The 65,018-nt window shown below is 37.6% G+C and overlaps 9 protein-coding genes across 9 annotated transcripts; 4 read left to right on the plus strand and 5 right to left on the minus strand.

The window, feature by feature from the left end:
• Window positions 1-2,341: 2,341 nt before the first annotated feature.
• Window positions 2,342-2,936, plus strand: Polr3K (RNA polymerase III subunit K). The gene is made up of 2 exons (XM_077439097.1): window positions 2,342-2,553; window positions 2,751-2,936. The coding sequence occupies exons 1-2, from the start codon at window positions 2,410-2,412 to the stop codon at window positions 2,934-2,936; spliced, it is 330 nt and encodes a 109-aa protein (XP_077295223.1). The 5' UTR covers window positions 2,342-2,409.
• Window positions 2,937-2,941: 5 nt separating this feature from the next.
• Window positions 2,942-3,694, plus strand: Tcs1 (Threonyl-carbamoyl synthesis 1). The gene has a single exon (XM_077439096.1). It carries the CDS (start codon window positions 2,942-2,944, stop codon window positions 3,692-3,694), a length of 753 nt encoding a protein of 250 aa, XP_077295222.1.
• A 2,304-nt stretch (window positions 3,695-5,998) lies between these two features.
• On the minus strand, window positions 5,999-6,723 carry LOC143917979 (mitochondrial inner membrane protease subunit 2). The gene has a single exon (XM_077439624.1). It carries the CDS (start codon window positions 6,611-6,613, stop codon window positions 6,134-6,136), a length of 480 nt encoding a protein of 159 aa, XP_077295750.1. The 5' UTR covers window positions 6,614-6,723; the 3' UTR covers window positions 5,999-6,133.
• A 4,221-nt stretch (window positions 6,724-10,944) lies between these two features.
• Window positions 10,945-17,671, plus strand: LOC143917761 (uncharacterized). The gene has a single exon (XM_077439342.1). The coding sequence runs from the start codon at window positions 10,945-10,947 to the stop codon at window positions 12,754-12,756; it is 1,812 nt and encodes a 603-aa protein (XP_077295468.1). The 3' UTR covers window positions 12,757-17,671.
• A 1,333-nt stretch (window positions 17,672-19,004) lies between these two features.
• On the minus strand, window positions 19,005-29,843 carry LOC143918098 (RRP12-like protein). The gene is made up of 16 exons (XM_077439810.1): window positions 29,614-29,843; window positions 29,293-29,536; window positions 28,962-29,088; window positions 28,595-28,894; window positions 28,432-28,515; window positions 28,210-28,362; window positions 26,976-27,211; window positions 26,786-26,900; window positions 25,902-26,717; window positions 24,382-24,848; window positions 23,925-24,306; window positions 23,345-23,837; window positions 22,874-23,047; window positions 22,626-22,800; window positions 22,411-22,545; window positions 19,005-21,480 (listed from the first exon to the last, which is right to left on the minus strand). The coding sequence occupies exons 1-16, from the start codon at window positions 29,747-29,749 to the stop codon at window positions 21,369-21,371; spliced, it is 4,149 nt and encodes a 1,382-aa protein (XP_077295936.1). The 5' UTR covers window positions 29,750-29,843; the 3' UTR covers window positions 19,005-21,368.
• Window positions 29,844-36,580: 6,737 nt separating this feature from the next.
• Window positions 36,581-40,422, minus strand: Sse (extra spindle pole bodies like 1, separase). Its single transcript, XM_077439379.1, has 12 exons — window positions 40,187-40,422; window positions 39,980-40,114; window positions 39,832-39,907; window positions 39,579-39,760; window positions 39,326-39,496; window positions 39,109-39,248; window positions 38,909-39,036; window positions 38,523-38,838; window positions 38,281-38,449; window positions 37,176-37,479; window positions 36,952-37,097; window positions 36,581-36,877 (listed from the first exon to the last, which is right to left on the minus strand). Exons 1-12 carry the CDS (start codon window positions 40,293-40,295, stop codon window positions 36,714-36,716), a joined length of 2,040 nt encoding a protein of 679 aa, XP_077295505.1. The 5' UTR covers window positions 40,296-40,422; the 3' UTR covers window positions 36,581-36,713.
• Window positions 40,423-42,435: 2,013 nt separating this feature from the next.
• Window positions 42,436-45,648, plus strand: dbe (KRR1 small subunit processome component homolog dbe). The gene is made up of 2 exons (XM_077439653.1): window positions 42,436-42,643; window positions 43,824-45,648. Exons 1-2 carry the CDS (start codon window positions 42,516-42,518, stop codon window positions 44,758-44,760), a joined length of 1,065 nt encoding a protein of 354 aa, XP_077295779.1. The 5' UTR covers window positions 42,436-42,515; the 3' UTR covers window positions 44,761-45,648.
• A 2,157-nt stretch (window positions 45,649-47,805) lies between these two features.
• LOC143917944 (phenoloxidase 2-like) lies at window positions 47,806-51,430 on the minus strand. The gene is made up of 13 exons (XM_077439577.1): window positions 51,249-51,430; window positions 50,983-51,175; window positions 50,799-50,901; window positions 50,608-50,728; window positions 50,314-50,519; window positions 49,848-49,961; window positions 49,628-49,766; window positions 49,390-49,554; window positions 49,191-49,319; window positions 48,779-48,960; window positions 48,555-48,697; window positions 48,255-48,481; window positions 47,806-48,179 (listed from the first exon to the last, which is right to left on the minus strand). Exons 1-13 carry the CDS (start codon window positions 51,354-51,356, stop codon window positions 47,940-47,942), a joined length of 2,070 nt encoding a protein of 689 aa, XP_077295703.1. The 5' UTR covers window positions 51,357-51,430; the 3' UTR covers window positions 47,806-47,939.
• A 7,575-nt stretch (window positions 51,431-59,005) lies between these two features.
• LOC143917762 (uncharacterized) lies at window positions 59,006-61,245 on the minus strand. The gene is made up of 4 exons (XM_077439343.1): window positions 61,190-61,245; window positions 59,832-59,839; window positions 59,698-59,748; window positions 59,006-59,614 (listed from the first exon to the last, which is right to left on the minus strand). The coding sequence occupies exons 1-4, from the start codon at window positions 61,243-61,245 to the stop codon at window positions 59,238-59,240; spliced, it is 492 nt and encodes a 163-aa protein (XP_077295469.1). The 3' UTR covers window positions 59,006-59,237.
• Window positions 61,246-65,018: the final 3,773 nt, after the last annotated feature.

The raw sequence follows: 65,018 nt of genomic DNA on the forward strand, positions 1-65,018 counted from the left end.
CTGTCGTATGATAAAATTATATACGAAAGAAGATAGGGTTGTGAATAATGGCGGCTCTCATGCGACCGCTATATTGTCGGACACAAAAAGTTTACAAAATATATCGTTCCGCAGATAAGGATTATCCTTTTTTTATTCGTATGATGCTTGAAAAGTTTCGTCAGATAAGAACCTCTTTATGGTTCAAACGAACCGCAAAAAGAAAACGACGTTATTTTTTCGGTTGAAAAAATGTCGCGATTCTTCAGTCTTGTGAAATTTGACTCCGAAAGTTTTTTTGTTTTAAATTTTCATTTCGTAAAACGTATTTTCAATTAAAAGTTTACAGTTTGCATAATTTGCGGCGCTGTTTAAATATTTCTCTACCTATTAGGATTTTGGCTAAATCGTTTAGCCAGGTATTTGTCATTAATTAAAAGATCAGAAATAGTCATCACAAATTTGAAGCAAAGGTTTAATGATAGTTGACAAATATGCATCAAAGGGCTGTTTAATTAATGTTATATAGTAATATACATAAATATGTATGTACATTGTATAATATACAGTCACAATCATATTATGACTTTCTCGCTCCGGTATTAAAAAATCAGAAATTCAATATAAAATATTTTATTTTCACATTTACATATTTTTCGTGTAAATTTTTGCCATGAAACCTTCTATGGCTATATTCAGTTGAAATTCATTTTATTCTAAATATAATATGTACATATGTGACTTCATATCTATCCGATCTTTCTTTAGTAAATTTTACCACTAAATAAAAGCTTTTAAAGTACGTTTTAGTGCGTCCTAAAATTATTAGTATTTTTGATTATTTTATGATAGTAAATTTACCGGCAAAAGTACTAATTTACCGGTAAATTTGCCACCCAAATTTCAATAAGAATGGGCGAAAATAAACGATGTCGTGTTTATTTTTTCTAGTGACATCTCTTGTGAAAATATGCTACTTCTTAACCAATGTGAAAGTGAAATGTCACTTGCGAAATCAATCTCAACATTATAAAATCTGACCATATACACTAAATACAATTTTCTAATCATAAATCCATAACTAAAGTAAAGAACAAAAATAATAGAAGAAATAAAATGAAATATTAACAATTAAATGTGAGAACACAATTACGATCTCAAATTAATCAATTCCTCAACCAGATCAGTATATTTTATATTGAAAAATCAAATCTACATGAATTCTGGTTGAGTAGCTTGATGCCCCGATCAACAGGCGACGAAAACATCAATTTAGTACATGCCTTAAGAGAAGAGAACAAGCTGCGACATCTAATGTACCGGTTCGGTGATTAATGGTCACAAAATACTCGTCACAAAGTCACTAAAATCTCTATAACGGAACATCTGGCAGCCGAAAAGTCCATCATACTAACGATAACTATCATACTAACGAGAACTTGAGTGCCAAATATTGTGTATTCGCGATTTTCATGGCAAAAATTGTCTTTGTGACCACCGCAATATGACGAATAGTTAGGGCTGCCATACGTGGTCCCGTATACGTCCCGTTTTCTCCCTAAACTTTTCTCCAAAAACAGACTGTCGATTTCTTTAACACTGCTGTGGAATACATTAATAAGTGATCCAAATCATTCAAAAAATGTAATGCTTTCGATTGGATGACTCTCAAGCAATTTCCCGAATGGGAGGAAATAGAACGAACCGTTGAATATTTGCAAGTAAGGAACATCGATGTTGGAAACAATGAGTTTCTTTTCAACCAGTTCGTATATTTAAAAGATTATTTAAATAAAAATAATACCAACGAAAACTGGGAGACAACGTTGAAATTGAGTATGGAAGAGAAATGACTGAAGTTTTTTTAGAGATACCAAGCATATTGAACAGAAGTCATGTTTAATATAACTATGTGAGTATATATTTGTCATTCCATCCCACAATGCCAATGTGGAGAGAATATTTTCCCTGATGTCAACACAATGGTCGGATGAAAAAAATAAGCTGGCAGTTGAGACAGTTGAGACAATTTTGGTTTGCCAGTATTATCTTAAAATGACTTGCGCTCAATTTTATCATCGTATAAATGAGGAAAACGATTTAATTAAAATAGTTAAATCATCATTAAAATACGATTGGGCTAAAAAAGACTAATTTTTAAAATAAACTATTACCTACCTACTTTTCCATGTTTTATTTATGTAGCACTTAAATGTCCCGTATCAATGCTTGACAATTATGGCAGCCCGTAATAGTCCAATTACCATTATTATTACCACTATTATTGCATCAGCTTTGCAAGGTGAAGGTTGGCGTAACTGTCAGCACCAATTTCAGTTTGACATCTGTCACAGTAGATGACACGTGCGCTGTTGGTTATGTTTATCTCCATCTTCGTTCTCCATCATAATATAAACACTGAAATGAAGGATGATTTTGTTCTGCCCCACCTGTGCTAATGTGCTAATGGTGGAGGAAGGAATCTCATCTCGTCTGCGATACGCCTGTAATACTTGTCCTTACGTTTATTACATCAACAAAAAGTTGCGGCATCGAACCTACCCAAAGTTGAAGGTATGCATTCATATATCCCCATACCAATAATGTACGATTTTGATTAGATTCTATTATTTTTCTTCAAATTTTCCAAAAGTTATTACTCAATTGATTTTAACATTTGAATATAGCTACCGTTATAAATAATAGAATGTTTCTGTATGACCTTTGAAATAAGCCAGTAATATTGTGGAATTAAACAAAATGTTTTACAGGAGCTGGATTTCGTCATCGGTGGAGCAAGCGCTTGGGAGAACGTCGACTCGACCAGTGTAGTCTGCCCGAAATGTGCTCACGGAACAGCCTTTTTCATGCAACTGCAAATCCGTTCAGCCGATGAGCCCATGACTACCTTCTACCGTTGCTGCAACCACTCGTGTGCCCACAATTGGCGAGACTAAAGAGCATGCTGAAGTCACGTCTCGGTGAACTGTACTCGCTCTGTTCCAAAATAACCCTGAGAAATTACAACACGCCGAAAATGAGGATACACAGAGTGACTCCGGTCGTTCACATACACGACTCCAAAGCCAGAGCCCTCGCTGCCGAACTCATAGTGAATGAGGACATCATAGCTCTGCCCACCGATACTGTTTACGGACTCGCCTGCAGTGCGAATTCCCCGTGCGCCATTAAAAAACTGTACGAGATCAAAGGCAGAGACGAGGCGAAACCTGTCGCTATTTGTGTGAGCGATTTAGCCGAGCTGAGGAAATGGGGTGATGCTGAGCATTTGCCGGAAGCGTTGTTGCAAAGATTGTTACCTGGTGCGGTAACGTTAGTTTTGGAAAGGACCCCCTTATTGGATAATCCATTTTTGAATCCTCATACGACCAAGATCGGTATAAGAATCCCCGATTACGAATTCATACAAAATGTTTGTAGCCTATCCGGAATACCGATGGCTCTGACGAGTGCAAATCCGAGCTCGATACCTTCCAGTCTGTCCGTTAAAGAGTTTGAGCCGCTCTATCCTAAATTGGGAGCTGTGTTCGACGGTGGAGTGCTCGGAAGCGGTCTGCAAGAGACTAGAATAGGCTCCACGGTAGTAGATTTGTCGTGTTATGGATTTTATACAACAATTCGACAAGGAATAGCTTATAACCAAACGATACAATTGTTACAATCGTATGGAATAAAACCCAAGAATAATCAATAACTGATAGTATTATATGTGTATGATTTTTATATTGTTGAATGTAAATATTTATTAATTTACAATAAATTTGTGTCATTGTATAAAGATTGTTTCATTTTGGTTCTACGGGATTAGAAATATATTAACAATGTACGAAATATATTTACAATGTATGGGCGGGGTGTTTGTGTATGCCCTTGAGCAAGCCTGACGATAACATATAATAAACACTATTTTATCTAATCTGCCTGCATCAAATAATCCCTCGCATCCTGATCCTACATAAATACATTCATTATAAGATTTTATCCATTGATAAAACAAGTACCATGTTTTCCAAAAGATTGGTGCCAATAATATTAGCTTTCATGACTTCCCGTTTTTAGAACAGGTCTTAGTATAGAGATGACGTGTCATTATTTTATTTATACCAGGAAGGCCTCACTGGTAACCCCAATGTGTCTTCCTGGTCAGAAACATTGTACATTTGATGCAAATATTATACTAAGTATATACATATCAATTAAAATCCACAGAGACATCTATGGTCAAATTTGTAAATTTGTACTATTTTATACGATTCTATGAAATTAATCGCACAAATCCAAGGTCTGGCCGGCAGAAACCAGTGGGATTTGAACCCGTAACCACTTTGTTCAAAGCATTATATGCTAACCACTAATCTATTATAGGAAACATAGTCTATAGTAGTGCTTCCAATCCCAGAAGGTTACTTCAGCACCTGGGAATTTTCGATCTTGGGATCCCGGTACTAGCAACGGGAAATCAAATGTATAAGAAAAGAAAATTTCAATTGCATATTCTCATATTTCAAAAACGTTCAATTGCATTCTGCAAACTCGCGATGTTTCACGCAAAAAATACTCGCATATTGGTTTTCTTGTTTTGAGAGTTTGGCTACATTCTTCACATTTTCGGTTCCCATCCATGTCTAGATTTCTGTAAGATTAAATAAAACATTCTATAATGTAATTAAATAAAATGAAAGACATCACTTTGATTCATTGATTCGTTTTTTACAGATAGTTTGTACCGTCTAGTAATTATTCAACGAAACAATCCACCTAATATTTATTATTAAGTGGATTTATTGATTTTATGTAAAAAAAAATATCACACCTATGAATTTTATTCAATAAAATAGTTTATAGGACTATATATCAAAGAACTGGACATAAATATTATAATAAAATTTACTTTTAATAATTTACTAATAATCTTAGTACAATTAACAGAAATAATAGGATTAGAGCAAACAAATGGACTATGACTGTCATTGTTCATCCCACCCTTGCTCAATATATAATGTGGTTTTATGTTTTTTCCTTAATATTTTTAAAGAAATTTCTGCCAGCACCATAATCCCAGTATTCAGACTAGTTTCAGCACCGGGATTCGCGGTACCAGAAAACACCAGGATCCGGGGATTGGAAGCCGTAGTCTATAGACTCGCTTTGACTTTCATTTCGATGCTCGCAACTTTTTGCTATTAGGGGGATCGAAAAGTAATCAAAATCTTTCGACGAGCTCTTTTGCAGTCACTTTGTGTCGAGACACGGTCCAGTAAACACTTAAGTTTTGTTATTATGTTGAAGTTATTGTTGTAAATTTATTGTTTCTGTTTAAAATACTTCAAATACATCCTTTCTACTTGAGGAAGGATGTCGAGACCAATAATAGAGGAAGGGCACTTGCGTCATTTTATGCTGTTTATGTTAGACCAAGTAATGAAGGCAAACGAAGCAGTGAAAATAATCAACGATACTTACGGAGATATTCTGAAACTAAATAAGTATCATCGGTGGTATAAACAGTTTAAAAATATGAATAGGGACATTGAGGAGATTGCACGAAAGGAAGAGCTGAAAAATTAGATGATGATATCCTGTCGTCAATGGTGGAATCAGATCCTCGTCAAACCATTCAGGAATTATCGTTGAAGATTAGCTGTCCATGCTCTATAGTTCAGGATTTTCCAAATTACTGGCGGAGATTACCCGTACAGTATCATCGGTACATCTCAAATTATTAACCAAGTCTTCTGATATGTAAATGGTTCGGTGATTATTGGTCACAAAGCGCTCGCCCAAAAGTCACTAAAATCTCAATAACAGAACATCTGGCAGCCGAAAAGTCCATCATACTAACGATAATTATGTGATCGGGCGATCGCTATGTGACTAATATCCAATTACCTTGTAAATACATAAATTTGAAATATTATTTTCATAATTGGCAACATTTTCCATTCGCATCATTCTTATATTGATTTTACAAATGAAACAAAAGAATCTTTTTAGCAATTTATTTGAAAAAAATAAGCATAACATTAAGTTAAAAACTAATTATGTACAATTTGACTAAAGGTGTGAACAAAACGTTCGTCATTTTGAATAGATTTGAGCATTCGAACGGATTCATTGGCACAACGGCAACGGTTCAATTGGGTTTTCTTTCGGGCACGTGTGAGGATATGAACTGCCAGCGATGCGGCGGCCAGACGATGCAGACGGCCTTGGCGGTGACCAGTCCGAGGGAGACGGGCCCGAAGGAGTTGCTGTCGAGGGTGTGTCCCGTGTGGTCGCCCTCCACCCAGAGGTGGCCCGGCGGGAGGGTGACGAGAGGCCTGCGCCAGCCGAGCGTGTGCACCAGCTCGCCCGGCAGACCCACCACGCGTTTGATGATCTTCTGCGAGGGGTCCCGGGGCGACACCAGCGACACCACGTCTCCGCGGCTCACCTGGCAGCTCCTGGCCGCCCACCGCGACAGGAACACGTAGTCCGTGACGCGGTCGGGGTTCAGCACCGGCTGCATGCTCGCCCCGTCCACCCTCGCCACGTACCCCACCATCTCCAGCCCCGTCAGCGCCACCGGCAGCGCCCCCACGCACCCCCCCACGAAGCGCCCCCATCCCATCATCTCACCCGCCCAGCATCACCCGCTCCACTCCACTCCACTCTACACTTCTGTCAATGACAGCGCGGTTGTGGTGGTCCAAACGCTACCATCTGCGTCCATATACGACTTCGAACAACAATCGATCACTTGTGCAATTAAAGGTCTGTTCATACCTAGTCAGCACGTACCGACTTCAGCAGGTATTTGGCCGTACGAAAAGTATTCTTTGGTACATTTTGTATGGGTATATTCATACCAACCGTCACGTTTACGCCACGGCAGGCTTACAGCAGTACCCGACATTTCCTGTTCATACCTTACAGCAGCGGTTTCCAAACTGGGAGGCGCGCCTCCCTGGGAGGCGCGGACTATTGCCAGGGGAGGCGCCAAAACTTTTTAATAAAAAAATTATTTTCATACCATAATATCTACAAATAAATAAAACTTCATATCGTAGCTTAACAGTAAAATTTTTTATTTTTCTTTCATTTTTATTTACACATTTAATTAGCAACCTTTCTCGAAGAAAACCAATATGAAGAGGCACACTTGTGGACGAACGATAATAATATTGTTAATCTTACCTATTTGGTTGAAATTTTTGGATAATTGAGCGGCTTAAATAAATCAATGCAGGGATCACAAATACACCCAATTGTTCAAAAAGACAAGTAAAAGCTTTCATTAAAAAGTTGAAGTTATGGAAATCGAATTTACAAAAGAATAAGTTGGATATGTTTTCAATTTCCAAAGATTTCTGGGCCACAGCCAATATTGAAGCAAGTAAAAATCTTTTTATTGACCACTTGGATGGTTTAGTGCTGCATTTTTCCAATTATTTCAAACACTTTGATTTCTCAAAGTTTTTGTGGATACAGAATCCATTTAACTACAATGAAGAAGACGAATTCGAGCTGACAACCACCGAAAAAGAAAAATTGATAGAATTATCATGCGATAGCTCACTAAAACAAAAGTTTCAAAATGAAACCATAATTAAATTTTGGATGAATCTTAGTGGAGAGTATGAATCTTTGTATTGTAAAGCAATGCAAGTGCTTCTACCATTTGTAACGTCTTATTTATGCGAAACGGGCTTTTCGACACTAGCTGCAATGAAAACCAAATATCGAGCCAGGTTAACTTTGTGCCAATAAACAACAACATCCTTCGCATTAAATTTTGATGTGTTAGATGTAGCTTAATTAGTAATTTAATATAAAATAAATATACGTGTTCGTATAAATTTATGTTATAGCAAAACCTTTTTATTATTGTCTATTGTAGTGTGCAGTATTTTTTTTAAATAAAGGTTTATTATTTAAAACGTGTCTATATTATTATATCTATTAAAAAATAAAAGGTAGGGAGGCGCGGAAAAAAAATTTTTTTTAGGGAGGCGTAGTAGCATAAAGTTTGGAAACCGCTGCCTTACAGCAACATCCGTCAACGTATCGTATCCGTTTTTTTGGCCATCGTAGAAATATACACGCGAATTACGTGCCATGAGTCTGCCGCTTTGCTGTTTTGGACCAATTATCGATAGTGACAGTTGACAGCTGTTCAATCTTTCGACATGGTTTTGGCGTAAATATTTAAAAAAAATTTAAATTTTTTACGGAAATATTTAAAGAAAATTTGTCCATCATCCACAAGCTCCTTATACAGTGTCCAAAACTCTCCTTCGATTTTTTTTATTTTTTAACATGGGATGCACATCAAAACGCCTCCGTGCTTTTTTATTGCCTTCTTGAGCGTCTTCTTCCAATAACAGCGCGATTATACATAATTTTTCGTTCGATAAATGTCGAAACATTTTTGCTGACTTGTATTCTGACGCGTAGCTACAAATGCACGTGTATGCATTCATATTGCAAATACTCGACAATACGACGTAAGCAATATTGCGCCGTATCGTCATGGCTTCTAATGTATAAGTAAGCCAATTTTGCCTTGCACTCGGCCAATCTATTTAGTGGTTTGTGTATGTTAGATGAATTGAAATGGTTGGACATTAGAAATAGTCTTAAAGTAAGCACTTTAAAGTTTATATATAAGCTAGATAAGAATCGATTACCCAAATATTTTAATAATCATATAGTTAGGAATAGATATACATAATTATAAAACGAGAAATAGGAATAAATTAATTATAGGTAGAGTTAAGAAAGCTAAAACTGCAGGAGGTGTTTTTCACAGAGGTGTTCAAATGTATAATGCCCTTCCTGAAGGCATTAGAAGTTCTAATAACATTGCTGCTTTCTTGAAGGGTGTTAATGGATACCTTTGTAGAAGATGATTTATAATTTTTACTTTATCTATGTACGTAGTAACAATAGATGAAGTTTTGTGATCATGCGAAAATTCGAACTCGAGATTTTGACTGATTCGAACTCAGAATCGATCACTGATCACGTTTTCATGATCTAGAAAAAATGTGTGTGTGTGTGTGTGTGTGTGTGTGTGTGTGTGTCTGTGTGTGTGTCTGTGTGGGTGTGTATTTTGGGGATATTTTTAACACCGTTAGTCCTATCGAACTGAAACTTAGTATCGGTTACTGAAATTCTTATCGACACGACGTAAATTTTTTTCAAATTTTTAAGTTGACCGGAAATGGTACCTCGCCTTATAGGTGTCCTCTTTTTTTAAGTTTTTGAATTCAATTATCTCCCAAACCACTAACTGAATCGGACTGAATTTTTTTTAAATATAATACAAATAATAATTTTTATAACCTCATATTTTTTTAAATATTTCTATCTGAACCGGAAGCAGTACTTTTACTCTAGAGAATCGAAGTTTTTTATGTTTTTTTCAGAAACCTTTTGGTTTATTGAATTGAAATTTCATATCATATTATTATATTTTATAAACCGGAAGTGGGATTTTTTTCTCTTAGAAAGGTCGAAAATGTTGTGCCCACTACTCTGTCCACACCCCTGAACGTATTAAGCTGAAAATTTATATTTCTATCCTTTATGTATTAACTTAGAGCTGGTAGGGTTTTGGTCAGAATTCGTAAGCCGGAAGTAGTTTTTTTTTTTAAAACAATTTTTCATTATTTTTCCATTGTTTTATTTTGACCTTTTAAATTATTTTAAGCTTCTTGATATTTATTGTGTTTTATTAAAAGTAGTGATTTGAAGTTAAAATAATAAAAAAAACACTTAATTTAATGAACCGGAAGTGGGATTTTTTTTTCTCGTAGGAAGGTCAAAAATGTTGTGCCCACTACTCTGTCCACACCCCTGAACGTATTAAGCTGAAAATTTATATTTCTATCCTTTATGTACTAACTTAGAGCTGGTAGGGATTTGGTCAGAATTCGTAAACCGGAAGTAGTTTTTTTTTTAAAACAATTTTTCATTATTTTATTTTGACCTGTAAAATTATTTTTATTTTCTTGATATTTAATGAGTATATTAATGAGTATATATTTACTGGTAGTGATTTTTGGTAATAAAAAAATTTGAACAAAATCTGACAACCGGAAATAGAACTTTTGTTTTGTGCAAGTTTCCATAAATTTGCGCTCAATTTGTATCACTATCATAGTCATCAGTTCAATATCGAATTTTGTTTTGTAACCTTCTTATATTCCTCAAATATATAGATAAAGTCATGGGTTGGTCACACCCGAATTTTTTGTTGTTATTTTGTATTGTATGTATTAGCAGTTTTGCTATTTGAATAAATAAATAAATAAAATAAATAAATTGCTGTAAATGTGACGTGACCTCGACGTGTAGGTAGATATGAATATAAATGTAATAAAATGACATATTTGAAACGGAGTCGTGCAGTGCTGTCAAGTATGAACTCAATGCCGAAATCATCGGAAAGTTTTTAAATTTAGATTGTGTATATTTTTCCTATGCTTTTATTCAGAATCGCGACCCTTTAAAAAGCAAGGGTCCTGGAAATCTGTCCCCTCTAGTCGGTCTCGTTAATCAGCACTTGTTCCGATTTATCGTCGTCTGCATTAGTCGACATCGTTCGAAACAGACGAAACGTCAAAATAGAAAGATGTCAAAAAGAGGCAATGGCCGGTTGGAGGCGTGTGGCGAAGCCGGCGCGGGAGTAGGGCGCGTAACGCACTGTTTAGTGTCGTTTTGTCATTCGGAGTGGTTGTGTGGTAGTGGTTTCGGTTTGTCAGAGCGCGTGCGACTTTGACGGTTTGATGTTTTGGTCGTGCGGGCGGGCGGGACTTTAGCCGCCCCCCTCCACCCCTGCGTCTCTCCCCCGCTCCCCTCCTGCACTGCGCCGACTGCGACTGCGACTGCGACTGCAACTGCAAGTGCAACTGACTTCACAACTTCACACCACTCCCACACAAACACACATGGGAGCTGATGGCGGCGGGCGGGCCGCGCTCCTGCACCGAGAGGCCGTGGGATCACTGGGTGGCCGCCCTCGGCAGGGACCAACCCCTGCGCGATCATCCCTTGGCCTCCAGCCCCTCCACCGCCACCCCCAGCCCCAGCCCCAACCCCGACGCTGGCTCCGTCTCCGGCTCCGGCTCCGGCTCCAGGAAGAGGGAGGGTCGGCCCAGGTTGCGCCGGGCTCTGCAGCCTCTGCACGGACAGCTCCCGGCTGCCCCGCCGCTGCTGGCTCTGTGTGCTCTCTGCGGAGCTGCTATCGCACTATGCGCTGCCCGGGCTCACCTCGTCGAGCGCCACGCCACCCCCCTGCCGCCCCTCCCGCTGCCTCCGCCGCCCCCCGTCCTGCCCCTCACCCCCCCGCCGGCGCCCCCACCCTTGCCCCCTCCCCACCGACATAAGCGCCGCAGCCGAACCCATGACCACCAGCACGTCAGCGAGCCCGTCGTCCCCGACCTCCCCCCTCCCGACACCCCTCCTATAGCCCCCCCACCGCCCCCGCCTCCACCTCCCGTAGTATGGATCGAGCCGGAGCCCCCGAAGCGCGTCGAGCCCGAGATAGTGGAGCCCGTCGAACCCGTCGCCGCCTACCAGGAAGAGGCGCCCGCCGCGGCCCCGGCCCCGGCCCCGGCTCCGATCCCGACCCCGGAACGGATCGAACCGGTCCAGACCGTTCCGGCCAAGTCCAAGTTAAAATCGAGCAAGTCGTCTTCGAACAAGCCCAAGTACGCCGTCAGGGAGTTCGACCCGAATAAGCACTGCGGAGTGGTCACCGGCGACGTCACCAAACCGTGCACGAGATCACTCACGTGCAAGTCTCACGCGCTGTCTTTGCGACGGATGGTCAGCGGCCGGATCAAACCCTTCGACGCCCTCCTAGCCGAACACCGAGCGGCCAAGCAAGGCGTTCTCCCGGCACCCACCCCACCGCCTCCTCCGATCGTCGCCGTCTCTCCGGGACTGTCCTCGCCGATCCTCCCCGTACCGACGCCGATCGAAGTCTCCCTGCCGACTTTCACGGCGGCGAGTCCCGATCGGAAACCCCCCACCGCCGGCTACTATTCCACGATCTTACCCCCCGCGGTCGTAGAAACGCTGCCGATAGCTGTCCCCGAAGAGGCCGATCTCGTACCTCTGCTTCACGGAGACGTCGTGGAATGTCTCGGAGGGCAGATCGATATCGCCGAACCGCAGCAGCCGCCGCCGCCTCCGCCCGCTCCGGAGATCCCCCAACTGCCCGAGTATCGGCCGTCGGACGTTCACTGGTACGCGAACAGCCCCCGACCGTTGGCCGCGTGCACCTTCTCCACGTGCCAGATGGGAAACGCCCTGCTGCTGAGCAAGCGGCTGGCCACCGTCAGGAGCGACTTCAAGTCGACCGTCGTCCGGCAGCACGCCAAGGGGGGCTCGTCGAACAGTTTTTACAATTTCAGTCAGGGCGGGCTGGCGAAAGCCGTCCACGTGAACAGCGGTGTCAAATATACGGTGCCGAAAGTGAGAAAACTTGTTATGGCGTGTCCGGCGTTCTCCGGCACCGGCGTCAAGACGGACCCAAACGTGTATTATAATAATCAGAGCGGCAGCGGCAGGCAGAACGGACACCTGTTCGCCAGTAAGAGGCCGTTCTTGGACGATTTCGAGGACGAGACCAAGTGTATGAGGACCAGCGGGCCGAGTGTTAACTCCGTGCGCGGCGATTTGAAAGTGACGAAACACTCGAGCCAGACGGACATGTTAGAGTTGAACTTTATGTTCGATCCGTTGATGGCCAACGAAAAGTGTTAATATTATTAGTTAGTTTTTTAATTTCTGTTGTAACACACCGATCACACAAATACTTGTTTATAGTCTTCCACCGTGTCTGCAATATTTAGAGATGAATATGAGGGGCAATCGAGGTTTATTTTTATTATTTTTTCATCGTTTCGATGAATTTATTTATTACGTACGCCTTTTACGTTCGCCTTTATTGTCCTGATACACTGAATTTGTTCAATTTCCGACAACGATGTTTAACTATTTTTGTAAGTTGTATTTGTTTGTTTTTTTTTTGTTGAAACGGGAATGCTTTAATTATTTTTCCATGTAAAATAATTGCAATTATATTTTTTGACGATGTTTTTCACTCGAACGTTTGTATTGTTGATGATTTTTCAACTGCTCCAGATTCAAACTACGATCTTTCTATACATACATACATTGTGCAAATTGATCCAATCTCAACGAATCATATTTTACCCACTCGTAAACAATATATTATAGATAAAAAATTGAGTAATTGTTTACGGGTTAAGGGATCTTGATTTAACATACCTTTTCAATTTTGAAATTTAGCTTTTATTTCGATAATAATGAGCGAGATCTCAATGCATTTCAACAGTATCGTATCAGAATTTGCCAGTTTTCATCAGAATCATTATCCGTTCTGTTTCAGAAAGCAAACGGGAGATAAACAAATATATTGAGACGACTTCAATACATGGCAAATATTATAAATGATTAAGATGGTGAAATGCACTACATTCGATCATTGAACCGTCGAAAAACTGCTTTATAAGCATCGAGTTGAAATGAAATGCCTAATTTTTTTTAATAACGGTAATATGAGAGTCTTTTTAAATCAAAAATACAATTAAATGAGCGCTTCATATTTCAAAAAGCTGGAATTACATCGCTAGTGAAACTCAAGATCGATTATGAAATGAATTTTATATAATACATAAACAAATGTTTTATATTATCATATATGTATTATCAAATGAATGATTTTGCACAATTTTAAATAATAGTTCGATTAGAACAGTTGAAAGATCGTCGGAATGACAAAGACTTATTGTTACTTTCAATGGTATTGTAATACGTTTTATGTAAAATCTTTTTTAGCATATATTTTTACAATACATGCTATATTTGAATTTGTATTAAGTAGACAGTAACATATTCTATCACAGATTTCGTATTTACCATGTACGAGTGTTCTTTTTAAATGTAAATCAAACCAATAGGAAAATTTATGTGCATAAAAAATTAGAAATAAATTAAATTTATATGTATTTTTATTCATATGTTGAATGTATTGAACGTAAAAGGATTAGTGTTTTTTTTTTTTGTTCTGTGTTCAATGATTGACGATGATCCTGTGCGGTCTGTGAAGTTTTGTATATGATATTTTCAAATGTGTCCGAGCGGATTGCCGAAGGTTACACACACACACACACCGTCTGCGGTTCGCTCTGATGAATTTTGTTTAAATTCTGAACGTACCACTATTTGTGTACGCAACCAAATGATGCTCAATGTAGATAATCTTAATTTAAATTCGGTTGTGTTTGAATAAACCAAAACAACGTTTCTGTTTGGCGTTATTTATTAGGTTTGTTGATTTATTTGTAATAATTGTACATATGATATATATATATGTATGTAGTAAGAAAGTGAGAGAGTAAAGAAAAGAAAGAGGCATGTTTTTCATATTGAAATATTTGCTTCGTTGTTCATATTGTGTATTTTATTTTTGTGAAATCTATTAATCAGATCAATTGTAACGATTGACATATGTATTTTTTTTTCTTCTTATATATTCGTTGAATTTTTTTGAGTTGAGCGCTTTTCGTTTGGGATATAAAATTTTAAATTAAAATATTCGTCGATCTTTATATGAATACATATATTAATCATTAACGTATGTATATAGTGTCGATTGTTGCTATGAATTTAGACATTTCTAAATCGATTTATATAATCTCTGCTTTTGGAACGATCTTTGTATTCGAAAAGGAGTGTTTATACAAATTATTTTCATACCATTTGATGACATGGGCGCCCAACCTTTTAAAATTATGACGTTTTTGTAAGAGCCGACTTCATCTCATTTTAATTTGATAACAATAAGTGACAAAATAATCACCACGGTGGAGACTAATCAATCTTTACTGAGTTTGGACCACTGAATTCGAATATGAGAATGATTTCTGTTGGTTTTCTCTCAATTGTGAAGTATGAGCGTTTAAAAAATATGATTTTTGACTTTGATTATAGTGAGATATAAAACTTTTTTCGTTGGATAATTAATAATGCATATTTTAACTACTTTACTTTCGTATTTAAGGCTATATATGATTCGAAATTAATTTTGGTTTCTTCACAGTGACATCTAAAAATATCCTGTAATACTAATTAAATAGAAAAAAGTCAATATTTTTCCTTAGTTTGTTATATATTCAAGTGGTAGTGTCAAGGGTTGAAACTAAAAACAAACATAAAATAATCGAATCGGTATCTAAAAACGCGTGGCGATGTTTATGGTATCTAAAAATGAGTGGTTAAAGCTATCAAAATAGAATAAACATCTAACTATTGATTCCAATACTCACTTTTAGCACAGAAATGCTAGATTTTGAGATAGAGATTACAAAAATCTGTAAAAATTACAAATTTTTTTAAACGCTCATGCTTCATAAACAACATGACACCAGTAAAAATCATTGTAATATTCGAATCTAGTGAGCAAACTTACTAAAGATCGATAGTCTCTGCTCTAGTAAGTAAAAAACTTGATTTTTTTGTTGCTTAGTGCAAAATCAGTGCAGTTTTTTCTATTGTTGAAATTAATTTTCCGATGAATTCATGATTCCTAGTAATCTTCAATTTCAGATTTTTATTAAGTTCACCTTCGAATTCCTTTAGACCAGTGATTCTCAAGTGCAGCTAACAACCCATGAAAAGTATTTGACTATATATTTACTTCTGGATGAAAACTTAAAGGGAATAATATTATATTTACATGAAATAGTTTGAAAAAAGTAAATGATTAACTATTCTACGAACATTTGTAGTTGTGTGGGGGTGGCGAGAATGTCGCCTAAAAAGCCAGCTGTCATCGCGTCGATCTGACAGTCATTTCTGACGAAATTTTAATAATTAAATTCCTCAAGCTTACTTTTATTCACTTAAACCCATATTTCTGTCGAATATCAAAGCGATTACATTGTTTATACTATTTTAAAGTATGAATTCGAAATCTATAAAATTAGTATGAAAGATTGTGCTGTTGTTTTTTTATTGTTAAATAGTTTAAATGTATGCAAAAAAAATATTGTATGCATGCTTTTTATTCCTAAGTTATTAATTTTAAAATAAGTCCCTTAGAAAAAGTGATGATAAATATATCTTCATTATTTAATCACACTGAATTTTATGCAATTGAGAAATTTCACTGGTTTAGACATATAAATTTTTTCAGTGCAGTGTTTGATGGCCCGTAAGTTGGGAACCCATGCTCTATAATGTGACTATCCTCAATGATTGATCATCCTGAAAAGCATACTCTCGTCATTAAAATAAGATACAATCTTAAGGTTTAATATAAAATGAATAAAAGAGATATGTGTTTAAAATGATACTATTGAATATTGTGATCTGTATTGAAATTGAAAATATGATTTTTTTTTAAATTGTATGTGTTTATTACCGATTGCCCCCTTATATAGTGTTTTTGTATTCGTTGATATTAATCTTAAAAAAAAATAATACATATTATAATATTAACAAAAAAAAAAGGATTTGTAAAATGACAAGTATTTGAAAGTTTCTAGGATTGTGTTTGATAACTACTATATATAACTATACTGAGCATTTTGCGTAATTATTTGTGTAAGTTTATGTCATTGATAACCTTTTTGAGATACTGATTGGAAGAGGAAAACAATCCGATTTTACCTGAGGCGTTTGCGTTTTGCGAATTGGAAGTCAAATAATTTTTTTGGATACAATACCTACGACTGAAAGTGGATTAAAATCGACTAAGGAGTATAACTAGTGTTAGGCCCGTAATATGCTTAATTGTAAACAATTTTATTTATAACACGTATATATATATTATACTCATTATGAAAGTACAAGTGATCTTAATGTTGAAACATCAAGAGTATTGCATGTAGATTATATATTAGTGTAGGTATAAATATAAAATTACACACTCTTGCAAAGGCCAAAACTTAATCCAATACCTGAAGAGTACTTAAATGTAATCGTTCAATTTGTTTTGTGTCGATGTGAGATTTTGATTACGTTTACTTGAAAACGACGAGTCAAAGTATTTTAAGTAAAAATCGTCAGAGCTTTTATATCATACGGAGACAATTAGACAATTAGTAACTTGAAAGTAAAACACTTGAATTGAAATGTAAATATTAATTTGCTGAAACTACATAGGATAGCATTATGCCAATCATTTTATCGAGGAAATTACAATCGGATGAGATCTACCGCTTTCAACACGTCGGATATTAATCTTTGGATATAATTTTAGTGATTCTGGAATGGTTTGGTTCTATTTTGGAGTCGTTACCCGGGTTCCGTGTTAGCTTGAGCAAGTGTATGTTCATCGACACGTCGGATATACATATAATCTATGGACATTTTTTTAGTAATTCTGGAATGGTTTGGTTCTAATAGAATAAGAAAAACATCTATAAAATGATCATTTACATGTCGACATTCATCAACATGTCGGATATATAATCTAGGGACATTTTTTAGTGATTCTGGAATGGTTTGGTTCTAACAGATTGAGAAAAACATCTAAAAAATGATCATTTACATGTCGTGTTCCGCAGATATGATGTGCGGAACATCAAAAAGTGGACGGAAATAACCTCTGCGGAGAAGATATCCTATACTGCAAGAAGTCAGAAACAATTCTAATTGTCCGAAATTGGAAACAAGCTGATGCCATAAGAAGACATGTCATGTCTCATATCGGAGACGTTCCACATTAGCTTGAGCAAGTGTATGTTCATCGACATGTCGGATATATAATCTAGGGACATTTTTTAGTGATTCTGGAATGGTTTGGTTCTAACAGATTGAGTAAAACACTACAAAATTGATCATTTAAACTTTCTCACATTAAACTGGACGAGAATGACCTCTGCAGAGAAGATAAATTGTCTGATATTGGTGACACGATAACTCGTTCACAGATTTTCCGTAAACCGAGGATGCGCTCCAGGCATTACGCATACGGCCATCTCTTTCTCACCGCGTCTGTTCACCAAGATCTCGTTTACTATGCCATTATGTATGCAGCCACCTCTTTCACAGACCGTCTGTTCACCGATAACAGACGGTCTGTGAAAGAGATGGCTGCATACGTAATGGCATAGTAAACGAGATCTTGGTGAACAGACGGGATGAGAAAGAGATGGCCGTATACGTAATGCCTGGAGCGCATCCTCGGTTTACGGAAAATCTATGAACGAGTTGTCAGATAAGCTGATGCTATAAGAATACATGTCATTTCGGAGACATCAACCGGGTTCAACGTTAGCTTGAGCAAGTGTATGTTCATCGACCTTGAACTATCCTGGAGCTGAAGGATAAAACTAGAGCTGAAATTTAACGAATTTCAGAGGAAATTGATAGACATGTTGAGAGCTCACTGAATAACATCTTCGACTAGTATGACTTTGTGGCACAATGCTATCTCATATAGTTTGCTTTTTATTTAAATAATAATGAATTATTATTCGTGTGCATTTTCAAGATAGTAATTATCTGTCTGTTATGACTGACATTAAACGATACATATGTAGTTTCGATTACAAATGTGCTGTCGTAAACTGCCCACCGCCTGATTTAAGATCTCAAATATTCAATCCGAGTGTGTCCTTATTCACGTAGTCTCTCGCCTGATTTGCCCCAAGTGTTCAACGTCTCCGGCACGGATCCACAGTGTGGTCGTTAGTGTGTTCAATCCTGCGTAGACATTCCGAAGCGCAACCGATGCTCTCATTTTCGACGAGTGTCCACCCTTCAGCTCAGACTGACGGATTAATTGTCTTTTAGCTAGTTGCGAATTTATATATACTATATAAATATAAATAGATGAAACATATCACGAAATATAATGTCACCGGTGTGTGTGTAATTATCGGTGAAGTATGATCTTATGATTTATTTAACTAGACTGGACTTCTTGCAATATTACTTTTATTGGGTTTTTTTTTTTTTTTATCTTATTTATTAAATGAATTTAATTACGATGGTATGTATTTATAATCTTGTACAAATTATTATATAGTAGATAGAGGTGTTTGGGTTTTTCTTTTAATGTAGGTATTATTCTAATTCAATTAATACATTAACTTCTATTTATATTAGGTAAGATATGAATGTGACGTCATAGTGAAATTTCGTTTGCTTGATAATAAAAATTGTTTTTTAATTCAACGTATACCTAAAATGTTAATACGGTCAAACTATTTTTAGAAGATGTATTTGCAAATTCTAAAAATTGTGTTTATAAACTAAAGCAAAGGCTTGTCGTTTCTGAATAATTCGTAATTTATGAATAATTCATACTTCGACAAGATATGCTACCATATCCCCTTGGAAAAAGGTCACACAAAGAGCAAAATAAGGTTTTGTTGTTTTTAACAATGTGTATAAGGAATTAATCTCACGACACGAGTTGTGTTCTTCGTAGAAAAAAATTCAACATGTACATAATTGATTTCGTTCACATTTGAATCGGTGAAGGTCAGTCAAATTCTCTTAACCCTTTGAGTGCTGACGTCTTTTCTGTTGAAAGCTCGCCACGCTGAAAATTTCCAGCTAGAATTATTTAGAAAGCAGGTATAAAAATTGTAGCTAATCCAAACAAACCCTAGATAACTACCGCCGAGGATTTCGAGTTTTCTAAAGGTGTGTTTAGACTAATATATCTTGCAACAATATAAAATAAACGAAAAAAGTCTATTAATTTATGTATTTTTCCAGAACTAGTTCCGTCTTCTTCATTGTTAAAATGTAATGCTCACAATCTAAAATATTCAGCAGTTAGGGATTTCTACTATGGTTATAAATTCAGATATTACAGTGTAAACCAGTCTTTATAAACATTGACACGGATTACACGACCCATGTTCAATGCATTTTTTTTTTGGTTGTGGCTATTTGTAGGTACTATATCTGCGACAGGCGCAAAGCCTTCTGCGCATGCGCGTGAACTTATAATCCGATTATAATTTCTTACATTGAATGTATGCTAGACTTGTTTAATCAATCGTTCATTATTCACATGAGGCAAATAAATTTCGCACGTTATTATCATAGATTCATATCATTTAGCTTGTACTTGTATTATATATTATACGTTGTATATGATAATAATTTTCTAACAATTAATAATATCAACTAATTTGGATCATATTTTTTACTCTACGTCACTTTACGAGTTCGAACTAAATTTTAAGAGGTTTAAAACAAAATTTTAACAGTAAACACGCTGACGGTGACAGTTCATGCGCATGCGCAGATGGCTTTGCGCCTGTAGCAGATATAGTACCTGCAAATAGCCACAACCTTTTTTTTTTCAATGCTACCTGGAAAGGCTTATCAGGTAGTATTCTTTTTTACTTTGTACATGCCAAAATACAACGCCTATATATCAATGGACTTGTTGGCAAAACGCCGATCGGCGTTGGTCAGCATTCAAAGGGTTGAATGAAGCGTATTAACAATAATTAGATACGAGTGTACTGATTTTAAAAACACATACAGAAGACTATTGATATTATAAGGAAATGTCGGGCACTCATAATAGCCGAGTTCGACTGTATAAAAATTCGCTATCGAAAGTGCTCTCTTGTACTAACAATATCACCGAAGGCCTATTTTTTTAGATCGTTGTCGTATATTATATGTATACATGGAAGGAAACAGGAATTAGGATTGCGTTCAATGGTATCGATCGACTGTTGTGCCTCGTTCTTTTTCCAAACAGTATTTCAAAGTGTCTTGTAAAATTTGTAAGGTTTCAAAATATAAAATCAAAAAAAAAAAAAAAAAAAAAAACATACTGCTAATCGATACTGAAATTAAAACAACAAAAAAAGTTGTTATTTTGTTGAGCAATTGCTCGGTTGTGTCTAACGTTATTCGTATTCATATATATATAAATATTTATTTTTATGTACAAACATGGATTCACTATTGTATATAGTATTTAGTAACAAATTTTTGGATAAAAGGTGGCGGCGTTCGTTCAGACATTCGTCTCCGACGCTGAAGTTTGCACATCAAAACCGGCGAAGCTTTCGAGGATCTGTCGGCTGTCGTTGTTTGAACGGACGTCGCAATTCATGAGGTGTCACCTTTGAACAACATCACAGATGCAATTTCTGTATTATTTTGTACATTTTTAATAAGTTTTTTTAAATGGATAACCGATGCGAATATCGGCTCCCGCAAATAAAATAGTTTTTGAAACATAAGACTGCTTTCAATCGCAAAACATGTATTTATTTCACAGGTTCAGATTAAGTTCAGACTGAGTGCCGAATAAATATAACTTTTTATTGTTGAATTATACGATTTTATACATTTTTTAATGATTATTTTTTCAATTTTGATCTCATTTTTGCTTTTGACACTCTGCCGGCTGCCGCTCCCTTCTGTGCGCCCTTCATTATACCCTTGAATTGTCCTGCGTTTTTCATACGTTTCCTGAAATACACCAGAAAAATTATATCATCAATCAAACTAAACTTGATTCGTTACCCTACATTGAAAAGGTTCTAACTAACAGTTGGAAACCTTTCAAAATAAAGTAACGACTTGTTTTTAGTCTTCAATTTCTACCCATGTAAGTATGTAGGTTAAATCTTTAGTAAAGATGTTAACCCTTTGAGTGCTGGCGTCTTTTCTGTTGAAAATTTCCAACTAGAATTATTTAGAAATCCAATAGAAAGCAAGTATAAAAATTGTAGCCAATCCAAACAAACCCTAGATAACTACTTCTGAGGATTTCGAGTTTTGTAAAGGGGTGTTTAGACTCTCTAATATATCTTGCAACAATATAAAATAAACAAAACAAGTCTATTAATGAATGTATTTTTCTAAAACTAGTAATACTCGCAATCTAAATGCCAATGATTTTCATCGAGAAATACTGCTATGGTTATAAATTCAGAAATTCCGGTGTAAACCAGTCTTTATAAACATTGACACGGATTGCACAACCCATGTTAAATGCATTTTTTTTTCAAAAGCTACCTGGAAAGGCTTAGCGGGTAGTATTTTTGTTTACTTTGTACATGCTCAAAATACAACGCCTATCGGCGTTTTTAAGCCCCATGGACTTGTTGACAAAACGCCAATCATCGTTGATCAGCATTCAAAGGGTTAAATAAAGCGTATTAACAATAATTAGATACGAGTGTGTACTGATTTTAAAAAACACATACAGAAGACTTGATATTATAAGAAAATGTCTTGTACTAAAAATATCACCGAAGGCCTATATTGATCAGCATTCAAAGGGTTAAATATTATAAAAGATCAAAACCAATTCATATCAGTGCTAAAGAGGATGTCTAAAAAGCCATCACACATGATGTTATATACATAGTATCTCGATTTGATGATGTTTTTTACCGTTTATTGAGCGAGTTTCTAGCCAGTGGAAGGTATGCGTAAGGATCAGGTTTTCCTTTCTTCTTCATATCGCCCTTAGCCTTCTTGGTTTTATACTCGGAGCCAGGTGTTGATGCAACCGATTTGGCCATGTTTCTAAAATGATTAAAACACGTTCGGTTAAATTATACTACGTATAATGTATCTAAGTTATAATAAATAAATAAAAACCGTACCTATGAATTCCTTTGCCTCCAGGTTTGTATTTAGACTGGGGCTGTGACCATTTAGACGAAGCCACGCTTTGATTAGATTTACCGCTCTTGTTGCTTCGGATGTCGTCAAACTTTCGTTTCTTTCCGGCCGAGAGAAGCATCGTCTCCGCGGCAGAATGATCATCACTGTCATCGTCTATTTTTAAATTTAAAAATTATATTTTTTGTATAGATTTTTGGATGAATGCGAATTCAAACTGAATATTTACCGGAATCGTCAGACAATTTTGGCTTTCTTTTATTTCCATTTTCATTATCGGAATCGGAATCGTCAAAGTTTAATAGGAGCTTTCCGTCGGGGGTCGTCTTTATTTCCTTCTTCTTCTTTTTGGTGGTGTTCATATCGACTTCGCCTTCCAAGCCGCCTTCGCTAGGTCTCGAAGCTGTGTAAGATTTTCAGGTAAATACATATGTATTACATATGACATTTTATTTTATTTTTAATTTATACCAGGAAAGCCTAACTCGAGGTTTTGCGAGAAAATGGATATGGTTGCCAATTTGTTGGAACCGTTTCAATGCAAAGCAGATAAATTGGCAAACTCTGATAGAAAACGATCAACCCTGGAGTCACAAATTCAACAGAAACCAGTGGGATTTGAACTCTGTTCGAAGCATTATATGCTAACCACTGTCTATTCTGCTGGTATATTAGTAAATATTGAACGTAAACGAATTACCTGTGATATTTTTAGCAGACGACGGATCCATCAAATCTACAATATCGTCGGCGCCTTCTCTGATCCAAGTTTGATTTTGCTTTTTATTGCCCTTTGATTTGTATTTTTTGCCGCTGTCGTCGTCGCCATCATCGAGGTCTAATTCGGAATCAGAATCTTTCAAAATTTCCTCCAAGGTCTTCGACGATCCTTTCACTTGAATCTCATCGTCAGAATCATCGTCCAAGCTCTGATTTTTCCTCAATTCCTTCTGCCGTTTCTTACGTGACTCTGTTTTTCTTATATGTCTCAGTTTTCTTTGCATTCCGACATCAGATTCGGGTATCAACTGGCCTAATGTATTAGAGCCATATTTTCTATTTAATCTATTGAGCAAATTACCCAACTCTGTCCTTGTATGTCTCTTACAATCGTCGCACATTTCAGCTATGGAATTAAAAATTATAGGCAAACTACCGACGACGATAGGAGACGGTAAAGATTTCGTATAAACCTAAAATAAAACACATAAAAATTATAAACTATTCTATAAGTACAGACGTATTAAAACGTGTCGGAATGTCTTGAGTATGTAATTTACCTTTAAAAAGGCGACACAAGCTCCGACAACTTGCCGGTCTGTAGTCTTTATCAATTGGCATATATTTTCCATGATCCTTTGCAAGTTTGGTAAGCCTAAAGCCGCTGAGAAGTTGTAAGTGGCCGATGCGAGACACCAAATACTGGCTGTGATGAGGTTCGGCGTGCCTTGAAGGCCGGCTTCAAGCATTGCCGTGAAATGGTCCAGACCGTTCTTTTTGTCCTGGAGCGTTTCACCGATGACGGTTATCAGATCGAAGGCGCACTGTTTGCACTTGGAGTTGATGTCTTTCGTGCAAATGACGGCCTCCGGCAACGCACTCTTGATCAGTTTACTATCGTGATCCAAATGCGGCTGACTTTTGATGAGATATTCGATGCACCTGAAACCGATTTATGGATTAATTAATGCGTTGATTGTATTGTATCGGAGAATTTTAAATGTAGTTTATGCTTACCGGAGTCGGGTGGCTTTGCTAGTTTCGGCCGACTTGTTTAAAGATTGCACCAGCATCTTTTGGATCGTCTTTCTGTTTGTGTTTAAAAATATTTTACAATGTTCGTTTTCGCTTTTGAATATCTCTTCGAGTATTCTGTAAGCTTTTTTATGTTCCATGTCGACCATTCTAGCTTTATCTTTCAGTTTTGCCTTATCTGCTTTCTCTTCGTCGTTCATGTCGGCATTCTTCGTCTTGCCTTTTTTAGCCGCCTTCTTGGCCTCTTCAGCAGTGGTTTCGCACAGTGGAAATATCCATTTTTCGAAAAGATGCCTTATTTTCTCTTCTTTCTGGTATAGAACTAAAATTCTAACAACATCCAGTATTGATTCTTTCGTGAAATAATCTGGTTCGTTATTTTCCAATTTAGTCATTGCATTGTTGAACAGTTCTTCTCGTAGACTATTTGGTGTTATTGTAAGGTACACCTACAAATAAAAGGGAACAATTTAAACGTCTATTTTATAAAATAAATGTGCATTTAAAAAAAATTTCTGTGCATTACAAAAAATTTATGTGCATTTCTAAATGACGGATACAGATTGCATTAGAAAGTTTGCTTTGATCATTGAAAAAAATATTGCTACTTAATAAGTGGATGAAATGTGCATTAAAATGACAGATGAACTGTATCGGCAACGTTGCGAATACCAAAATAGGAACCAACGTTTGGTTAGGTTTTATTTCAAACATTTTTTTTCAGATACAAAGTATTTTTCTCAATGTACATCGTACCCCAAATAAAATAAATTATTCATTTTAAGTAAATTCATCAATATAATATATGTATCGAAATTAAAACCAAGAATTCACAACATATGAAAATCAAACGTTTAACCCTCCCTCACCGAAGTGGGGTATGCAAGTGCCCCCACATTTACGTTTTTTGTAATAACTATGTGGTTTTCAAAGCTATACACCCTATATTTCTTGTATTCCTATAATGAACTACAATAAATTTATTTTAATAGATTTTGTATGATTTAGAAAAGGGGTACGTCGTAAAAAAATACATTTATACATTTCTACATTCCTAAGTATGATTTAAAGGCAGTAGCGATAAGTCATGTTTTTGACTGTTCGTTTGCATATTTTTGTTGATCGATGTTTTTGTTGATCGATGAATCAATGAGAGAGAAAGAGAAAGCTATATTTTCGTAAGCTATTGTTTTCGTCGCTTTTGGCGCGTGGCTATTGAGTCACGCAGTCGCCTTTTGGCCTTCCCCATGTGCGTCTACATGTCGATGCCTTTTGAATACAAAAATAGTCAACATGCTATATGACAAACTTTTTTATGTTGATGTATAAAATAATTAATAGGATATATATTGAACCCATTTGTATTGAGAAAAGCTGTATTTTGATTAAAAAATACTGGGGTCTTATTTGACCCCCGGTTCGGGACACTCGTCCGATCTCGACACACCGTCCTTCAAAGGTTAAAAGGGTTAACGACTGTATCTCTCATAACCAAATAGTACCTGAATGGTCTCCAATGCTGCTAACCGCTGTCCCTCGGCAAAGGTTCCCTTGACTTGCGTCATATAGACATTGAGCAACAACGGCAAGAAGTTCTTAGCAAACCGTCCAATCTCTGCAATATCTTCCTCACTCTCGTGCCTACTGTTAATAAGTTTTCTCAAGCCCTGCATGACCGACGGACGAAAATCGCCATTTTCCTTCATAACCGTGCCCAAAGTGCGTGCTATATTCTTGAAATTTTCCTTAACATCGCCAGGATTGTTACAAAAGTTAGGCAGCAGCGACCAGAGCTGACCGCACAACAGCTCGTAGGTGTGAGCGTTCGCTTGGTCACCGGAGCTGGTGGCCGCTTTCGATTTGTTCCGACAAAGCGAGGCCATCGACAGGATTTCATCGCTAAAATATTTGATGGTAGAATTCTGAATCTTCTCCTTGAAGATAGGCAGCAGCCAGCTGCGATCTAGATTGATGGAATCCGGAGCATTCTTCAGCGGAATGCACTGCAGTACAAACTTCGGTCCGAGGAATTTGACAGCACATCCGGTGGCGTATTCCATTTCGCTGTGCAGCGAAAAGTTGTGGCTTTCTTTCCTTTCGTTCAAGTGGATCAACATCGGAGACAGCAACGACTCAACGTACACACTTCCGACTTCGAAACAAACAGCTATCGTCAATATGACCTGTCTCGTCGATTGATTGAAAGGATTATCGAGACCTGTTTTGATAAATTTGAAGATCGCTTCCAAGCTGCTCCAATATTTCTTAGACAAGTCTTCAGCCGTACATGCAGGCTTAACACAATCGATGAGAATTGCCTGTCGAAAACATAAAATTATATAATTGAACAAAATTACATTGAATTCAACACCAATAAGATACAAACCTTCAAAGCATTAGAAGTGGCCGATGTTATTTCCGACTTATCGGAGAGCCACAGCTCCGACACGCAAATTTGAACAAAGCCCGGCAACGAACTCATACATGTGTTCAAATCCAATCTGAAAGTTCAGTTATAATCATTATTGCAATATTGATTTATTGAATTGATTCATATACACATGCATGATAAGTACCTCGATAAGCAAACATATGCGTTGTGAACAACGGTAACCCATGCCAAAGTTTGGCGAGCATCGCTAGCACTCGGCCTGCAAGCGGTCAAGGCTCTGACGAGTTGTATAGTGATTTTGGGAGTCAGCTGTGACGCATCGCCCGAGTTTTGAAACAACGAGTGCAACACTTTGAGACACCACGTCTTTACGATGATGTCGTTTTGAGTCATCAGCGATAAGATTGACTCGCACGAGCTCTATAATAAAAACAACGATACAATCATTATCTAATATAATATAACACCGAAAATTTAAAGACAAATGGAAGAGAGTAGATTAAAATTCCACTCATACATCACATTCAAATTAAGAAAGTAATGATGAGCGCAGGTTACCAGATAAATATGTTAAAATCATATCCGATAATTTACGCTCACCGAGGTGGAAAATATCGCATTCAGGGACGGCAGCAATGATTTCTTTGAGAAGTCGAATAGCTCTCCATATAGGAGCCATTCGAAAAAGAACTGTGCGAGCAGGAGGTACAACCATCAAATGATGATATCTACCACGCACATAATTAGTAGGTACATAAAGTTCCAACTGCTCCAGCAACAACGGGCATGACGTATTACCACGCAGTAGCTGGAGAACGAAACGAATTAACGAGAAGTTTCTCCGAAGTTCAAGGGAATTATACCCAAGCATGCCCAAAAGGAAAGGAGTGGGATAGAGATATGGCTAGTACCCATACTTTTTCTTATATAGAAAACGAAGAAATGCTTTTAGCACTTTTTCGATAATAAGAGAGTAGTTTGCTTCATGCGGATAACACACAATCGCATTATACTCTAGCTTACTTCTAACAAGCGAGTTGAAAAGCAAGCGAGAAGACAAGGGGTTGGAGAATAACCTAGCATATCTCAAGACAAATCCAAGTCGACAAAAGGAAACGGAAGCGACTGTCTTGATGTGGTTGTGAAAGATCAATTGAGGATCAAAAATGATACCCAAGTCGACCATAGATTCCACATGCTTCAACAACACGGATCCAATGGAATATCCGTGACAAATGAGCGAATTCGCACGTCCATAACTCATAATGGCACATTTACTAGTATTCAGTTCAAGCCCTAAACTGGAACTGAACTCTAAAACAGCGTTAATATCCGCTTGAAGGAGAGAGACAAGAAAATGTATTTGTTCCGAGGAAAAATCTACCGCACTTCATTTAATTTAGTCGATGTTTATTTACCTTAATATATTCCTTGCTGAAAAACGGTATTACTTCAGTTAACAACGTTAAAGTGTGCAACACCGTAGTTTGACTGGAAAGCAAGACATCTGCCTTCATTTGTGACATGCATACTACGGCCACTCTGTTTGCCGCTGGATGTAATTTTATAACCTATAAATACATGTAAATTCTTAATTTCCATTGTGTAATGCGACACATTTTAAATTGAACTGTAATAACCTTATTATTAGGATCGTCTGTTGGTATCATAAAACAACTGCCCCGCATGATAGAACAAACGGCATGCTGTGCAGCTTTACGGACCTGAAATTCAACCGGAATTAAATCAAAATGCAAACTTAAGATGTACATAAGTTTGAGTCTTTAGAATAATGATACAAACTTTTGGTTTGGAATGGATGACGAAAGCCAGAAGAGATTCAAAGACTCTCATTGTAGAAGAGTCGTTCCACGTAGCGTAATCTTGAGCCCGGAGAAATACGGATAGACATCCGATTATGCATCTCAATATTACGTTATGCTCCGACTCGGAATACTTAACAAGCAGGTCTACTAAAGTTTCCGTCGCTTCGGAGAATTGCTTACGCAAAACAGCCTGAGGCACGGATTTAAGTCCCATGGATAGTAATGATATCGTCGCTGCGACTCCGTCATCGCCATCAGTGGCTTTTAAAGTTTCCATCTAAATGAAAATAGATCAATAAAATATCCGTATAAAATTTCTAAATAAAAACACTGTAAACACTTACTAGAGCCGCATAATACTCGGTGCTAGTTTCAGATCCTCCTTTTTCCTTAATAACTTCTGTAACGGCAGCTAAAATTGCCAACATTTCTTGATGTAAAGCACACTTTGCATCAAATCCTTTCAAAAGTCTAAAAAAAATAAACATTAATTAATACATTATAAACTAATGTAAACAAATTAAAATCTTATGGATGATGCTCGTCAGTGGGTTCAATCTATGGCAAATTGTCTAAAACTAAAGTGGGACGATGAAGGTGTCTCACATTCCGTGTTTTTTCACCTCATACGAAACAATCCAATATAATAATGTAGGAATTGAAACAGAATATTACCGAGTGAAGCTTGCGTTGCTGCAAGCGCTCCAATCCGAGGCAAAAGTTTGGAACGTTTTGAATGAAGCCACACCGGATTCGCTTCCGTCTCCATCTTCGTCACCGTTCAATGAAATGTCTTGCAAGCTCTTGGCAATTGAGAGTTCACTTGCTGCTGATGGTTTCTTGACATCTCCCAGCCCGTGACCGAATACATGTATCGCGTTGTGTTTCTTGAGGGCGTCTGTCGTCAATGAGCTGTTGCCTATGCGATGTATAGATCCATTATTAATATGATAGAATCAGTCAGTCAACATGTCAATACGAAACATAACCTATTACCTAAGTTTTCGTGGAAGAACTTTCCCTTGGCCAAGTCGCGATGCTTCGTGATGGATGGATTGGAGCTGGACGATTGTCCTTTGTGCCATCGTCGCCCTTTCGATTGACCCTTTAGCTTGGACCTGAATTTTCCCATTTTGTTAAGTCGTCGACCGGGCTATGTTGTAGTTTGACAGCGCACGTGGGTAAAATGTCAAAGTGCTGCCAGTACTCAATAATTTACAAAACTTGCCAGTGTGTAATGAATGATAAACCTGTCACTTGACAACAAAAACTATTTCGCACGGGTTACCGTCACCGCACCGACAGTCAAAAAATCGAAAATGTTCGTTTACCATACATACATATGGAAAATGGTTAGTATATATATCAGTGGCGTGCGGTAAAAGCCTCTCCCACCCCTATCGTACATCCTGACTTAATTTGCGTGAGCAGGATACAAGAGGAACAGAATGTTCCTCCCGTATCCTGCGCGCACATTAAACAAGGCTGTATGACAAAAAGAGAGATAATTTCACCGCATGCCACTGTTAAGGTCTGTTCATACTTAGCAGCACTGCATGGCTTCAGCACTGCACGACTCCGTTTCAAATATGTCATTTTATTACATTTCTATTCATATCTACCTACACGTCGCGGTCACGTCACGTTTACAGCAATTTGGCCGAGTGCAAGGCAAAATCGGCTTACTTATACATTAGAGGCCATGACGATACGGCGCAATATTGCTTACGTCGTATTGTCGAGTACTTGCAATATGAATGCATACACGTGCATTCGTAGCTACGCGTCAGAATACAAGTCAGCAAAAATGTTTCGACGTTTATCGAACGAAAAATTATGTATAATCGCGCTGTTGTTGGAAGAAGAAGCTCAAGAAGGCAATAAAAAAGCACGGAGGCGTTTTGATGTGCATCCCATGTTAAAAATAGAAAAACCGAAGGAGAGTTTTGTACACTGTATAAGGAGCTTGTGGATGATGGACAAAATTTTTTTAAATATTTCCGTAAAAAATTTAATTTTTTTTTAAATATTTGCGCCAAAACCATGTCGAAAGATTGAACAGCTGTCAACTGTCACTATCGATAATTGGTCCAAAACAGCAAAGCGGCAGACTCATGGCACGTAATTCGCGTGTATATTTCCACGATGGCCAAAAAAACGGATACGATACGTTGACGGATGTTGCTGTAAGGTATGAACAGGAAATGTCGGGTACTGCTGTAAGCCTGCCGCGGCGTAAACGTGACGGTTGGTATGAATATACCCATACAAAATGTACCAAAGAATACTTTTCGTACGGCCGGATACCTGCTGAAGTCGGTACGTGCTGACTAGGTATGAACAGACCTTTGAATGGCAAGAAAGTGTCGAATATGGTGGTATAATGAGTTTACCACTGCAGTAACGAGATAACTATTTCTTCTTTTTTGCATGTAGGGAATCTATTTCACTTTTTCGATCTTTTGACTTTCGGTGCCGTGAGGTAGACCCATTTTGCACATGTCAATCTCGCACACGACAATCGTTGTCATCAAAATCTTGAATACGGAATATTTAACTGCCAAACTCTCATTAGTGTGAAAGTTCGCGTGCACTGTAGTTCGTCGTCATTATATTTTGATTTTAGCTCTGATTGAAAGCGTAATCTAATCTATAATTTGGAAAGAGACTTTGTATGTAAGTATCCTTGGTCGTCGTCGTCGTCGTCTTCGTCGTCGTCGTCGTCGTCCGTAGATCGGTGACGTCATCGAACACGTGATTCGATTTTTATTTTTTTCGATCCATGGGCGCCGATTTGTTTTTTTCGATTCAATGGATTCACCCCCGCGGGGGCGCAAAGCGAGTAGTGTCATGGGGCCCCGCCAGGGGCGCCACAAGGGGCGCAGCCCCGTGGGGCCCCGAAGGGGGCGCAGGGGGGCGCAGCCCCATGGGGCTCAAAAGGGGGCGCAGCTTAATGGGGCACAGCCTTATCGGCCGCAGCCTTATGGGGCGCAACCTTATGGGGCGCAGTCTTATGGGGCGCAGCCTTATGGGGCGCTGTCCTATGGGGCACCGCCTTATGGAGCCCCGAAGGGGGCGCAGCCTCATGGGGCCCCAAAGGGGGCGCAGCCTCATTGGGCCCTAAAGGGGGCGCAGCCTCATAGGGCGCAGCCTTATGAGGCGTAGCCTTATGGGGCGCTGCCTTATGGGGCGCCGCCTTATGGGGCGCCGCCTTAAGGGGGGCCGCCTTATGGGGCGCCGCCTTATGGAGCTTAGCCGCATGGGGCCCCGAAGGGGGCGCAGCTTCCTGGGGCGCAGCCCCATGGGGCCCCGAAGGGGGCGCAGCCTCGTGGGCCCCGAAGGGGGCGCAGGGGGGCGCAGCCTCATTGGGCCCCAAAGGGGGTGCAGCCTCATAGGGCGCAGCCTTATGGGGCGCCGCCTTATGGGGCGCCGCCTTATGGGGCGCCGCCTTATGGGGCGCCGCCTTATGGGGCGCCGCCTTATGGAGCTTAGCCGCATGGGGCCCCGAAGGGGCGCAAGGGGGCGCAGCCTCCTGGGGCGCAGCCTTATGAGGCGAAGCCCTAAACGGCAACTGATCATGGGGGCGAAGCCCTTGACGGCATTTAATCATGGGGGCGCGGAGGGGCGAAGCCCTAATAGGCATTAACTAAGGGGGGGCGAAGCCCTAGACGGCAATTTATCATGGGGGCGCGGAGGGACGAAGCCCTAAAAGGCAACTGATCATGGGGGCGAAGCCTAAGACGGCATTTAATCATGGGGGCGCGGAGGGGCGAAGCCCTAAAAGGCATTAGCTAAGGGTGGCGAAGCCCTAAACGGCATTAAATAATGGGGGCGAAGCCTTAGACGGCATTTAATCATGGGGGCGCGGAGGGGCGAAGCCCTAAAAGGCATTAACTAAGGGGGGCGAAGCCCTAAACGGCAATTAATCTTGGGGGCGCAGGGGCGAAGCCCTAAAAGGCATTAATTAAGGGGGGCGAAGCCCTAGACGGCATTTAATCATGGGGGTGCGGAGGGGCGAAGCCCTAATAGGCAACTGATCATGGGGGCGAAGCCTTGACGGCATTTAATCATGGGGGCGCGGAGGGGCGAAGCCCTAAAAGGCATTAACTAAGGGGGGCGAAGCCCTAAACGGCATTTAATCATGGGGATGTGGAGGGGCGAAGCCCTAAAAGGCATTAAATAAGGGGGGCGAAGCCCTAAACGGCAATTAATCTTGGGGGCGCGGGGGGCGAAGCCCTAAAAGGCATTAACAAAGGGGGGCGAAGCCCTAGACGGCTTTTAATCATGGGGGCGAAGCCCTAAACGGCAATTGCTCATGGGGCATGGAGAGGCGAAGCCCTAGAAGGCAAAAAGAAAATTTTGATTTTTTTTATTTTTTTAATTAAATTAGCTTAGTCATGTTTAAGCGGTTTATATTATAAACACTGAGCGAAGCCGGGTAATACAGCTAGTCTAATCTATAATTTGGAAAGAGACTTTGTATGTAAATATCCTTGGTCGTCGTCGTCGTCGTCTTCGTCGTCTTCGTCGTCTTCGTCCGTAGATCGGTGACGTCATCGAACACGTGATTCGATTTTTTTTTTTTTTCGATCCATGGGCGCCGATTTTTTTTTTCGTTTCAATGGATTCACCCCCGCGGGGGCGCAAGGCGAGTAGCTTCATGGGGCCCCGCCAGGGGCGCCACAAGGGGCGCAGCCCCGTGGGGCTCAAAAGGGGGCGCCACAAGGGGCGCAGCCCCGTGGGGCCCCGAAGGGGGCCCGGGGGGCCCAGCCTCATGGGGCGCAGCCCCATGGGGCTCAAAAGGGGGTGCCACAAGGGGCGCAGCCCCGTGAAGCCCCGAAGGGGGCGCGGGGGGCCCAGCCTCATGGGGCTCAAAAGGGGGCGCCACAAGGGGCGCAGCCCCGTGGGGCCCCGAAGGGGGCCCGGGGGGCCCAGCCTCATGGGGCGCAGCCCCATGGGGCTCAAAAGGGGGCGCCACAAGGGGCGCAGCCCCGTGGGGCCCCGAAGGGGGCCCGGGGGGCCCAGCCTCATGGGGCGCAGCCCCATGGGGCTCAAAAGGGGGTGCCACAAGGGGCGCAGCCCCGTGAAGCCCCGAAGGGGGCGCGGGGGGCCCAGCCTCATGGGGCGCAGCCCCATGGGGCTCAAAAGAGGGCGCCACAAGGGGCGCAGCCCCGTGGGGCCCCGAAGGGGGCCCGGGGGGCCCAGCCTCATGGGGCGCAGCCCCATGAGGCTCAAAAGGGGGCGCCACAAGGGGCGCAGCCCCGTGGGGTCCCGAAGGGGGCCCGGGGGGCCCAGCCTCATGGGGCTCAAAAGGGGGCGCCACAAGGGGCGCAGCCCCGTGGGGCCCCGAAGGGGGCCCGGGGGGCCCAGCCTCATGGGGCGCAGCCCCATGGGGCTCAAAAGGGGGTGCCACAAGGGGCGCAGCCCCGTGAAGCCCCGAAGGGGGCGCGGGGGGCCCAGCCTCATGGGGCGCAGCCCCATGGGGCTCAAAAGGGGGTGCCACAAGGGGCGCAGCCCCGTGAAGCCCCGAAGGGGGCGCGGGGGGCCCAGCCTCATGGGGCGCAGCCCCATGGGGCTCAAAAGGGGGCGCCACAAGGGGCGCAGCCCCGTGGGGCCCCAGCCTCATGAGGCGCAGCCCCATGAGGCTCAAAAGGGGGCGCCACAAGGGGCGCAGCCCCGTGGGGCCCCGAAGGGGGCCCGGGGGGCCCAGCCTCATGGGGCGCAGCCCCATGGGGCTCAAAAGGGGGCGCCACAAGGGGCGCAGCCCCGTGGGGCCCCGAAGGGGGCCCGGGGGGCCCAGCCTCATGGGGCGCAGCCCCATGGGGCTCAAAAGGGGGCGCCACAAGGGGCGCAGCCCCGTGGGGCCCAGCCTCATGGGGCGCAGCCCCATGGGGCTCAAAAGGGGGCGCCACAAGGGGCGCAGCCCCGTGGGGCCCCGAAGGGGGCCCGGGGGGCCCAGCCTCATGGGGCGCAAGCCCTAATAGGCATTAACTAAGGGGGGCGAAGCCCTAGACGGCAATTAATCATGGGGGCGCGGAGGGGCGAAGCCCTAAAAGGCAACTGATCATGGGGGCGAAGCCTTAGACGGCATTTAATCATGGGGGCGCGGAGGGGCGAAGCCCTAAAAGGCATTAACTAAGGGGGGCGAAGCCCTAAACGGCAATTAATCTTGGGGGCGCGGGGGGCGAAGCCCTAAAAGGCAACTGATCATGGGGGCGAAGCCTTAGACGGCATTTAATCATGGGGGCGCGGAGGGGCGAAGCCCTAAAAGGCATTAACTAAGGGGGGCGAAGCCCTAAACGGCAATTAATCTTGGGGGCGCGGGGGGCGAAGCCCTAAAAGGCAACTGATCATGGGAGCGAAGCCTTAGACGGCATTTAATCATGGGGGCGCGGAGGGGCGAAGCCCTAAAAGGCATTAACTAAGGGGGGCGAAGCCCTAAACGGCAATTAATCTTGGGGGCGCGGGGGGCGAAGCCCTAAAAGGCATTAACTAAGGGGGGCGAAGCCCTAGACGGCATTTAATCATGGGGGTGCGGAGGGGCGAAGCCCTAAAAGGCATTAACTAAGGGGGGCGAAGCCCTAAACGGCAATTAATCTTGGGGGCGCGGGGGGCGAAGCCCTAAAAGGCAACTGATCATGGGGGCGAAGCCTTAGACGGCATTTAATCATGGGGGCGCGGAGGGGCGAAGCCCTAAAAGGCATTAACTAAGGGGGGCGAAGCCCTAAACGGCAATTAATCTTGGGGGCGCGGGGGGCGAAGCCCTAAAAGGCATTAACTAAGGGGGGCGAAGCCCTAGACGGCATTTAATCATGGGGGTGCGGAGGGGCGAAGCCCTAAAAGGCATTAACTAAGGGGGGCGAAGCCCTAAACGGCAATTGCTCATGGGGCGTGGAGGGGCGAAGCCCTAGAAGGCAAAGGCTCAGGGGGGCGCCGAGGGCGAAGCCCTAGAAGGCAAAAAAAAATTTTGATTTTTTTTTTTGATTTTTTAAAAATTTTTTTTTTAATTTTTTTTTTATTTTTTTTTTATTTTTTTTTTTAATTTTTTTTTTTGATTTTTTTTTTATTTTTTTTTTTAATTTTTAAATTTTTTTTTAATTTTTTTTTTTTTTTAATTAAATTAGCTTAGTCATGTTTAAGCGGTTTATATTATAAACACTGAGCGAAGCCGGGTAATACAGCTAGTAATATATATGAAAGGATGTATCAAGGGAGGAATTTGCCCCCCACATTATGAAGATTTGAAATTTAAAGAATACCAATTGTACATGAGCACACCCTGTGAAAAACACCACCAGCTGTCTTATTTTTTCTTACTCTACCTACAACTAAATTGTTCTTATTACTAGTATAATAACTATGTATATCTCTATTTCTATTGTATAATCCTTAAAATACTTAGGTCATAACCAAAACAAAAGATAATGTACTAAGATTTAAACTAATTCTAATACTCATCCATCACAATTCATCTAACATACTTCTAATACTTTTTAATCTACCCACATTCAAAATACCCCTCATAGCTTTATTTTGTATGTTTCCTATGGTAAACGGACTACTAGTCACATGTTAACCAGTCACAGGACAACCGGTCGCTCTAGATCGGTCACCCATGATCACCCGTCACACTAAAACTGGCCACGAGAAAACTGGTCACACCAGAAAACTGGTTGACCGATTTTAGGGTGTGACCAGTTTTAGTGTGACGGGTGATCACGTGTGACCGGTTCACATTTGACTAGTAATCACCGAACCGTTTCCTATACCTTGGCCATTAAACTTGTTAAGCACAGTGGCAAAATAAACCACGTGTGTTAAGACAATTGTATTATAGACTAAAATTTAACTTTTTCTACTTAAAAGTTATAAGCTAGTTTATATTATTTAACTTTCTTCAAAAATTTCCTATCGAAAACTTTATTAAATAAACCTAAATGTCATAGAAATAAAACAAAACAATTGCTTTTAGCATACATAGCAAACATAAATTTTATTACAGAACTTGTTTTGGTATAGGCATAATAATTACAGGTACACAACTAATAACTTTTAATACTTATTAAATTAAGCCATAAACATATTCACATATTGACTTAGACAGGTTTGTAGTCTGGATGAATCAATACGGGCAGACCGCGCGCTACAATACTAGCAGATATCATTGTAAAACTTGTGGATCGTCTGGAAGTCGACAACGCTTTGAGTAAATCCGGTTGCCAAGCAAAATTTCCATGTCTACTACCACCGCTCTTCAGATCTATAACCCACAAGGAAAATCAAAATACATTCATACCGTGAATTTAAACAGAGTGGGTATAAAAAAAAAGTCACCTAATATGCCTTTGGTCCATTGCGTCTTTCCGACATCTCCCCAAGCTTTGTTTGCCGTCGACGGAACAAACAGACTGGTCAACATAGAAGTGACTTTGTCGATTTCCAAATCGGTCACTTCCCACAGCATTCCAATCACACACGGACTGTAAAAAAAAGTAATCACAATAAACATAACATTGAATATATTGCACATAACGATATTTATATGTGTGTAGTGTTACCAAGTGGCAATGTGAAAGTACGAATGTGTAGGAATGGGTAAGAGCCTCGTTCCCGGCGGCCGAAGACTGACACTTCCGCATCCGCTCAAAATTGCAACAGATTTGATTCCTGATAGTCTTTCGATCCCCCCGTTCATGTATTGTGATCCATCGCCATGACCGCAATAAAGAAATATATCAGAATCTTGCAAATATTTTTCGTACAGTTCAGACTTGGTCAAGGTATTTTTTTCACCTTCCCATCGAGGACACCAATAGTCCATGAATGAAGCCATTCGTTTCTCCATTCGAAGTAAATCGCCACCTATTTTTTTTTTATTAAATACTATCACATTTGATTTCATATTAAAATTGTAATATTCAAATACATATGTATGTAGGAATATAGCACGACTTGTGCTATTACGAATCAAAACCAGTGATCTTATCATCGATCCTGTACAAACATGCATAACTCAAGGGCAACGTCCCCTTCGACCATTCCAGAAGAAAGAGTTCATCGCTCGATCGTAAAACGAACGAAACCCAACAGTGATGTCATCAGGCAACCGTAACACATGTGTGAAAAGTCATTTACGCCTGGCGCTGACCCCATAGCTATAAACCACACGTGTACCGAAGATACGTGCCTCGAAAACAGGTCAACACATGTCCCCAACACAACGTGTCCTGGAAACGTAGACAAAGCATCTGCACACGGCACGCTTTAAGCCAGAACGTATATAAAGCGACGCACCAGCTCCCAACACCAGAGTGAACCTCTGGAGTTCAACCAGCTCACTTCTCCGAAGCTCAACCTCTTCATAATAACCATTGTAACAATTGAACAAAAATAAACGATCCTCTTACGAAACGAACGAAACCCAAAAGTGACGTCATCAGGAAACTGTAACATGTGTCCTGAAAGACGTTTACACGTGGCACACGACCGCATTCTTAAATGAACGACGTCCTGGCGCTGACCCCATAGCTATAAAACTCTTCGTAATAACCATTGTAACAATTGAACAAAACTAAACGATCCTCTTACAAACTACACAACATGTGTTTCGTTAGGCCGGGATACGGTCAACATACCTTCCCTGCCTTACACATACATACATACCTGGATTTATGAGGAATCTTCCGGATGCAGGTTTCAATTGAAAATACCCGTTTTTTATGTTAGTCTCGTGTTCTTTGTATAAGGCGTACGTAACACTGAGACACTCCATTCTTGTGACTGGACTTCCGTTAAAAATCGGCAATACTTCCCAAGGAAATGTATCCAATTTCTATAATAGACGAGCTGAATAAATCATAGGTACATATGTAAAATGCAATCTATATAAATACAGCTTTAAATACCTCGTCCATTAAAAGGATTACAGGACCTCGTTTGCAGTTTTTTAAGCCGTTCAATTCACGCTCACTCGTTACGCTAGATAATGCATCTATAAACGCTTTTCTGTAAGTTTTGAATTCGTCGTTTGAAACCGTTTTGTCGGAACATTTGTCGCTGATTTTGCCGCATTTTTGACATAGATCGTTGCCGGTGTTTTTCGCCTTTGAATACTCCATATAAATCTTACGGAGCATTAGAGACGCTTCCGAGGGACCTATACGATGAGCAGAGCTGAATAAAATCTTCAACAACATTTTTTGGAGTGGCGAAACAGCAATACTGAAAATGTAGATACAATTTTACAAATATTCGATTGTAATAATTTACATATATAATGTACTATACATACCTATTCTCAGTACAAATTCGATTTATGTAATTGTCTATGTCTTTGATTAAGGTCTTTGAAACAATTTTACCAACAAGTAAACATTTCCACCCTGAAATCCATTTGTTTTCCATTGCAGAAATTATACTCTATAAAAGGCAATGTGAATTTAATAATTACATAACGCAGAAGAACGAGACGAGTATAATATGTTTACAAACTTTCATTCTTTCATCACAATCGCTTCTTTTCTCCCAATATTTGCTGGTGGAATTATTCGTCACTTTCAAATTGTTTTCTATAACATTACGATTCTCATCTAATGTAGAGTTCAATTCATCAAATAACGGTCGCTCTCCGTCTAAAAATTACATGTACAATTAAATAAATGACTTACATTGATATTTAATAGAAAAATAAATGAAATTGAAATCTAACGTATGACTTTCGGAGAAATTTTAACGGTGAACGGGTCTTCTTTATCCAGATCTAAAAACTGTTGCTTTAATATAGTAATATAAAAATCTTTAACTGATGTTTTAATGACATGTTGAGTTTCCCACTGTTCCCGAGGATCATATCCAGCCGTTAATTGAACCACTGTCCATTCTTAAAAAAAAAAAAAACAGTATATTACAAACATAAAACTAAGATCTTTAAACTAATAGAATAGAATTCTTATAAATCACACCATCTGGCAGTTCTTTTAATTTAGTTTTCATACTAAGCATTTCAGCATCATCATCTGTGATGTGTTTGGTGTGAGTTTTATTTAAAACGTTTGAAGCAGAATCCACCGAGTTGTCAGAAACCATCTCTTGAAAACATGTTCGATTCTTTTTATCGTACAAAAAAGATATTAAATCATCAGATCTGTAATAAACTAACGTGTTGAATTATTTTTAAAATAGCCAATATCATGTATGTAATGAGCAAAAACTCACTCAAGAGCATGTTTCACCTTCACATCAGATTTATTAAATTTAACAGAAGAGATGTTGATTTTATTCTTCTTTTCGGCTGCAAATGAAAAGGAACAATTTTGTTTGATGTTCAGAATTATAAAAAAATAAGCATATGATAGATACTAACATTCACAGTATGTTCTGTCGCATCGGTAAGTGGATACAGTCCTAACTGACGGTGCAAGGGCTTCTACAAAATTATAAGCGGCTTCGTAATGTTTGTTAACATTTAAAAGGCACTTAGCATTCAATTTCCTTAAACCTGGAATAAAAATGGGTGTGTATTTTAAATGTGCAAGTATTATGGGGATATATAATGTCGGTGAAAGTTTACTTTGATATGTAGGTCCGTTGGGATCGCCTGATTTCATTTTCAAGGCATTTTTCAGTTCAATTAAAATATTTTCGAGTTGTTCTTTCGTTTTTTCAACGTCACTGGACATTTTCTAGGCAGCAAATTATCGAATACTACAAGCAAGTAACGTACAACTGTCAACTGCGTTCAAACCTGATACACCGTTGTGGCCGTAAAATCAGTTTTATGACCATGTAAAGTTGCCGGCGATGTTTGGCATTTTTTTTATTAAGTAGTCATTATTTCATTGGGCTGTGGGTTTATTCTATCTTCAATGAATCCTTATAAATGTGGTGAAATAAAAAAAAAGCCAAATTAATTCATAATAGCACGGGGAAAAAAAATATTTTTGACTTTTAAAATTAGCTATAGTTGATTCGATGTAGCGCGAGACTTACGAGAACTTAGTATGCTGTCGCAGGTAATTGGATTATTAGTCACATTGCGGTGGTCACAAAGACAATTTTTGCCATTAAAATCGGCACTCAAGTTCTCGTTAGTATGATAATTATCGTTAGAATGATGGACTTTTCGGCTGCCAGATGTTCCATTATAGAGATTTTAGTGACTTTGTGACCAGTAATCACCGAACCGCTGTCACATTTGTGCAATGTGTTGTAATATTGAAAGGACGTAAAATAGTTTCTATATATATTTTTTAATTATATAATATTGTAACGTAGAGATTAGGTGGGTGGCGCTCGTGGACCGATGGCTTACGAGCGCTAATCACCTGATCTCTCGTTCGCGCCAAAATGTCCTCGCCGAATGAATAAGCCGTATGTAACGGCCAATGGGATCGCCCCACTCATCGACCAATAGTTTGCATGTGTATGTATGTATGTATGTATGTGTGTTGTGCCCAACGGGCATAAATATGGGGCGCTCTCGGTCTGGAAACCATTCTGACCTGGAGCGCCGACGAGAGCACATGAATAAACACCTTCTACAAATATCCTGCGTCTTTCTCTCCGATTCTGGAAGCCCCCTCTTCACGTCCACGCAACAATATTATTACAATAGAATTCAATGCAAGGTCTTTAATTATATTACTGTAAGCTTTACTTTCCATAACATGACGTTGACAATTATTTATATCGTCTGAAAAATAAAAATTTCTATTAATATAAAATATATACGTATTCCATAAATAAATTAATAATATCAAAAACTAAAATTTTTATCTTAAAATTTTATTATTATTTTATTAACCCAAAACTAACAAAATATAAAAGTCATAATATTGTGGCGGCTCGCTTATATGACATGGTCGAGTTTGGTTGCCTTCCTGCGAGTGGGGACCAACTCGGCTGGGTTCGGAGAGCCGCTACTCACTCTGCCTTTAGCTGTCATATAATAAACACGTGCATTAACATGCCAGTCGTCTCATTCGTTCATCCCCCATAATATAAATTAATAATATAATCAAAATATAAATTCTACCGACCGCTATACGTACGAACAATTTTGTATTTCTTGCAATGCAAAACTGAAACGAAATGTAATTGGCCATAGCGAGTCGAGTGGGGGGTGAATGCGATAACGTGTACATTTACGTAAGTCTCGTACTAGATCGGTTTGAATAGAGATAATTAATTTTAAAGTACTTCAAAACAAGAAAAAATCACAACTAGCAGAAAAAATCTGACTATAGATAGTGGACTTTAAGTTCGGGACTGCAAAAGCGAAAAAAAAAATTACGCAATTTTTAAAAAGAATCTTCTTAATTCACAAAAGAAAATATATCCAAATGTAAAGACGAATTTATTTATATTGTTCCCAGTAGCCAAAAGGGCACAAATTTGGCATATGAGGTAATGTTGAATTTTCAACTAGCCCCTACTTGTTCAGACAACATATTGAATAAAGAGAATAATGCCCGTTCCTTTCAGTTTTTACAAGGCTCTTTTATATTTCACTTCGCAAAAATTTCCTACAGTCTTCCGATCGTTTTGAAACTTTGCCATTTTTGTCACTGGGTTGATCTAACACGTCGGTAATTGGACTATTCGTCACATTGCGATGGTCACAAAGGCAATTTTTGCCATGAAAATCGCGAATACACAATATTTGGCAATCAAGTTCTCGTTAGTATGATGGACTGATCGGAATCCAAATGTTCCGTTATACAGATTTTAGTGACTTTGTGACCAGTAATCACCGATCCCCAACGTCAAGAGCGTGCATAAAAATGTAAAATGTACATTTATTTAAACTGGCAATAAAACACTGCAATGAATGGCAACATCGATGTAGCGCTTCGGTTGTGACAGTGCCGTGAAGACAGCTACCACGTGTTTACCCAAAAATGAACGTAAAAAGTCGCAACAAACTGATGGATGAAGATATGGAAGTTGAGACGGTGCCCTCGGGTCCCGTCGATAACGCCTGGGCTTTGAAAATTCCTGAATTCAAACCAGAACACAATCCTCACAGGTATTTTTTCAACCTTTAAGTAAGCAACCTGTATTACATCTATCCAACAAATCTTCCAGCCGTCGAAGTTTGATACCTCAAGCGTATACGTTTAAATAAACAACGCTGCAAACCCAACATCCATAGCTTTCACACAACTTAACCTTATAAACTTAATTTTGATCAAAGTAAATTTATTTTTAAATATGAACTCAATCACCAACTAGTGTTCATAGCTTAATTATGTAAATCTGTCTATCATAAATATTATAAATCAATGCATTGTTGGTTCTCAGCTCATCCTGCATCTCATCACAGGCTCTTTCAAACGCCTTTACATAAAACACCAAAAATGTTTCTTCCAAAACATGTTGCATATATTTTTTATTTTTTTATTTATATCAGGAAGGTCTATCATGTAACTCCAATACGCCTTCCTGGTCAGAAACATTGTACATTTGATACAAATATTATTAGTATTATACAAAGTACATAAATACATATCAATTAATATCCACAGCGACATCTATGGTCAAATTTGTAACTTTGCAGCATTTTATACAATTCAGCGAAATTCGAGATTGCTGAAAACTCGAGGTTTTGCCAATTTTTTGCAACAGTTTCAATGAAAATCAGATAAATTGACCTGGAGTCACAAATCCAAGGTCTGGCCACCAGAAACCATTAGGATATGCCTACTTAATAAATGTTTTAATGTCGAAATTTAGAAAAAAAAATGTATTTATCCATTAAATATATATTTTAAATTATTTATTTATATAAAAATCATCAATGGATGAAGTTTTGTGTTTGTGAGAAAATTCGACCTCGAGATTTCGACTGATTTGATCGATCCCTTGTCATATTTCTATAGTTTTTACAGCTTGTATGTGCATATGTGATTACTTTTTGAACAAATATATAAAAATATATTGGAATTTTTCCTCTATAATTAACATTTTATTGAATAAAATGGCTTGTGTTTATTGTATGTAATAAAACTGCATTGCGTTGCTTAAATAGAGAATGTTTCTAAAAAAAATCTGCACATCTAGATGACATTACATAAATTCCAAATCATTTCAAATCACAAGTATAACCATTATTTAGGTAAAGAACAATTTTACATGTTATATTTGACTCTTAGCATTTTTTTGTGGGTTTATTCCTATTAATAATATATGTTTTTAATTGTTTGCAGATTACTAGAAGAAAGTGCCTTTGCCACACTATTTCCAAGCTATCGAGAAAAGTATTTACGGCAATGCTGGCCTTTAGTGAAGACTGCACTGGCTGAATATTTTATTATTGCCGAGTTGGATCTCGTTGAAGGAAGTATGTCAGTTAAAACGACAAGGAAAACTTGGGATCCTTATATTATAATTAAAGCTCGAGACATGATTAAGCTTTTATCAAGAAGTGTTCCATTTGAACAAGCAGTCCGAGTGTTACAAGATGACATTGGTTCAGACATAATTAAAATAGCATCTTTAGTTCACAATAAGGAAAAGTTTATCAAAAGGCGCCAGCGATTAATTGGACCCAATGGCTGTACTTTGAAATCAGTTGAATTGCTGACTAATTGTTACGTTTTAGTTCAGGGAAGCACTGTATCAGCTCTGGGACCGTATAAAGGCTTGGTTCAAGTTCGACGGATAGTAGAAGATACGATGAACAACATACATCCAATATACAATATCAAATCACTAATGATTAAGAAAGAGTTGGCGCGCGATCCCAAGTTGAAAAATGAAAGTTGGGAAAGATTCTTACCAAAATTCACGAGCAAAAATCTCAGTAAACGCAAGCAACCGAAGAATAAAAACAAGAAAAAGCCTTACACTCCATTCCCACCGCCACAGCAGGAAAGTAAGATCGATAAACAGTTGGCTTCGGGAGAATACTTCTTGGCTGAAGAACAAAAACGCCATACAGTACAAAAAGGAAAAGAAGAGAAACACGCTGCTGCTGCAAAGGCTAGAGAGGAACGAAGACAAAAAGATTTCATTCCACCTGAAGAAGCATCGACAAGCGAAACCACCAACCAACCTAAATTAGATTTCAAAAAATTAAAATCAAAAATGAAAAAGGCGAATGTGTCGCAAAATAAAATTAAAAAATCGAAAAAAGACACATGAACATAATATTAATGAAGTTCCATTATTTGAGAAAATACCTTTGTAAATATTGAAAAAACTTTCATGTTTTCAAATTAAATACTGAAGATAAAAACATTGTTTAGTATACTTGAATATGTATGTACGTCCTGTACAGGAGCTTCCTGTATATCCTGTACAGGAGCATTTTGTATATCCTGTACAAGAGCATCTTGTATGTATTATATATCCTGTACGTTGTGAATACATAAGTGGAAGGAGGCTTTTCATTAACAGTATTTAAAGTTGAAGGTTGTTGAATAGTATTCAAAGATGAAGGATGTTCTAGGCGACGATTTTTTCTATATATATAATTCTTTATTGTTATTAACCGTTCGCCCGCGGCCGTCTTCTATGGAAGCTTTGGGCGACAAGTCTGTAGCGCGGCTGTCTTTCATAGAATTTCTGAACTTTGCACGGGATTTTGAGCCTTATATGCACCTATTTCAACTGTTTTAAGTTTCAAAATTGGTTGAATATATTACCGAGAATTGAATGCCATCTATTCAATTTGCTTAAAATGAATATATACCAGTCAAAAATTAGTTTTTTGTGGAACCATACTGAAACCTCGTTTATGTGGCGTCACGTCTTCATACAATTATAAAGATTGATTATTTGACAATTAATCCAAAACTACGAAATATATTATGTATTTTATTGTTTAAAATAATACTTCATGTGTTAATTAACATATCTGGTTACTTGAGTAAATTTTAAAATCTGTATTTAAGGTCGAAAACTCGATTGCCAAATTCGCGAAAAAGGTGCCGCGTACAGGGCTTGTTTGCTATATTTATTGCCGCGGGCAAAGGGTTAAAAGAAAAATACCAAATCCAAAAGAAATTTCAATAATTATATCATATAATCAATAATAGTTTTTTTTTTTTAGTATTTATGTATAATATAATTAAAGCACAAAGTTGAACTTTTGATATAAATATACAGGTCTATTCCGTTCAATCAATAAGATATTTGACAAGCAATTTGAAGGTAGCTCTATGATTCTAAGCACAGTTTTAATAGAGGATTGAAGAATGTTATACAGATTATTCAAAAATATATTGGTTTCCAGCTCACCCCATGAAGCCGAAGTAAATTTTAATACATTAAATAGTTGAAAGGTATGCAGAAAATACTTGATGTGGATTAAGTATGTAGAGAATTATTGGATGCGTAGGGAGGATTGGTGCTTTGCATATTGGGATAAATTTACATATGTAAATAAACATAGTAAATTAATGTTGCAATCATAAGGCAAATGTTGCAATCAGACGAGGCAAATCGCCACAAATCGAGGTCACTCTCCGGCGAGGAGCCGACGTTGGCAACAGCGACAACAAAGCGATGGAAATTAAAAAAAAAGTAGAGAAATTTATTCATCTGATTCATAACCTTCAAATAATTCTTCTTGATCTTCCTCTTCTTCATTCTGGGTGTAAGTGAATTGCGCAAAAAGTGATGTATCACATGTCTCCTCGTTGATATCAAACGAATCCTCTACTGTTGGTGATTCAACATTAGAACACGACCAGCCTTGACAATTTGTACATGCGAGAGAACAAAACAGTCCAACTTTTTTGCAACCACATTTAGCACTGCATCCCTTTTTACAGTTGCAAACAATAGTGTTTAGCAGTTTTTCCGGCGCAGGTGGGAGTAAAGTCTGAATTGGTTCTAATGTATTGTTCACCAACTTCCAACCCCAGTCTTTTGGGTCTAGCTGATAACCAAGCCACACTTGAACTTGGTAATATACCGGAAAAAGATGTTGATGAGCAGCAGCTGAGGTCGGAGGAAGACAAGCTAATTGCACTTGTTTTTTATTTCGAGTGTTTTTAACGAAACATCCATATCGATACTTATCTAAGCATGTAGTTTTTTTTAGGAGCTTCGTACATAGAAAGAAGAAAGCGAATTCCGTTGGTGATAACTTCTTGTGGAGTTGAATTACTGTTTTTAAAAACTTCAGCATATTGAACTAAATCTTGTTTAATATAAATTAAGGGGCTGGGTTTCATTTTACCTGGTATTCTCATAGTTATACTTATGTATATGTATTTTATATTTTAAGTGTATGTTACAATCACTGATGGAAAAATATTTTTACTCATATTAAAGCTTCAGAGATGTACGTGGCGTACTTATGCATATTATGACGATAACAACATTTACAACTTTTTGAATCTGTATACCTCAGAAACGGTGGCTCCTAGGAAAAAAAGTATTCATACATTTTTTATAGATAATTTTATGATCTACAATTTTTGTCTTGGGTAATTTTATGATATAACTTACCGTTTTGCTGAAAATCGCGAAAAACTCATATTTTTGACCTTTGACCTCAAGTAAATTTTTTTCCAGGTATCAGAACGATAAGAAGTTTTGAAATGTCATTTATAATTATGTTTTAAACAATTTTACTCACTTTCAGCTTGTTGTAAATTTATGTACCTTCACTCTTATTTTTTGGTCTAATTTGACCGAACTATGAAGGGTATAGACATTTTGTTGTAATCACTGAGACTCTTCACAAGTGTGTTAGTATGGTTATTAGTGATTCTGTCATAGAATCTACTGGTTAGTTTGTTAGTAATGTCTGTAACTAATAGAATATTATTTTAAGAAGATTTTAAAAATTTTATACGCAATACGGTCCAAGCTCCTGATAGTAAGTTATTGTTTAATGTAAAAATTAATTGCTTCATTCCATCATCATGTGATGTTGTAAATTCGCAACCCCAGCCTATGTATTGTTCTAAAAAACTTTGTTTAATAATAAATTAACGAATATTTTCTTCAATACCAAAAAATTTACCTACACTTGGTTAATGATTTTATATTATACCGTAAATAAACGTTTTTATTTGTTATTAAATAGTTTTTATTTGTCATTTGGTGGTTTCATTATTGATATTTAATATTGTGCTTATCAGTTTATCTTATGTATGTATGTAAGTACATATGTATATGTTTAGCTTGTGGAGGTCAATGTATCTGTATTAAAATTAATAAAATAATAGATTTCAAATATAGTAAGTATAAACTAATTTATTATAATAAAAATACAAATATAAACTAATATAATATAAACATTCTCAGAATATCTGTACATTTCTAACATATATGTATGTATGTAAAACTAAGCGAATAAGTGTCCATTATGTTTGTGGAGGTACATTTGTTGTATTTCTAGGGTTCAATACAGTTCTGTCGCTGAAACGAATCGTTACGTCTTTGGCGATCATATTGGGAGTCATGAAGTCTTCCAATGTACCAACATTATCCGGGGGGAATCTATCGAACGGATAACCCATGGATCTTCTATCAGGATAAAGTTTATCCTTGATTCCACAGTAACTTGCAGCATCGGCGCACGAGCCTTCCAGAGATTGTTCCACCTGATAAAAAAAAAGAAATTTTAACAGCATGACTAAGTTTTGTCCATTTTTACTAATATAGAGAACAAAACGTACCTTATCAAGTTCGTAGTTGGACACCATAACGAAAAGTTGACATGCCATTCCACTCGGGGTTCCACGTGGAACCAAAAGATGCTGTGGATGGCCACAGCCGCAGAAGTTGAACGAATCTGCATCAGTAGCATCTCGACCAGTTTCCAAATTTCTGAAGGTACGTTCGTATGGAATAGTCACGGAAGATTCATCTGAACGCCTCACTATATTATTGTTTCCTGGTTGAACTGTAATAAAAATAACGTTGATTAGATTTCATAAACGTGTCTTTGAATGCTAACTAGACTAAGATGTTATTACGTTGAGTGAAAAATTTGTCCATCTCAATAAACATCAGTCGGTGCTCTCGGAACTGCCATGGCAATCCCCTTTCATCGAATTTGGGTGATAGGTATATCCTCACAGTTCCCATTTTTGCAGGTCCGGTATTGTTTACTGTTATGCTGAAGTGTATTAAGATATATTAGAATAATAATTTATTTAAAATATATACATTGAATGAGAACACAGTTAAAGTAAATTACTTATATGTAAATGGTGAGTGGTTCAAGTGGGTATGTCTCACGAAAATACCTCCACGTTCTACAAAATCAAGTCCTCTTGATAGATCTAAATCGCTCTGCATCCAGAATGTGTCGAATACGTTTGGAGAACCACCTTCTGTATTTACAACGACATCGGTGAGTCTTATGTCTGGATTGTTCAACTGAAAAGTATTGTATTGTTAGAAAAAAATAGAAAAGACGCTTATCAACTACATACATATTTGTCTTCAAAGAATTTTGTTACTTCTCTGACACTTATAATATAGAAAATAAATAGAAGTATGGAGAGGAGATCCGATAGACTTGACAAGCATCAATGTGGACAAGGTATTAGCAAAGATCAGAAAATTTCAAGTGTGTAGAAGTATTCTTCAACAGAAAGAAAACTTACAAGCCCTCTGGTGTACCGTGGAATTGTTGCTTTGTAGTCTTGGAACATCTCATCGATGAATGCATGCCAACGGAAGAATATAGGATCGCGCAAATCAGTAGCAGGATCCGCCATTATACCAGGTCGTTCCTGTAACATAGTAACAAAATGAAAAAAGCACAATTAATTCAATTTCCACAAGAAATGTTAGTTAACTTACCAAATATTTACCTTCGGGATCATGAATGTATCCCAAAAACAAATGACCGAAGTTATGTACATTGCCGTAATAATCTGGATTGACACTCAACATTGAAGCTTCGATTAGATCACCAAGTACATCAATTCCCCTGATTTCATCCAGTACAATTGTTCCTCCGTTTCTCTGAAACAATATTTATTCAATTATATTTTGCTACACCAAATTTATTAATGTAATATTGTGTAACATTGCTTACATCCATAACCATGCCAGAATGTATAGCATCGTATATTCTTCTAATGTAAATTTCGAAATCGGACACTGTCATGCGTATTTCATCCACGGGTCGGTCCAAGTCTTGAATCATCATATTCTCTTGTCTTGGTGTCCATCCTCTGGAAACAAAATCGAATTTCCGTCGTTAAATTTGTTTCAAAAATATACCTAGCACAATTTTGATATTGAAATGCAGGTACCTGGAAGCTAAAATAGTTTGCAATTTAGGAAAGTAGCCCTCTTTAACTGGTTCACGGAAGTTGTTATACTGCTTGACCCGCGCTAACTGGTTTGCAAGACGTTCAAAGTTGTATCTGAAAGAAAATTTTTGATGAGTACGAAACCAAGTGGGTAGTCGCCTTAGCAAGAAGGCGCTTAAGGGTGAAGTGACACAGAGAGGCACGTGGCACGGGGTTTTTTAGATACTTTTAAACATGCGAAAAAAATGCAGCATCCCTAGCATATATTCATGGCGCACAGTCCCAAAAATCACTCCTGGAGTGTTTTCGGTGATATATTGTATTGATATAAGGTTGACTGTGCTTGATAACGGCTAATCTCATATTTGAACCGTACGAATCAACAACTGGAAACACCTTTTCTTGACTCAAAGCCAAGACCACGTGCCGTGCCGTTCATCTCTATGTGTTTTCGCCCTAACAGTACCTTGCGAGAATTTGTTCGTGCATATAGTAGAATAGCTCTCCGCGACGATCCTTGGCTACGATTGCTCTAGTGTTCGATTCGAATGGATAAACCAAATGCCAATGCCAATGATGGAGATTATTGCCAATATCTTCGCGCCAGTAAGCTACACGATGTTCTTCATCCAAATCGCTTGCTGTGAAATCCCGGGGGATCACAATAGGACTCTGAAAATAAGACATTATTATAAAAATATAATTTTAAGACATAAATTAACATTTACGACACGATTTTTAGATATAAATCATATTTTACTCTCAACTCTGGTGATACTAATTGTGCTTCTTCTCTTGCTTGACTGAAAACGGCCGAATTAATAAAACGATCGGGGAATGTTTGAATCAATGTTGGCACTGGAACGTTTCTGGTATCAGGTCTGCATTTTTAAATGTATTAATAATTTGAAATTAAATAAATATGTTTTAAATGATAAAAAAATAGCTTACCTGTGCAACATAGCTATGCTAAGAGCGTAGTTGTACATTGCTGGATTAACTCGATCCTTGCAGTACAAAGACGTTGATATTAAGTTGTCGGTGTCAGTACAACCTAAGAAAATAAATTAAATCAAATATAGATAGTTCATAGTTAAGTTCGTACACTCAAATCAATAAATAATAAAATTCTAACCCAAGAAAATATCGACCAGAGCGCAGGCCAACCTCCTGTGTTTTGGGACGAAAATTGAAAATGCATCATACCTGGAGAGTTGTTCGATTTCTCCCAAGTTTACAGATTGCACGGATTTGACGGGTATGTGTTCAGATGCATTTTCACCATATCGATTAGACAAAGACTGTCCAAATGTTTGATAACGGTCCGTCTAAAAAGTGTATAAGTATTAGTAAGTACATACATATGAATAAGTAATCGGTGAAAAAGGTATGGAGTATTACCAGATAATGTGCTGGGACATCGAATACGACGTTTTCGTTTCCTTTTGTCGTGAAGACAGGTTCAGATGGCCGATCAAAAAGAAGTTGAAGATTTCTATTAGTGTTCATGTTGAAAGTTCAAAATGAATCACCGATGACTGCTTTTTTCACGAGTTCACTGGGAGCTTGCTTGATGGGATGTCAACTTAATTTTTCTCACCGCATAGTTTAAATAGGTAATGTAACTATTGTAGGAGCGTTGGGTGCAAAACCACAAACGCACTTAATTGCGGTTCCATTAAAAAGATAAGGAGTTTATAACTAGGTATAAATAAGATTATGTATTGAAAAAGAACTAGAATAGATTGCCATAAATTAGAAATTACAACATTTAGAGTCAATCGATATGAATTAGTACCACATACATACATAGTAATGTATGAAAAAGCATTATTATATCGAGCAGAGGCATCATATCAGTTTTTCCCAGGAGGAAAAAAATTTGACCAGTAAGAAATGACTTTCTAGGGGGGGGGGGGGGATGTATTATATTAAAAAAAATGAGTGTATATGAATTGAAACTACATAGTTCTTTTAATAATTTTTTTATTTATATATTTTTATCAATAAAACTAATAGTAAAATATTTTTAAAGGATAAACGAGTGTTAAAAATATCTTTCAAAGCAAGACAAACAACAAAACAAAATATATTTGGAAGTTAACATTTTTTTTCTGGGAAAAATCGTGTTAATACCTGAGTGTTCTAAAGATTTATTAATATTCTATTTTTGTTGGTTGAAATTCAAATTCACAATAATACATTAAATAACGTGGATAGTCCCGTTCAAATCTAGGGGGGTGGCAGCTCCCCTCCAAATTACGCCCCTGATATCGAGCCAAACAAGGGTTCTAGTATTATGAAAAGAATAACATACTTTTCATAATAACAATAGGCGGCTTTACAGCAAGTCTTTTATTCTTCTAATTTTTATACAGCCAAATCATTTTATACGCTCCATCGCACCAAGCATGATGCACACACTCGCTCACACTCCCGACCAATCACAGTTCAACCGCAGTCGATCGGTCTCTGGGGTACCAACTGTTAATAACTAACAATAACGTGCAACAACTATTTCACTCTACTATTACATTAAGTAATTATACATCAATTCCTACAATAATATATTTTTTTACTTTATTTTAAATGAAAGAGTGCCAAAAGTTTTAATTCACTATTCTTAAAATGTAAATCACATTATTAATTATTAGCTTCGAACTAAAAACGCATCGATAAATGTTCTGTTGATGGTCCTTCTTATTCTGTTGTGAAGTATCCCTATAAATTAATTTATTATATCTACATATATGTATGTACATACATATGTACACCTCCAACTATTTCAATTTTTCTGATCAATCAAAAATATCTAGCATCTCTTTTGTAAAACCACAAAATTGCAACAATATTTTGCTATGTATTCTAGAACAGTAATAGATAGTCTAAACTTATTTATTATTAAAAAGCCATTGTAAGAATGCTTGTGGTTATATATTGCGGTTAACTTCATATCGTGAATTACCGGAAGGGTAACGGGAAGCGACAAACCACTTTTGATTAAAACGAATGCACATAAGTAAACATTTTTCCTACTTCAAATTATTATTATTAAAACACGACAAGAATTGAAAACTCACCTTTATTTTTTTTATTCTCCTTTCTTAAGAGGGCTGCACACCAGCGCCTTGTCTATACAAACGTATTACACTTCTCCCTTCCTCAATTATGGCACTAGATAAATTATTTTTTAATATGCTATGGATATCCACCATTGGCATGCATCTGTGGTTTTATTTTTTTGATTAGTTATTTTTTATAGGAGCTAGGAGCCGCCAAACATCTATAAAATCGCCTCTCTTTTACACCCACGAAAAGAGTCCAGCGTGCTTATTTAACGGTTGATTTAAAAAAAATACGCACACAGTTGCATAGAAAATATCTTTCTCATACCATTGATCAAATTATTCGCGAGATGTTGGAGTAATTACACAATTTAACTTTGTCATTTGGCTTCTATCTCTCCTCCTCGTCTTTTTCGGACAATAACTTTTTGATGACATTATTATTATCATCGCATTTAGATAGGTAGTCGGTACATATGTATATATATATATATATATATATATATATATATATATATATATATATATATATATATATATATATATATATATATTTGTTTATATGTATATAATTCAAATTAAGGGTAGTTTTTATTTAGTGGTGCGAAATTCAAAGCGGACCAAGTAGTGTGGCGTGATCTTAAAAAAAATTACACAACTACCATGAATTTAATAATGTGATTGCTACGCTATTAAAGTAATGGAGTTCGTGTGTGACACCGGCATAGTAATAATGTAAATCAAAGAAAAGATAAGTAATACTGTGAAAATGAATACTACGATAAATAAGGTAAATATTTTATTAAAAAACGTATTCTTGATGGATCCTACTTTACATACATACATACATAAATACAAATATGGGCATATTTTATTGGATAAGAAAATAATATTGAAAATGAAGTTTTAAAAACATATATTTTTTAAATTACATATAAGGTTTAATGAATGATAATAAATTACCATGCGTTAAACCTTATAAATAAGGTTTTATGCATGTACATATATACAAAGAAAAAACTTTAAACATGTACAGAAATCTGGCATATAAAATTTATTAAAAATTGTAAATCATCTTACATCAATTTCTTCCAAAATATCGTGAATGGTGAATTTAAATAATATATGTACACATTCACATAATTTGAATTTATAATAAATATGCTTTACCTCAGGAATAAAAATCAGGACCATTCCTGTTGATGTATATATTTATTTACATATGCAAAATATACATATAGGAATAACAATCCAAATGGGATCAATTTAATAAAACCATTTTAATCGAGATACAGAGATATAGAACAATTTAATGAAACGCTTTTAAGAATTATTTTCATCAATAATAGTAAATATAATATTACTGATGACAGGGTAGATTTTAAATTAATTGGTAAATTTATGATAAAAAATCAAGCTTCTAGTTGATCATGAGAACTTTTGTAAGAAGCAAACAAATTTCTAATCTATGATACAATTGTCACACTGCATTATATAATATATACAAATGTATGTACATTGTTGGTCTTTGTAAAACAAACATAACTGATAATACATAACATTTTAAATTCTTTTTTTCTATTTAAATTTTCAACAAAATCCAAAAACCGTATGTGTGACTTTTGTCACATTTCGTGATACATTTCAATTGATAACAAATACCTAAACTGAAATTCATAAACGAATAAAATTGGTTGAATGATTAATGATATAATAAAAAATTGTTTATGCATAAATAAGATAAGAATTTGATAACAAAATATTTCAAAATAAAGATTAGTTCATATTGATTTTGGATATACATAACAACACATGTACATAGATAACATTACTTAAAATTAAACACAAAGAAGAAACATATTTTCAACAGGAGTCGTTGAGAATCAGATGAAATTAAAAATTCTAGTATTATTCATAAATCCTTGGGAGAGACACGACGAGATCTCTGAGGCATGAAAACTTAACAGAGTTCCAATTTCATTAATGAAGTAATTAGCAATTTAGCTACAGTTAAATAAAATAAATAAACAAAAAAAATGAAACATTTGGGAAATACAGAAGCCTCCATGACAACAAAAGCCTACAAAGGACACCTGAAAGTGTCCTTTTTTTTACTTTTACATCTCCTTTGTCATGAAATTGAATGTAATCGAAGTTTTCAATTCATTGAAATGTGCATATATTAATTTATTTTCTGATTGGAATTTCTCCACATTAGTTAACGATCATTTCGTTTGCCGACACATACATATTATACAAATAAATGATTCATTAAATAAATTGTAATATGTCTGGGTATGGAATATAATAAGATGTGTATGTATCTATATATTATATATGTACATAAGTTATACAAAAGTAAATTCACAATTAGTTACATTGAAACAATAATACGGTGTAAAAATAAAATATAAATTTCATTGGCTTATAATTAAATTTTTGAATTATAAATATATATAATTCAACAAACTTAATTTGGACAAATAGTTATTACGTACATGTTGTAATTTATTTTAATATCAATATGTACGTAATACAATGTCTACTCGTACATTATAGTACACTAGTTCTTTTACCTGGCTTCGCTCAGTATTTGTAATAGTAACAGCTTAAACATGGCGAATCTTATAGTGAATATTTGAATCGAAAAAAAAAATAATATTCATACATTCGAATCGTCGTCGTAGAAATTTTGATTTTTTTTTCAATTACCAAATACAAAGTCCCTTTCGAAATTATATATTAGAGATATACGACGGCGTGTATCGTTATAAATCATGTAATAGTTTATAAATCATCACTGTCTTTTCATGTTGTTCACCATAAAATAACACATAAACTTTCAAAGCCTTTTTGTAATGCATTTTGGCTGTCGTATGATTTCTTAATCGATGTTCCAAAACTCCCAAATTAAAACTAACTGTTGCCGTTTCCACATTATCTTCGCCGTGAATTTTCTTGAACGCGGCAAAAACTTCGGCTAAATGAGATTTTGCGATAGCGTAATTTCCCAAATCGCTTTCTACGTTAGCCAAATTCATCCGAGCTGTGAGCGTTTCCATATGATCTTCGCCGTAAAATTTCTTGAACGCGGCAAAAACTTCGGCGTAATGAGATTTTGCGATAGCATAATTTCCTAATTTGACTTCTACGCCAGCCAAATTCATCCGAGCCGAGAGCGTTTCCACATGATCTTCGCCGTAAATTTTCTTTCTCGCTGCAAAAACTTCGGCTAAATGAGATTTTGCAATAGCGTAATTTCCTAAATTGAGTTCTACGTTAGCCAAATTCATCCGAGCTGAGAGCGTTTCCACATGATCTTTGCCGTAAATTTTCTTGAACGCGGCAAAACCTTCGGCGTAATGAGATTTTGCGATAGCGTAATTTCCCAAATAGCTTTCTACGTTAGCCAAATTCATCCGAGCTGTGAGCGTTTTCACATGATCTTTGCCGTAAATTTTCTTGAACGTGGCAAAACCTTCGGCGTAATGTGATTTTGCGATAGCGCAATTTCCTAATTTGAGTTCTACGCTAGCCAAATTCATCCGAGCTGTGAGCGTTTCCACATGATCTTTGCCGTAAATTTTCTTGAACGCGGCAAAACCTTCGGCGTAATGAGATTTTGCGATAGCGTAATTTCCCAAATCTCTTTCTGCGGTAGCCAAATTCATCCGAGCTAATAGCGTTTTCACATGATCTTCGCCGTAAATTTTCTTTCTCGCTGCAAAAACTTCAGCGTAATGATCTTTTGCGATAGCGTAATTTCCTAAAGTGCGTTCTACAATAGCCAAATTCATCTGAGCTGAGAGCGTTTCCACATGATCTTCGCCGAAAAATTTCTTGAACGCGGCAAAAACTTCGGCGTAATGAGATTTTGCGATAGCATAATTTCCTAATTTGTCTTCTACGCAAGCCAAATTCATCCGAGCTGAGAGCGTTTCCACATGATCTTCGCCGAAAATTTTCTTGAACGCGGCAAAAACTTCGGATAAATGAGATTTTGCGATAGCATAATTTCCCAAATAGCTTTCTACATTAGCCAAATTCATCCGAGCTGTGAACGTTTCTACATGATCTTCGCCGTAAATTTTCTTTTTCCCCGTATAAACATCGGCGTAATGAGATTTTGCGATAGAATAATTTCCTAAATTAAGTTCTACATTACCCAAATTCATCCGAGCTGAGAGCGTTTCCACATGATCTTCGCCGTAAATTTTCTTTCTCGCGGCATAAACATCGGCGTAATGTGATTTTGCGATAGAATAATTTCCTAAATTAAGTTCTACATTACCCAAATTCATCCGAGCTGTTAACGTTTCCACATGATCTTCGCCGTAAATTTTCTTGAACGCGGCAAAAACTTTGGTGTAATGAGATTTTGCGATAGCGTAATTACCTAAATTGCGTTCTGTGGTAGCCAAATTCATCCGAGCTGTGAGCGTTTCCACATGATCTTCGCCGTAAATTTTCTTGAACGCTACAAAAATTTCGGCGTAATGAGATTTTGCGATAGCGTAATTTCCTAGTTTGAGTTCTGCGGTAGCCAAATTCATCCGAGCTGAGAGCGTTTCCACATGATCTTCGCCGTAAATTTTCTTTCTCGCTGTAAAAACTTCGGCGTGATGAGATTTTGCGATAGCGTAGTTTCCTAAATTGAGTTCTACGCTAGCCAAATTCATCCGAGCTGTGACCGTATTCACATCGTCTTTGCCATATTTATGCCTCATAATTGATTCCAATCTCTCATAAACTTTCTTTGCTTTTTTATGGCACTGTGTGTCGAAATAGGAGTCTCCCAAAATACATAATAATTCTTCAATATAGAACATGTGTTATCATTAGAACCAGATGCATAAATTTCGTCAACACACGATATAAAAGCCTCCAAATGAAAAGTTAATTCGCGTTTCCTACAAAATTCACTCATAGAATTTTCTTTTGGATGAACGTGTTTGAAAAAACGAAACGTTTTTTCGACGAAGATTTCTTCCAAATTTTTCTCCTTCATCATCAGCCTGGTCACTATCTGCACCAAACTGTGAATAGTTATATTTCCAGAGTCAATCTTAATGATCGAAAACTCTTTTAAAATCTCCAATTCTTCTTCCAATTGGTTCCCAAAAAAGCTTTGCAACCAGCTCGTTTGAATATCTTTCGTAGCGATGAAAGAAATCACATTGATAATCTCTATGGCCTTTTCACCAATATTTTTATATTCCGAAATAGTTTCAAGAATATTTCTGAAATTTGTAAATGTAGTTTTCTTGTAAGAACTTATTTTTTCCGGTAATACCGTTTTTAATATACCCGCCTAACTTTCGTAAAACTTGTCAATACATTGGGAAATTGTATACTCGGTATTTTCTTGAAACTTTTTCTCCATGTAGACGGCTACTTGTTGAATCACTAACGGGAAAAATTCCAATATTTGAACAAGTCGTTTCACGTGATGTGTATCCAGTTTTTGTTTAATGCTGATTTGATTTTCCACTAGTCTCATTGCGTTTTCAGGGGTCAATACCATGAGGTTCGTTTTAAATTTAAATTCCCAATCCGACTTCAATGAAGTAATTATAATAAATGGGAGATCATTGCCAAAATCACTCTCCTTGGGCATAAATGGATCAATACTCTCCCTATTGCAAGCTTCGTCGAAAACGAAGAGGCACTTTGTCGGATAGAACTCTTGATAGACTTCCACAACTATTTTGGCGATGTCTTCTGATGTCCGTCTGATTTAATTGTAGTTTTGTTTAATGTCTTGGCCAATCTGCGAAAAGAGTCCTCCATGGATTCACTAGATCTAGCGTCGATCCAAACAATTTTATTTTCATGCTGGCTTCCGTGTTTCTGAATATATCCACGAACCAGTTCAGACTTTCCCATTCCTGGAAGTCCACAAATCACGTTCGTGTGCTCGTTCACTATTTTCCCCATCCGAATCTGATTTCTTAAAGCTTCAATTTCCTTGTCCCTGCCCATGAATGATTTCACAGGATTTTCGACGTTGAATTTCACTGCCTTCCATTCTAATAATTGGTGACTATTTTCGAATGTCCTGTATTTTATTTCTTTTCCTTTCTTCTTTTTCCTGTCTACTTCATCTCCCGTCCAATTGAACACTTCAGAGTGAAAATACTCCAATATGTCTTCCACGTATCGGTCAATGTCTTCTTTGTGGAAGTCATCATCGCCATATTTTCTTTTCTGTTCCTGTAATATATCTTGTTTAATAATTTCTTTTAATTCAGCTTGATCCGGTTGGTTTGAATATATCTTGTAATATATCTTGAACTGGTCGGTCAAAATCATTTTGGCACCTATACTACTTTCCATATCCAACGGGATGTTGGTGTATACGACGAGGTCTTCCTGTGTTAATTCCCCTAAAGAAATCATCTCCTACCATATCTTTGTAAGCGAAAAAGTATTTTACGATACTAAAATCGCTATCGTCACCCGTGAGTAAACTCATTGAGTCGATCTTCTTATTGCCAGTAGAATTATGTTTTGCCTGCAAACAGCGACTGGTTTGCTTTTTTCCTTCTTCTCGCAAAAAGACAAGGTCGTCGAATTTTCTTGCTTCTTCTATCTCGACGCCGATTTTGAATCGGAATTTGTTAAAAACGGCCCTCATAATAAACAACATGGCAATGTAGCACTCATAATTGCGACCTTCTTGAATGTGCCTAGCTGGTGCTTCTGGAAGTTAATGTTATATTATAATAAAAGCGTGACAATCTATTCATAATTTCTTATATTTAAAATTAATTTTCGTGTTATACTTGATTTTGTTTGTAACAGCCTTTCCTGCAAATTCGTTAGTACTTGATCGTCTATAATAAAATAAAAAATTGAATTTAAAAAAAAAGTCACGTCATACAATAAATACACAGTTTTATCATTAATTTATTTAAACATTTCCACCTGTTCCAGTTAAAAATTTCACTGATGAAATTGTATACATCAGTACACACTAGGGTTTCTGACCCGGGTCGACACGGGAAAGACATTCCCGGGAATTCGCGGAATTTTTGTTGTCCCGTGTCCCGGAATTCTTATCTCGAATCCCGGGAATTGGATTTAAAAAATCTTGAAAATATACAACATTTTCACGTCTGCACGTAGGGAAATAATAAATCAAGTACACAAAGAATACTAAAATATTCTCAATGTTTCATTGTTTAGCAGTAAGTACAGCGCATTTCCCGAACGTGGAAGTTTTATGAGCATATGGTTCTGTGCGTTTGGCCAAAATCGTTTTTTATTAATTATATTTTTGGAAAATCTCAATATCGAAGGATTTTACCGATGAATTATTCCCAGAATTGAAAACTAAAATCGAAGAAAGAAGAAGCCTAAAACTGATTTTTTTAACACAAATTTTAAATAATTCTAATATTATACCGAACAAAACATTCTTCAAATGTTGTAATAAAAGCGAATGTATGTACATATGTATATCCTACGGTCAAACTATTATGAAGCGAGTATATCCTTCTTGTATTGACGATTCCACAATGGAAGATACTCTTTTAGATTCGGATGAAGATGAAACAATTGTGCGTTTGACGATGAATGAAGAATTAAATAAGGAGTTATCAAAGACAAATATACAAAATAACGTAAATAAAAATAATCTCGATTTTAAAAAAGAAATTAAAATATACATGGTGACAGGATAAAAAACCGATAATTAAAAAAAAATGTTTTCGTCCCTTTTAACAATAAAGCCAACTTCGACCGAAAATGAAAGAGTTTTTTCCATTGCTGGAAATTTTTATACCAAATCTAAAAATAGGCTTTCGGATTCTCATTTAAATATTTTAGTATTCTTAAGAAGCTACTTTAAATAAATTTACTTTTATAATTACATTTTTTCCAGTTAATAGATATATTATGTATTGTTTACTTTTTTTTATATTTGTACATAAATAAATATTTTTTTTATTAATAAAAAATATATTGAATTAAAAAAAAAAATTTTTTTATGTGTCCCGGGATCCCGGGAATCCCGGGAACGATACCGGGCTCCGTCCTGTGTCCCGGGAATTGAAAAAGTCCGGGAAATCAGAAACCCTAGTACACACTAGGGTTTCTAACCTGAATTTGGATTCTGATTCTCAATATTACAAAAATAAAATGAACGTTCATATGTACATATGTGCGTTTGGTATAATTGGAAATAAATCTGAGAAATAAAGTTGAAATTAATACTAACTAATATTTTTTAATCTCGTATAGATTTGATTATATAAAATAACATTAAAAACAGACCTTGGACCCGCTTCTTCGGCTGAAATATTCGTGTTATTAGATTGTGAAGTCGCCATCCCACTGATTTTACCACAGAAACTTGGTATAGAAATTTTAATAGCTCTTACGAATCGCACACCTGATTAAATGGCTGACGAATCGATAAATCGCTCCTTTTATAAACGAAGTCGTATCTTATCTTTACAAGTGGTTTAATATCGATACGAAAACAAATTAGGGTTGATATGCCACGTACGCCATTTTTCTGTGCAAAATTAGATAAGTGCCATGTTATTTCCTTTTCGAAGTCTCTGTTCCCTATTGATCTCTTCGGAACTATCAGTTATCGTGAACTGACTCAACTGTGGATCTTGGCAAGTAAAATTGTTTTGTTTTATTCTTCGCTTGTCCGAAGCATATTAGAGTTTGGGCCTGTAATTTGGAGTCCTACTGAAGTTAAATTCTCTCTCTTGATAGAAAAGTTCAAACAAAGTTTCTTCGATACCTTTATATGAGGAAATATAAATATTACCCCTATTTATTTCCCACTGCCTTTTTACAAGGTGTTCTAGGCTTAGACTTACTATCTTCGAGAAGAATTAATGCCATTTCCAAATACTTCTTTGGAGTATTAAAGGGAAGTATTTACAACCCTTCGAATTTATTGGAACTTAAATTTTGGGCGCCTGAATGCGGTAGAGCTTTGCGTCATCGTTTTCTTTTCCAACCTATGTATTGCTGTGAAAACGTCTGCTTTCAATAATTCGTCTCTTGTAAAGGCTATCCGGTTCCGTAATGTGATAGATGAGCATTCGGACCTGTTTGATTATCATGTTGATGAACTGGTCAGTTTCATGAGATTCAACACGAGTCTATTTGAATGAGATGAATGATTGCCAAATTGTTCTTTTTACTTTATCTATTTACGTAGTAACAATAGATGAAGTTTTGTGATTATGCGAAAATTCGAACTCGAGATTTTGACTTATGTACATTATATGGATTTTTCAACTCCATATTATGGAGTTCTACCCATATGACTAGAGATAGGCGCATCACGGTGCCGTATTGTCCATTTCTATTGTGAACCTTTTTTTGCTCGCTAGCTTTGTATTTCATTGTAATAGACAATGGCGAACCCATTTTTTGTCCAAAAAGTACTGGATAGCGCCTATCTCTGCATATGACTCATTCATTGAAGATTGAGAGAATCCAAAAACGGTTTCTCAGATATCTTTATATGAAATTGTATGGTCATTATCCTTGACTATATCCTAATGCATTCTTATTATGCTTCAACTCATTGGAGTCTCGTCGTGCTATGTTTTTGGAAAAGCACTTTTTTGAGCTATTTAATAAGATAGTACACAATCCTTAGGTTCTTAATGAATTTAAATTTTGTACTCCTAATGAGTTCAGGGACCTGAGGAACCGTGATTTGTTTCCTCCTGTGGCTCGCACAAATATGTACATATGTGTTGGCAACGTCTTCAATATCTAGAGCGATATATTTGCTCAACCAGGTTGCTGATGAAATTGACCTCTTCAATGAAAACTATGCTAAACTGGTTAAAAATATGTTAAATAGTCAAAACAAAAAAATTATATGTACAAACAACAACAAATTTATATGTAAAAATTATTACTAACAACAAATTTATGTGTACATTTAAATCATTTAAACTCTGAAACACACCCTTTTTTGTCGATATCTCTATGAACTTCTGCGATGTAGAGTTCGTTCGCCGAGAAAGAAAAATTGTTTTAGTATTGGAAACTACCGGTTGACTGCAAGGTATGCGTCACATATGTATATGCAATTAATTTTTTAAAGTTTTTCTCGAAAATGAAAATAATGAATGTAAATTTATTTTCTAGATTTATTGCATTTAATAAATACAACAAAATACAAAAATGCAAAATATAAATAATGTCACATTTTCTCTTGTAACAATTTCCTGTTATCGAAAATTTTCTTCTGCTACCATTGTGCAGTGATGCAAAGCATCACGGCCCATGCTCGATATGAAAAAAATATTAAGAAACAGAACAGAACAGAAAATGACAAAATACTTTCTCACGTATTCCAACAAAAACCAAGTAAGTATGGATCATATTTGATGGTATACAGTCTATACACCAGTGGCGTGCGGTGAAATTCTCTCTCTATTTGTCGTACAGCCTAAATTAATGTGCGCAAGCGGGATACAAGGGGAACAGTCTTTATCAATCTTTCGTGCACATTAAGTTGGACTTTACGACAAAAAGAGAAAAAAAATCACCGTACGCCACTGCTATACACATATGTATAAGCTAAGTAGGCGTGTCAATAACAAATCAGGCGTGTAGCCGCTCGAGTACGAAGCCGAGGGCCAAGGCGCCCAGGGGTCAGGCACCACCGGGGGCGCAGGCACCGGATTCTGGTATACATATAATTTCGAAAGAGACAGTAAATATGTTTGTTTGTTCGTGACAGACAATTTATTAAAAAAAAAAAATGAGTATTCAAATAAATTTATAAAAAATAAAAGTATTCAAATACATTTAATAAAATGTTTACTATACATTTAATCATGTTTAAGCGGCTTATATTACAAATACCGAGTGAAGCCGGGTAAAACCACTAGTCAGCTATAAACTACTTGACAGAAACACATGCAATCACACACTGATTGACCGATTTTAGGGTGTGACCAGTTTTCTCGTGACCAGTTTTAGGGTGTGACCAGTTTTCTCGTTACCAGTTTAAGTGTGACGGGTGATCACGTGTGACCGATCTAGAGCGACCGGTTGTTCTGTGACCGGTTCACATTTGACTAGTAATCACCGAACCGTATGCGTCATATCCATATACGGATCATATGCACAAGCGTTGGCCATATGGCGAGTATTTTTGACTAATAAACCATATATACATATTGTGTTAAACGTCAATATCTTTATTATGAGTATTTTTGAATTTTTTTTCGCGTACCACTTTGTAGTACATAAAGCTAAATTGTACCACCATATAAAAATGATTGTATTTCATGAAATTTGTTTTTGCAAGTGTAATTATATAGTACTAGCTGTATTACCCGGCTTCGCTCAGTATTTATAATATAAACCGCTTAAACATGACTAATATTTTATTAAAAAAAAATAAAATTTTAAAATTAAAAAAAAAATCAAAAAATAAAAAAAAAATAAAAAATAAAAAAAAAATAAAAAAAAATGAAAAAAAAAATCTTTTAATAAATTTTTAAAAATATTTTTTTTTTGCCTTCTATGGCTTCGCCCTCGGCGCCCCCTGAGCCTTTGCCTTCTAGAGCTTTGCCCTCGGTGCCCCCCTGAGCCTTTGCCTTCTAGGGCTTCGCCCTTCTGCGCCCCCCTTAGCTATTGCCGTTTAGGGCTTCGCCCCTCTGCGCCCCCCTTAGCTAATGCCTTTTAGGGCTGCGTCCCTCTGCGCCCCATAAGGCTGCGCCCCCTTCGGGGCCCCATGGTGCTGCGCCCCCTTCAGGGCCCCATGAGGCTGAGCCCCATAAGGCTGAGCCCCATAAGGCTGAGCCCCATAAGGCTGCGCCCCCTTTGGGGTCCCATGCGGCTGAGCCCCATAAGACTGCGCCCCCTGTGGCGCCCCTGGCGGGGCCCCATGAGACTACACCCCTGCGGCGGTGAATCCATTGGATCGAAAAAAATCAAATCGGCGCCTATGAATCGAAAAAAAAAATAAATCGAATCATTTGTTCGATGACTGTCGTTAATCTGTGCTTCAGTCTGTCTGGCGGTTTTCGATCGTTTGCACCGCATCGAATACAATACATTTCAGCTATTTAACAAATAGTTGAAAAAACAAGAATTTTGGGGTTGA

The sequence above is a fragment of the Arctopsyche grandis genome, chromosome 10 (assembly GCF_051622035.1).
Source record: "Arctopsyche grandis isolate Sample6627 chromosome 10, ASM5162203v2, whole genome shotgun sequence".
NCBI lineage: Eukaryota > Metazoa > Arthropoda > Insecta > Trichoptera > Hydropsychidae > Arctopsyche > Arctopsyche grandis.

Bases quoted from the DNA above. Each gene is read 5' to 3' on its own strand.
- LOC143917979 (XM_077439624.1), bottom strand. From the start codon at position 6,613: ATGATGGGATGGGGGCGCTTCGTGGGGGGGTGCGTGGGGGCGCTGCCG.
- LOC143918098 (XM_077439810.1), bottom strand. From the start codon at position 29,749: ATGGGAAAATTCAGGTCCAAGCTAAAGGGTCAATCGAAAGGGCGACGA. The intron at 29,089-29,292 runs GTAATATTCTGT...TATTTTTTTTAG, and splicing joins AGCAACGCAAGCTTCACTCG to ACTTTTGAAAGGATTTGATG. The intron at 24,307-24,381 runs GTAAGCATAAAC...AATCGGTTTCAG, and splicing joins AGCAAAGCCACCCGACTCCG to GTGCATCGAATATCTCATCA.
- Sse (XM_077439379.1), bottom strand. From the start codon at position 40,295: ATGTCCAGTGACGTTGAAAAAACGAAAGAACAACTCGAAAATATTTTA. The intron at 39,908-39,979 runs GTTAGTATCTAT...TTTCATTTGCAG, and splicing joins CGACAGAACATACTGTGAAT to CCGAAAAGAAGAATAAAATC. The intron at 39,761-39,831 runs GTGAGTTTTTGC...AGTTTATTACAG, and splicing joins AAGGTGAAACATGCTCTTGA to ATCTGATGATTTAATATCTT.
- Tcs1 (XM_077439096.1), top strand. From the start codon at position 2,942: ATGCTGAAGTCACGTCTCGGTGAACTGTACTCGCTCTGTTCCAAAATA.
- LOC143917762 (XM_077439343.1), bottom strand. From the start codon at position 61,245: ATGGCGACTTCACAATCTAATAACACGAATATTTCAGCCGAAGAAGCG. The intron at 59,615-59,697 runs GTATAACACGAA...ATTAACTTCCAG, and splicing joins GCTGTTACAAACAAAATCAA to AAGCACCAGCTAGGCACATT.
- Polr3K (XM_077439097.1), top strand. From the start codon at position 2,410: ATGATTTTGTTCTGCCCCACCTGTGCTAATGTGCTAATGGTGGAGGAA. The intron at 2,554-2,750 runs GTATGCATTCAT...AATGTTTTACAG, and splicing joins GAACCTACCCAAAGTTGAAG to GAGCTGGATTTCGTCATCGG.
- dbe (XM_077439653.1), top strand. From the start codon at position 42,516: ATGAACGTAAAAAGTCGCAACAAACTGATGGATGAAGATATGGAAGTT. The intron at 42,644-43,823 runs GTATTTTTTCAA...AATTGTTTGCAG, and splicing joins CCAGAACACAATCCTCACAG to ATTACTAGAAGAAAGTGCCT.
- LOC143917761 (XM_077439342.1), top strand. From the start codon at position 10,945: ATGGCGGCGGGCGGGCCGCGCTCCTGCACCGAGAGGCCGTGGGATCAC.
- LOC143917944 (XM_077439577.1), bottom strand. From the start codon at position 51,356: ATGAACACTAATAGAAATCTTCAACTTCTTTTTGATCGGCCATCTGAA. The intron at 50,902-50,982 runs GTTAGAATTTTA...TTATTTTCTTAG, and splicing joins TCTGGTCGATATTTTCTTGG to GTTGTACTGACACCGACAAC. The intron at 49,767-49,847 runs GTACCTGCATTT...TTTTGTTTCCAG, and splicing joins CAAACTATTTTAGCTTCCAG to AGGATGGACACCAAGACAAG.